Here is a 72,089-nt window from a genome sequence, read left to right as displayed (position 1 = left end):
GAAAGATTTTGTTACTTACTTACTTACAATTTTTTTATAATGACATATCCAACAACTGAGGTTAATAATGAATTTATTCATTCTGAAACTTAGATTTTGTCAATGTTATCCCATGTGTGTGATAATAGATGTATGCAAATTCCTTTTCTTACATCCCCGATGTTTTAATAGACATTCTAAACGTTTATATGCTAGCATACTCTAAAAATAATGAACAAATAACAATGTAATGCATAATATATTTTTAATGAAATAATGCTATGCAGAATATTAATACAAAAATATATTATGATACATTATTAATATCAATAATCAGCTTTGGACATTTTGAATCTGTTCCATAAAATAATTCACCATGTTCTCTCTTGATATTGTAGCTATTGTCTTCTCTTAGTTCGTAATCAGTAGAATAATTATTATTCCATTTTGAGTCATGCACAATTTTTAATAGTGTGTCATTAACAGGCTCAATAGGCCTTTCGTCTTTGGTATTATTTTGTTCATTACCTGTTTGATCAATGGAAGTAACGTTTGCTGATGCTTTGTTTTCACCGATCTATCTTTGTATTCAATAGTAATATTTTCTGCTAATGCCCTTTTTATTCTTCTGGCAAATTCACTGTCTATTATCACATTATTTTTACAAAGGCAACTGTTTCGGCACGTAGACAAGATATGGTTTATTATTATAGTAGAAGAGAAGGCCTTTCTTTTTTTTATCTTCCGTTGATTGCTAATACCCGAAAGCTGACGATAGGATGTATCAGTAGGTAATGTGTTACCTGCAACAGTAGCAAGGAGTTGTCCTCTATCATCAACGATTATTTTTATGTTGGCATTCTCGTTGAGTGTAATAATCTCTGAAGATCTCAAACTTGCATATCCACCAACATAAGAGTTGAACTTTTTCGGTACTCCAAAGAAATTTAATTCCTTACTGTCATGACAATGCATGCATACATTTCCAATAGTGCTACCACTTTGTTTCATAGTTTAAATACTTCTCCTTGTCGGCATTCAATGCTACAATAACATTGTCATGTGAACACACTTTATTAAAATGCTCCATCTTCACTTTTCACTTTCATCTTCACATTTCACATTTCACTTCACATTCCACATCTTCACTTTATGTGTTTATCGTTCCATTGTGTAAAAATATGTATTTGTTGCATATAATAAAAAACGCATCGTTACTAATCCATCGATTAGTATCAGCGGGGAAATTGTGTCGTTCCTTCGAGCATGCGTATAGTACAGTTGGTAGAGCCAAAAAAATGTTTTACGCCACTTCAACATACGTAAAAAAAAGTTGAATAATTTCTAATTCCAAGAAAAATTTTTCAGTTCAATAAAAAAAAGTTCTACTACAAACATTATTTTTCTAATAGTAAAGGTCATGACTAACATGTCTATACCATTCTCATTTTGAGTTTGGAAAATATTAACTGTGATTTTTTTTGTGTTAAGTATATTTCATCTCATTCGAAGACATGTAAGAAAAAGTTAAAAAAATATATAACGCTAAAAAAAATAATAAAAAAAAGAAAAAAAAACTTCAAAAACAAAAACTAAAATGGGGAGTAGGGGCCAAAAAGTTGGAGGGGAGAAGGCACCCTTCGAGTGTGGGGATAGGGGGCCTTTGGGGGGTTAAGGTCTCTGGTGGTTAGGGTCGTTGGTGCTTATGATCCTTGATAGTTCGTACTCACATACACCTTACTACTTGATTTGCAAGGATTTATAAGGTTTGTTCTGAATTTCGTTATTAAAATTCTTTTCTTGCCATCTACATCTTTCTTAGTATCAACATTTTAGTATACTATAACGTTAAACTCTATTTTAAATTGACAACACTTTTCAAACACCGCTTGTGTATTATACAGAACACATCGAAGAAGTACAGCTAGGTCAAGTCATAAGATCATTTTATCATCGTTAACCATTTCCATAGATTAATATTGTTCCAAATTTATAATAAATAAGCTATGAGTTAACAACCCCGAGGGGTTATCTTAACTGATAATCACTAAATTGCAAATGCTATAACCTTTTTTTTGCAATTAGAGTTAGCTTTAGCAGTGACACATTCCTAATAAACTAGTCTTGACTAAAGGCAATTGTCCAATAATCAGTTTAACTCTTTTGTCTCCACCTTCATGCGATCCAATTCGTAAGTGCTATCTAGCTCTGTTTTTTCCCTATTATTCAATTAATATCGTTCGTATAGTCCAATTCGCAAATGGTATACCCTTTTTTTGCAATTAGAGTTAGCTTTATCAGCGAAACATTCCTAACAAACTAGTCTTGACTAAAGGCAATTGTCCAATAATCAGTTTCACCCATTTTTCTCCACCTTCATACGATCAAAGTCACAAAGGCTATCTAGCTCTGTTTTTTTCCCTATTATTCAATTAATATTGTTCGAATAGTCCAATTCGCAAATGCTATACCCTTTTTTTCTCTGTCTTAATACGATCCAATTCACAGATGCTATCTAGCGACACATTCCTAACAAACTAGTCTTGACTAAAGACAATTGTCCAAAAAATCAGAAACCAGTCTGATAGTACATACTTCAAAGAAATGGAACAGTGGATAATACATGGGTGACAGACAGCTTTTCCTAGGAAATCATTCCTAAATACGCAATTTGACAATTTCTAGTTTTTGGTTAAAAAAAAACACGTTATGATGAAAGTGTCTCAAAAACCCGTCTGGCTGCGTTTTACAATCCCAATTATACCTTCAAAACGTGTTTGATCACTTTATAGGTATATAATATAAAAGGAATGGTAGCTTTTTGCAATGTGCACGTCAAACTGCACTGTATATTCTTGTAATCGTGAAACCTTTATATAAGACACTACTCAGCTGGGGGGATTATGTTTCCGCTGGTAAATATTTAACATCTAGCAAAGTCATGTCAGCCTTATATTAAGAATGCCTCTACATTCTGAAATTTTGGAATTACAAGCTTAACTGGTTTTGACTTTACCTGGTTTGTACATGTACCAAAATGTACTCTTACCTTTTATTTTGTAGAAGGTGCAGCTCTCAGTTTTTATTTACTTTTTATTTTCTCTTAGTTCACTTTATTATTGAAACCCTTGCTCAAATTTGTATGGCTCATCAAACAGTTCGTGGTAACGAACTGTGAGTAAGGAGTGACCCGGCTCAATAGTAAGCGAAACTCTAAAAATCGGAATTTTGATACCACCAGATACATCAAAAGAATCAAATTTTAATGCTGATTTCAAATATATAAGTTTCATCAAGTTTAATCTTACTCATCATATAGAACCATCATATAGAAATCCCACCATCAGGTTCAGTGTATCCGAGAACCCTACTATGGAGGTTTCAAGGTCCTATCTACAAAAATGTGGAATTTTCTATTTTTGCCAGAAGAAAGATTTGTTTTTCTTTCCAAGGGGTGATCGTATCGACCAGGTGGTCCTAGAATATCGTAGGAGGGTTCATTTTAACGGAAATTAAAATTTCTAGTGCCCTTTTTAAGGGACCAAAAACTGGAGAGCAACTAGGCCCCCTCCCACGCTCACTTTGTTTTCAAAGTCACCCGATCAAAATTTTGAGAAAGCCATTTTGTTCAGTAAGGTCGAGAGTATAATAAATATGTCTTTTAGGATGACGTAGTCCCCCAAAGTCCCCGGGCGGAGGGCTGAAAGTTATGAACTTTCCCAATGTTTACATATAGTATTGGTTATTGGGAAGTATACAAGTAGTAAGTTATATAAAGGTTTCACGAATACATGAATATACAGTGTATTTTCACGACTACAAGCCTGAGGCATGAATATACAGTGCAGTTTCACAACTACAAGCCTGAGGCATGAATATACAGTGCAGTTTGACGCCTACAAGCCTGAGGCATGTATATACAGTGCAGTTTAACCGGTACATTGACTTACCAAGGACAGTCAGCTATTACTATGAACGATACATGAGTTACCAGACGGGTTTCTGAGGCAACACCCATTTTTGGGGCCAATCAGAGAGAGCGGAAGCTACTCAATATACGATAGCTACATTCAGTTTTTTTTTTTTTATTCACCATCGGTGCTACCTCAAACCAGGGGTGCTATTTTTCGAGAGTGTTGGGGGTGTCAAAGATTCCTTGTCATTTTCTGAAAATAAATATACCAAAAAATGTATTTTTCAAAATCTAGAAAGGGAGGGGGCATGCTTTGGCGTTTTTGGTGATTCCTGAAAGACGAGGCGAAACAATAAAAAGGGAAATACTGGTAAAAACAAACCTTTGAGGATCAAATAATAGAGTTGATTAACTTTTTAAGCTTTTTGACCATCAATTTGCACCAGTATGGCAGATGGCAGTAAACACAACCATAACAAAGCCATGAAAACGATGCAGTGTCATCTACTTAGCAATGAACAAGATAAGTTTTAAATTTTTTACCATAGATGATCGAGTTGAAACTTTGATCTCATATTAAACTATGAAGCGCACTTTGGTGGTCGCAATTCCCGAAATAAATGGAATCAGCATGTTAAAAAATATCGTTTCCAAAACTCAGAACTCATGTACCAAGATGTTTTTTACAAATCGTTATTTGACAACTTTTTCAAATTTGGCTCCACGACTATAAATGACTTGACCAAAATTAGGCGTAGAGTAACGTGGGCAAACTATCTGAATCTTCGTGATACCAAGATCACTTGCTATCCGGTACTGACACCCAAGAACCCGAAAACTACACCCTAGTCGATGTTTTGAGCCATAGTTCTAACAAACCGATCATGTCCCGTAAATTAAATGTTTATCTGCCTAAATAACATTAATTAGCTAGTGTTTACATTTACTTTGACAGTATAACATCATCTCTTCAGGGTCCATGACTTTTTGTCTGTCCAGGGATGATGAATTCTACCTGCTGTCATGTGATTAAAAAAAAAAACGTCCCGCCAGGTAGCAGCTTACTAAACAAAATTCCCAATATAGGGTACAGTCGCTAAAAAAGTTGCAGGCCCCTCAGACACAAAAATTTAAACTTTTTCTCTTAGCTCAATGTGTTTAAAATTAAGAAGGCTTTCTTTTTTAATATAAAAAATTACTTTAACTTGAAAACATTTCGAGTTTTTAGCTTTTCTGTTAGAAATTTGTTGACAAAAATCTGAATTTTTTTAAACTCCTATAAAAAGTGTACCATTTTTTTATTTTTACACACAAAAAACCATATTCGTGTAGCCGCAATTCTCTTCTTTCGATTGATGTAAGAGTACGCTGGATTTGACCAATCTTATCTGTAAAAAAAAATTTAGAATCGTCGAACCCCATTATTGGCCAAATTTGGTGTTTTTGGCCTATATCTCAGAGACGCCCCAGCAGCGAACATGTGCCCTATATTTATTTTCAGCATGGTCGACTACCCCGGGATCCACCCTTAACAATTTTGTACCTTCCTGCATGGGTACTAATCGAAATAAGCGAGATACAGAATCTGGCGCTCTGACTAATATGCTGAATCTGATGGTGTAATTTCTATCAAATCATTGCTGTTTTTGGGTTTTCCCCTGTTTCAAAAACAGATTAAATTTCCACCGGCTCTTAACTTGTGTCGGGTAATTTTAAAATAGATTAATTTTACATGTTTGGAATTACCACAAAAAGGCAATTCAATTGTTGTATGTAATGTATTTTTATCAAAGATTTTCTTTTAGAGTTTTGGTCACAATTATGAGGAGTCACTCTACCCTTAGAGTTCGTTGCCATGAACTGTTTAATATATAAAAAACAAACATAAAACCCTAATATTTTTCTTTAAACGTCAATAAGAAAAAATTTCGTAATTATGCACGCCTTGCCCCTCCTTGGAATTTTTTTTAAGGCGCCCATAGGTTGAATTTTAGAGGGGGGGGGGTGTTACCTGGTCTAATCGGCACTTGGTTTTGAGTTTATAGGTATATCAAACTGACAATCCACAGTCATTTTTTTCCAGTAAAGCCTAAGTTATGTTCTGGTCTTGAGAAGGCATGGGGGTTGTCAGCCCTAGTAATGTCAATTTTTGCTTGTTTTGAATTTGACTCGGCTATTTATGATAATTTCTGCTCGTTTTGAGTTTCATTTAATTGTTGATAGTGGCTTGTGGTAGTTGAAGATTATTTGACTTTATTTCTGCCTATTTTTGACTTAATAGAGCTTTACTTTTCTTTGAAAACTTATTCAATGGAAAAAGTTTTTTTAATTAATAAAAATACATGACACCGTCATTCAGCCAGGGGGGGGGGCTGGTGCCCCTCCCCCCCCCCCCTTACGGGTGCCCATGGAGAATAACACAAATGTTTGTATATAAAAATTTTGTGCTTATATAAAAACTTTGACACATCCGAATAACATTTTTGCAAAATAAAATTTCTTAAAAAGGACTTTTTCAACAAACATTCTATAAAATTCCACAATCTAAAAAGAAAAAAAAAATTAAATGGGAAATAAAGTTGAAGAATTTCCTTTCGACACCCGGGATCGAACCTATGTATGTTCATTAAGCACAGACAGCTCTTTCCTCACCGCTATCGAAAGGTGACTGAAATCGTGATTCTTCTTGAAATTTGTTGTTTCTTTATTTTCGATAAAAGAATTTTAGTTGACTTTGTCACTTTTTAGCATATTCCAAAGCAGTTTTGAGGATTTGTTTACATCAATGGAAACTCGAATTCCATGGAGTATATTCAAGTATACGTCGAATTGCTAAAATTGGCTATACGAAATGCAGCGCTACTCATTACCCTCTTTCTCTCGTCCCTCGCCCCCCTTTTGGAGCCTGCATAGCTGCAATTGTGGCTTATCCTGCTTACCTTGACGGATACTTCTTGTCTCTATTTAAAAAATAAAGAAACAGTTCGTGGTAACCAACTGTAAGTAAGGAGCGAGCCGGCTCAATACCGAAACTCTCAGTAACCGAAACTCTAATTACGGGATTTTTATATGAACATGGACATCAAAAGAATCGGATTTTTTATACTGATTTCAAATATATAAGTTTCATCAGGTTTAGTGTTACCTGTCAAAAGTTACGAGCTTGAGAAAATTTGCCTTATTTTCGAAAAAAGGGGGAAGCAATCCCTAAGAGTCGTAGAGTCTTAATGAAATTCATACCATCAGGTTTCAAACCATCAGATTTCAAACATGCCTCACTACTGTAGAGGTTTGAAACTCGTATCTGCAAAATTGGGGAATTTTGTACTTTTTGCCCGAAGAAAGATCACGGGTGCGTGTTTATTTGTTTTTTTTCTTGTTTTTTTTTTTCCAGGATGATCGTATCGATCCAGTGGTCCTAGAATGTCGCGAGAGGGCTCATTTGGAAAGAAATTAAAAGTTCTAGTGCCCTTTTAAGTGACCAAAAACATAGTAGAGTAACTAGGCTTTCTCTCGCGCTCTTTTTTTCCCAAAGTCATCCGATCAAAATTTTGATATAGCCGTTTTGTTCAGCATGGTCGATACATCTAATAACTATGTCTTTGAGGATGATTTAATCGTCCACAGTCCCCGGGGAAGGACTGCAAAATATGAAGTTTGCCGATGTTTACGTATAGTATGGGTTATTGGGATTTATACAGGCGTTTTCAGGGGGATTTTCTCTGGTGGGGGGAGGTTGGTGGAGGGGGTTACGTGGCATGATCTTTCCACGGAGGAATTCATGGGAGAAGAGAATTTTGCTTGAAGCCGGATTTCCCAGCACTATTTAAAAAACGAACAGGAATTTAAAAAAACACAAGTTTTTTCAACTGTAAGTAAGGAGCAACATTAAAACTGAAAATGAGCAGAAACTATTACGTACAGAAGGATGTTCGCTCCCTCGTCAATACCTCGCTCTTTACGTTAAAGTTTATTTAGTACTTTCAAAAGAACTATTTTTTCTAATTAACGGCCTTCGTCATTCTTATAGAATTGGAACACAATTTGAACTTTAGCGTAAAGAGCAGGGTATTTCGAGGTTGCAGACCCCATCATATACGTAATAATTTCTGTTCGTTTTAAGTTTTAATGTTGCTCCTAACTTTCAGTCGAAAAAAGCTTTCTTTTTTTTATTTAATTATAGGATAAAGATCCTCCAGAAATCCTCCATTATTGGGGTAGATGGCGTCCAATCGAGGTTTCAGTTTCTTGATCGTTTTACAGGGAGAAATAGCAACCTTGCTGCAGTAGTGGTCGGCTACTTGGCCTGGTGCTCCAAGCAAAGCATCAATCCATAATGCTACCAAGGGACATCTCTAAGTTGCTATTGATATATTTTAAGGTATAAAATGTTACAATGAAAAGCCACACATTGTAATACTTGAAATGAGAAATTGAAGCATTTGAAGGCTCTGTGATGGGTTTGTTGTATTGTATATTCCCAATTTTAACATCGGTATTCTAGCTCGTTTCTCCGAAGATTTTTCAAAATTTTTTACTTGTTCCGGAACGTTGAAAATTGGAAGTGGAAGGAGTGGTTGTAAACCATACCAGAACAGTCAATTTACATATGTTATTGCAAATTTATTTTGGTTTAATATAATCCTTCCTCTTTGCTGACGACTAAAAATATCCTAGGTCAGTAGCATCGTTTAGGATAAAGGAAAGCTTTATCAGATAATTCGTCAGAACAAAGATATAGATTTAATTAAATACGTAATGATGCTGCGAAGCATGCCATTAAAATTAGAAGGAAAATTTAATTAGTAACACAAGTAATTTATAACCAAAGCAAGGATCAAAACGCTATTAACCTTGGATGGCATCCTTTTCATTTAGCGAATCTCAAGGCTCGTGCAATAAACTAAAATGGGAATATTAGCATTACCTCACGTCAGTGTTTGGATATAAATATTATTTTAGGATGTTTTTCGATGAATTTCATAAATATTTTTTGTTCAGAAAATAAAGAGATTTTATAAATCCGCATGGCTTGGAATTTCATTTTCTTGAATATATCCTATATTTTCTCTTCAAGATAAAGTTCTTTGTATAGCTGTAAAGGCTTATATATTTCTTTGTGTTTTAAACCTGCAATATGAAATTTTCTGCAGCATAGTTCAAGATTTTATTCGTGAATTTTACATGTATAATATATACATGTTGCTGTGAATATCCGAAATCTGGTTAGTGTGGACATTCAACCGGTAAATATCCGAAATTCCCTTTTCCTTGCTTGGATTCAATTAGCTCTGCAAATTAACTTTTTCTGTCTTATGCAAGCTTTGATGGTAAAAGTTAAGGTTAGGGAGGGTTAAGTTAAATACAGTTATAAATCTAAGAAATGGTTTAAAATCTAACCTAACCTGTCACCATCAAACCTTGCAAAAAACTAAAAAGTTGTCTGGGAACGCTGACTAAATTCAAGGAGAATAAAAGGTATTTCGGACATTCACCGGTGAATGTCGACATTCACCAAATTCGGACATTCACAGTAACATATACATACATAAATCAAAATGCGGCTAAAACGAAATTTTGAAACAAAAAATGGTAGATCTTACAGGTTAATTTAATTTTTCTGATTGACAAGACAAAGACATGTTGCATTACATTTCACGTGATACGAAAAAAAGATATGGGTGAATAATGAAATTTATTTGCTTTGAACGTTTGGGGCTTTTACCAGAAACTGACCCATCAGTATAAGAAAGGGGATGAGGCATTAGTCTGGTCTCTGTAGGTAGCAATTTACTTAGTAATAGGATACTGAGAGGTGCTGTAGACACAGTTTTAAGAGAAGAACAGTGCTGGTTTAGAAACGGTTGAGGATGTATCGACCAAATTTTCACTCTTTGGTTAATAATTGAGAAGTGCCTTAGTTGTCAAACACTTTTGGTCCTCAGTTTTATAGATTATGAGCAGGCGTTCAATTCTGTTGATAGAAGAGATTTAGCAAAAGTCTTATCTTGTATGGTATACCAGACAAATATATTAAAGTGATTAGTGCTATGCACGAGAATAACCCTGCTGCGGTTAAGGTAGGAAATGAAGTTAGTAGCTAGTTTTGTAATAAATCAGGAGTTAAGCAGGGCTTTGTTCTATCCCCCTTTATATGGATCACTTTGATGGACTTTGTCTTAAAGAACACAGAAAAGACAATGGGAGACCAGAGAATCAAATGGGGAAGAAACACTCTCCTGGACTTTGATTATACTGATGATTTGAGCATTCCAGATGAAAGTGTGAGCAAAATGAATGAAATTTTGAGGTTTTGCGAATTCAGGGTGCTAGAATAGGTTTGAAAATAAATGTTAAGAAGAGTAAGTCACTAAGGCTATGAATAAGTAAAGATGAAAAGGTGAAATTGGGTAACGATAAGATTGATCAGATGGGCAGCTTCACTTACCTTGGTAGTATTATAGGTAAAAGCAGCGGGTCCAGTGAAGATGTTAAAAGTAGAATAGGCAAGGCTCAGGGTGTTTTTTCACCGTTAAAAATAGTTTTCTAAAAAGATGAAACTTTGTACATTTAGTTATTTATATGTTGTACATTTAGTTAGTTTTTTTATGGACTAAAATTTTATATTCAATCCTAAGGATGAATCAAGAACAACTATTTGAAAATCGTTTCTTCCTTAAATAGAATCTTTTAATGAATCCTTCCGCACATAAACAATTTGTCTTCTTCCTTAAAAGTTAAATTAAAAAAACAAGTTTTTTTTAAGTGAAAGTAAGGAGCAGCCCTCCTCAACGCCTCGCTCTTTACGCTAAAGTTTGACTCTCTATCACAACTTTATTTTTTAAAACAATAAAAGACTTTAGTGTAAAGAACGAGGCGTTGAGGAGGGGACAGCCCCTTTCATATACAGAATAATTTCTGTTCGTTTCAAGTTTTAAAATTGCTCCTTACTTTCATTTAAAAATTGTTTTTTTTAATTTCATTTTTGAACGTTTTTGAATTAATGTACGTTTTGATTTTGGCTCACCGTATATGAATAATTAAAACAAAATTTGCATATCAATTTTACTTTTATTTGGTTAAATGGCTTTCTCAAAAGTTGTTTAATTTTATTTACGAACGTTTTTACTGGTACTAAAGGTAAGTAACCTACAAATTAACCTACGCAACAAATTTATATATTCATATATTTTCAATACGTATATTAGGGGGTTCGCCCCCTAGTTAATACCTCACTCTTTACGCTAAAGTTTGAATTTTGTTCCAATTCCCCTTAATCACAAAAAATGACCCCTTAATCACAAAGGCCGTTAATTAGAATAAATAGCTCTTATGGAAGTAAAAAAAATCTTTGGCTTAAAGAGTGAGGTATTGACTAGGGGGCAAACCCAATCATATATGTAATAATTTCTGTTCGTTTTAAGTTTTAATGTTGCTCCTTACTTTCAGTTCGAAAACTTGTTTTTCTTTATTTAATTTCTGATCGTTTTTTTTAAATAATGCTGGGAAATCCGACGCCCCTTTCATAGAAATATCCCTTCACCCATGAAAACTTCCTCCATGGAAAGATCCTCTCACATAACCCCCCCCTCCCTTCAACCAGAAAAATCCCCCCTAAAAACGTCTGTATAAGTAGTAAGTATATAAAGGTTTCACGCTGTTTAACCTCCTGGGGGAGGGCTGAAAGTTATGAACTCTACTCAATGTTTACATATAGTATTGGTTATTGGGAAGCATACAAGTAGTAAGTTATATAAAGGTTTCACGAATACATGAATATACGGTGTATTTTCACGACTACAAGCCTGAGGCATGAATATACAGTGCAGTTTGACGCCTACTAGCCTGAGGCATGTATATACAGTGCAGTTTGAACGGCACATTGGCTTACCAAGGACATTCAGTTATTACTACGAACGATACATGAGTTGCCAGACGGGTTTCTGGAGCAAAACGCATTTTTTGGGGCCAATCAGAGAGACCGGAGGATACTCCATATGCGATAGCTACATTCAGTTTTTTTTTATCCACCATCAGTGCTACTTCCAACCAGGGGTGCCATTTTTAGAGAGTGTTGGGGGTGTCAAAGATTCCTTGTCGTTTTCTCAAAATAAATATACCAAAAAATGTATTTTTCTAAATCTAGGAGGGGAGGGTGCATGCTTTGGCGTTTTTGGCGATTCCTGAAAGACGAGGCGAAACAATAAAAAGGGAAATACTGGTAAAAACAAACCTTTGAGGATCAAATAATAGAGTTGATTAACTTTTTAAGCTTTTTGACCATCAATTTGCACCAGTATGGGAGATGGCAGTAAACATAACCATAACAAAGCCATGAGAACGATGCAGTGTCATCTACTTAGCAATGAACAAGAAAAGTTTTAAATTTTTTATCATAGTTGATCGAGTTGAAACTTTGACCTCATATTAAACTATGAAGCGCACTTTGGTGGTCGCAATTCCCGAAATAAATGGAATCAGAATGTTAAAAAATATCGTTTCCAAAAGTCAGAACTCATGTACCAAAATGTTTTTTACAAATCGTTATTTGATGACTTTTTCAAATTTGGCTCCACGACTGTAAATGACTTGACCAAAACTAAGCGTAGACTAACGTGGGCAAACTATCTGAATCGTTGTGATACCAAGATCACTTGCTATCCGGTACTGACACCCAAGAACCCGAAAACTACACCCTAGTCGATGTTTTGAGCCATAGTTCGAACAAACCGACCATGTCTCAGAGACGCCCCAGCAGCGAACATGCGCCCTACGATATTTGTTTTCAGCATGGTCGACTACCCCGGGATCCACCCTTAATATTTTTGTACCTTCCGGCATGGGTACTAATCGAAATAAGCGAGATACAGAATCTGGCGATCTGACTAATATGCTGAATCTGATGGTGTAATGTCTATCAAATCATTGCTGTTTTGGGGTTTTCTCCTTTTTCAAAAACAGATTAAATTTCCACCGGCTCTTAACTCGTGTCGGGTAATTTTAAAATAGATTAACTTTCCATGTTTGGAATTACCACAAAAAAGACAATTCTATTGTTGTATGTAATATATTTTTATCAAAGATTTTCTTTTAGAGTTTTGGTCACTATTATGAGGAGTCACGGAGTGACTCCTCTCATGCATAATGTTCTAGATTTCAAACCTCTGTTTGTAAAATTGTTTTTTGACTTTTATACTGGGAGGATAGTTTCTGGAGATGAACTTTCCAGGGGAAATTTTACACGCAAGAAAACTTTGCCAAGACTAATATGCAAATTCCTTTTAAATTTTTCATGTACGGTGAGCCAAATTTGAACCTGCATTAGTTAAAAAACGTTCAAACATTAAATAAAAAAAAGTTCTTTTTTTTAAATGAAAGTAAGGAGTGACATTAAAACTTAAAACGAACAGAAAGCATTCCGTATATGAAAGGGGCTGTCCCCTCCTCAACGCCTCGCTCTTTGCACTAAAGTTTGACTCTTTGTCACAACTCTACTTTTTAAAGTAATAAAAAAAACTTTAGCGTAAAGAGCGGGGCGTTGAGGGGACAACCCCTATCATATATAGAATAATTTCTGTTCATTTTAGGTATTAATGCCACTCCTTACTTTCAGTTAAAACCAAATTTGTTTTTTTATTTAATTCGAGTTGAAAAGAAAATATTTGACAAATTCATGTACAACAAGCATCTTCAGAGCCATCATTGATTACTTGAGATTGGGAACTTTCTTTAGATCCGCTGAAGTATCAGGTAGCTTCCCTGATTATTTCAGAAAATATCAGGTAGCTTCCCAGATCAGACAGCTTTCTCATTATCTGAGACTGGTAACTTCCAGAAAACAAGAACACTTTCAAAAACACTACCGAAAACAAAGGTTACATCGGTATATCGAATATGGTTATTACTGAGCCTACCTTGCAACTTCGAAGATGATACTTTTCCAATGCAATCTATAGAAATGAAACAATCACTTAGAGTCATAACAACATGCATGTTGGCTACTGAGTACTTTATTGATAGGTTACTACGGCTAACGATATGGTTCCAGCGCCTCAGTTGTTGACAACGTTCGTTGTTGACAAAGCGCCCCAGTTGACACCGCTTGCCGTAGAGTATTTTTGTTCATGTATGGAACCAAATTACTAAATAGCAAGAACTGGAGCATAAAGTTTCGTGGAAACACATAATTGCATCAGTTAAGTCAATTATTTAGTTCAGTTTGGCTGTTCGAATTGAGTGTGATGTAAAGGGTTGTCTTCTTTCCCCTTTCATTCAAATGAGCCAAATTTCATCCAAAATATTAGAAGGCAAATTCTTCCAGTCTTCCTTTGATGATTTTTATCTTAGCAGCACACAGATTTAGAATTAGCCGTTTCAATTTCAAGCGTAATGTCAATTTTGTAGCACTCAAAAGCAATTCCTGACAGCTTATTATCCTGACCGATTTTGTTTAGAGTATAACTCGAGAGGGAATTAGTGCATCGTTTCGACTATAAATGGAAAGCTAGTGTGGCCTGAAAATGGTGCAGAATTTTGATCAGAAGGTTTCTAGTTTCCATTGATGTAAACAAATCCTCAAAACTGCTTTAGAATATGCTAAAAAGTGACAAAGTCAACTAAAATTCTTTTATCGAAAATAAAGAAACAACAAATTTCAAGAAGAATCACGATTTCAGTCATATTTCGATAGCGCTGAGGAAAGAGCTGCGCGTGCTTAATGAACATACATAGGTTCGATCCCGCGTGTCGAAAGGAAATTCTTGAAAATTATTTCCTATTTAATTTTTTTTTCTTTTTAGATTGTGGAATTTTATAGAATGTTGGTTGAAAAAGTCCTTTTTAAGAAATTTTATTTTGCAAAAAAGCTATTCGGGTGTGTCAAAGATTTTCTATAAGCACAAAATGTTTATATACAAACATTTGTGTTATCCTCCACGGGCAACCGTAAGGGGGGAGGGGGCACCAGCCGCCCCTGGCTGAATGACGGTGTCATGTATTTGTATTAATTAAAAAAAACTTTTTCCATAGAATAAGTTTTCAAAGAAAAGTAAAGCTCTATTAAGTCAAAAATAGGCAGAAATAAAGTCAAATAATCTTCCAAGCGTAAAAATACCAAAAACCACTATCAACAATTAAATGAGTAGAAATGACCTAATGACTCCTGGACGAAAACCGTGCTGCCATCTATAATTGAAGCTAACGCCAAGCTAACATAATTTATTCAAGGATTATCGATCGAGTCTAATGGGGTTAAGGTCAATTGATTTGTTGTTGTTCGTCTAGGTGTAATAACTCCAGGGCGAAGTTTGCACATGCGCACTAATTGGAAGAGATGTATTGATCTAGGACTCGAGGGGGAAGTGAATTTCTGAGAACTTGATTTACATAATCGGTGGGGGAATGAATTGATCGACGAGTCTCTTTCTACGCCAATCATGAATTTGGGTAAGGTTTCCCACCATATCACAATTTGCCCTTGAGATTTTGTATATAACGGACACGCGTTCTGATTAAACTTTCATAAAGTTCTAAGACATCATGGATAAAGCATCGGATATTATTGACTTGGAAACTCTGGCTACATCGATTTATAATCTGAGTTCAGTTTAGTAAATTTTCTTAGTTTATTTCAAAATAAAATCATTTTACATAGTCACCCCTCCAGTAAATTCAGGGTATACACCCCCCCCCCCGCACAATACGAACTCCACTATATGATGTTTATACTCGATAGAAAGTGTTAAATACACTCTTTTTTACCATTTAACCCTCCCCCTTCAATTTATGACTTTAATTCTTCCAATGCAAATAACTATGTTTTTTGTTAAATTCAGTATCTTACCTAAAAGTAACTGTCAACTTTCCTTCCACTCTTAACATACTGACCCTCTAATGACTTAAGTATTTCCGCAAGGATTTAAATAGGGATAATTTTTTATATTTTTCATGAACATCCTGCTTTGCTAAATCCTTGCGATAGTGGCTTAGCCAAAAGTTTTCTCTCAGAAGATACTTTTTCCAATCAAATTAAAAACATCGATTTATAATGTGAGTTCAGTTTATTAAATTTTCCTAGGTTATTTCCAAATAAAATCATTTTACATAGTCACCCCTCCAGTAAATTCAGGGTATACCCCCCCCCCACAATACAAACTCCACTATGTGTTGTTTATAGTCGCTAGAAAGCGTAAAATACACTTTTTTTTATCATGTAAACCATCACCCCCTCCCCCTGTTCACTACTTTAGTTCTGTTTGTGATAAATTCTGTATCTTTTCTAAAAGCCAGTATCAACTTTTTGTCAATCCCTAAGTTATTAATATACTGTTCACCGCTATGGCTTGACTTACAGATTTACAGCAAAGATTTAAATAGCTGATAATTACTGACACCCTTTAAAGAAAATCCTGCTTTGCTAAATATACAAGAATTTGGATAGCAAAAGCTTCCGCTGAAAAGGATGGTTTTTTCCATCGAATTAAAAACAGTTTCGCACAGAAAGAGAGATTATTGTTAATTAAACTTTTAAGACTACAGGCTTTGCGAAATTCTATGTTGTATGGAAGTAGGGAAACGAGTTGAATGTCGCGAGAGTGCTCATTTGGAAAGAAATTAAAAGTTCCAGTGCCCTTTTAAGTGACATAACATTGTAGAGTATCTAGGCCCTCTCTCGCGCTCTTTTTTTCCCAAAGTCATCCGATCAAAATTTTGAAATAGCCATTTTGTTCAGCATGGTCGATAAATCTAATAACTATGTCTTTGAGAATAATTAATCGTCCACATTCCTCGGGGAAGGATTGCAAAATATTAACTTTGCCGATGTTTACTCATAGTATGGGTTATTGGGATGTATACAGGCACTTTCAGGGGGATTTTCTCTGGTGGGAGGTTGGTGGAGGGGGTTACGTAGGATGATCTTTCCACGAAAGAATTCATGGGAGAAGTGAATTTTGCTTGATTTCTATTCGTTTTAATTTTTAATGTTGCTCCTGACTTTCAGTTGAAAAAAGCTTGTTTTTTTATTTAATTATAGGATAAAGATCCTCCAGAAATCCTCCATTATTGTTAGATGGTTAGATGACGTCCAATCGACGTTTCAGTTTCTTGATCGTTTTTCAGGGACAAATAGCAACCTTGCTGCAGTAGCGATCGGCTCCTTGGCCTGGTGCTGCAAGCAAAGCATCAATCCATAATGTTACCAAGGGACATCTCTAAGTTGCTATTGATATATTTTAAGGTATAAAATGTTACAATGAAAAGCCACACATTGTAATACTTGAAATTAGAAATTGAAGTATTTGATGGCTCTGTGATGGGTTTGTTGTATTGTATATTCCCAATTCTAACATCGGAATTCTAGCTCGTTTCTCCGAAGGTTTTTCAAATTTTTTAACTTGTTCCGGAACGTTGAAAATTGGAAGTGGAAGGAGTGGTTGTAAACCATACCGGAACAGTCAATTTACATAAGTTATTGCAAATTTATTTTGGTTTAATTCAATCCTTCCTCTTTGCTGACGACTAAAAATATCCTAGGTCAGTAGCATCAATTAGGATAAAGGAAAGCTTTATCAGATCATTCGTCATAACAAAGATTTAAATTTAATTAAATACGTGATGTTACTGCGAAGCAGACAATTAAAATTAGAAGGAAAATTTAATTAGTAACACAAGTAATTTATAACCAAAGCAAGGATCAAAACGCTATTAACCTTGGATGGCATCCTTTTCATTTAGCAAATCTCAAGGCTCGTGCAATAAACTAAAATTGAAATATTAGCATTAACTCACGTCAGTGTTGCCACAGGTAGTACGAAAATGCTACTTTTGGTAAATTTGGATCAAAATATTACTTTAGGATATTTTTCGATGAATTTAAAAAATATTTTTTGTTCAGCAAATAAAGAGATTTTATAAATCCGCGTGGCTTGGAATTTCATTTTCTTGAATATATCATATATTTTCTTATCAAGATAAAGTTCTTTGTCTAGCTATAAACGCTTATTTATTTCTTTGTGTTTTAAACCTACAATATGAAATTTTCTGCAGCATAGTTCAAGATTTTTATTCGTGAATTTTACATGTATATTATATACATGTTGATGTGAATGTCCGAAATCTGGTTAGTGTGGACATTCAACCGGTAAACATCCGAAATTCTTTTTGCCTGCTTGGATTCAATTAGCTCTGCAAATCAACTTCTTCTGTCTTATGCAAGCTTTGATGGTAAAAGTTAAGGTTAGGTAGGGTTAGGTTAAATAAAGTTATATAAAATATAAGAAATGGTTTAAAATCTAACCTAACCTGTCTCCATCAAACCTTGCATAAAAAAAAGTTGGCTGGGAACGCTGACTAAATTCAAGGAGAATAAAAGGTATTTCGGACATTCACCGGTGAATGTCGACATTCACCAAATTCGGACATTCACAGTAACATATACATACATAAATCAAAATGCGGCTAAGACGAAAGTTTGAAACAAAAAACGGTAGATATTACAGCTTAATTTAATTTTTCTGATTGACAAGACAAAGACATGTTGCATTACATTTCACGTGATACGAAAAAAAGATATTGGTGAATAATGAAATTTATTTGTTTTGAACGTTTGGGACTTTTACCAGAAACTGACCCATCAGTATAAGAAATGAGGCATTAGTCTGGTTTCTGTAGGTAGCAAATTACTTAGTAATAGGATACTGAGAGATGCTGTAGACACAGTTTTAAGAGAAGAACAGTGCGGTTTTAGAAATGGTAGAGAATGTATCGACCAAATTTTCACTCTTTGGTTAATAATTGAGAAGTGCCTTAGTTGTCAAACACTTTTGGTCCTCAGTTTTATAGATTATGAGCAGGCGTTCAATTCTGTTGATAGAAGAGATTTAGCAAAAGTCTTATCTTGTATGGTATACCAGACAAATACATTAAAGTGATTAGTGCTTTATACGAGAATAACCCTGCTGCGGTTAAGGTAGGAGATGAAGTTAGCAGCTGGTTTTGTAATAAATCAGGAGTTAAGCAGGGTTGTGCTCTATCCCCCTTTATATGGATCACTTTGATGGACTTTTCTTAAAGAACACAGAAAAGACAATCGGAGACCAGAGAATCAAATGGGGAGGAAACACTCTCCTGGACTTTGATTATACTGATGATTTGAGCATCCTAGATGAAAGTTTGATCAAAATGAATGAAGTTTTAGAGGTTTTGCGAGTTCAGGGTGGTCGAATAGGTTTGAAAATAAATGTTAAGAAGAGTAAGTCACAAAGGCTAGGAATAAGTAAAGATGAAAAGGTGGCGTTGGGTAAGAGATAAGATTGATCGGGTGGGCAGCTTCACTTACCTTGGTAGTATTATTAGTAAAGACGGTGGGAGCAGTGAAGATGTTAAAAGTAGCATGGCCAAGGCTCAGGGTGTTTTTTCACAGTTAAAAATAGTTTGGAACTATAGGAAGATATGTCTTCAAGCCAAGATTAGAAGATTGGAAGGTATAGTGATGACAGTGGTCAAATATGGCTCTGAAGCATGGGCGGTCCGGAAAGCGGATGAAGATTTACTTGATGTTTTCCAGAGAAATTGCCTACGGATTGTTCTGGGTACCCGTCTGACTGGCTGTATTTTAAACTGTAGGCTGTACGAAAAATGTGGTTCAATTCTGCTTTCTAGGGCTGTAATGAAAGAAAGATTGAGATGGCTAGGGCACGTTCTGCGGATGAAGGATGACAGATTGCTGAAGATTGGTTTTTGCGGCCAACCGACTAGAGATAAACGGAAAGCAGGTCGTCCTCGTCTGGGATGGGAGGATGTCATAAAGAAAGATTTAAGGGAAATGGGAACTTTCTAAGAGAAGGTTTATAAAGGGACGTTGTGGATAGATTGAGGAGGAGCGTGCGCGGGTCTGTCGGCCTTAAGTGGCTGGGAGTTGCGTCGAGTTGTTGGCAGCATTAGTAGTAGACCCATCAGTCACATTTTATCAATTTTATATTTTCAAACAATTACACAAATTCTACAAAATATTAAAAAAATTTAATATTACAAATAATTCAGTCAATTTCATATTTACTTTTATTCTATAGCTCATTGGGTGTTTTGGTGATTCTTCTTCCTTGGTGTTGAAATCCCGACTGGTGTATATAGTAGACCATCAACTTGTTCAACAAAGTAGGGAAGAGATACCGGATCCACAGTTCTGAAAACTCTGCGTCCATTCTCGAGGATATTTATTTTTATACATTCCCCACGTTTGATGGGAATCAAAATCAAAACTATGGAACTTCCATGCCGCAGGGTCACAAATTAGCAAGCTAATACTCCAATTTAAGATCCTTAAAATAATCATTCCAAATCCGAAGACGCGATGGGATTGTAAGGGGTTTAGCTGCAAATGAAATTGGAACAATTTTTAACAAAGTTCCTTGAATCTCTAAAAGACAGGTTTAATTCCACAAGAATTGTATAAGCAACTGCCTTTCAAACTACGTATAAAGAAGGATTTTAGACTGCTGACCTGATTTGTGGTTTAGAGGAGAGAGTTTCATTTCTAATACCATGGAACTACGCATTTTGGAAAATAAATTTGTTATATGGTAGATAAAATTGACAGATGGATTGATCGAATCCTTTTTTTATATTTCATTTGATCAAGCGTATTTGTCGCATTGCCTTTTTACTTACGGTTACTTTTCAGAAAGTTTACGAGGGCTGTTCAGGAAATAACTTACGTTTTGATCTGGATGGTTTCCAGCCAATCACAAAAAATTACTGGTCTTCGGGGCCCATGTCTCAAATCTAATTTTTGTCCCTTCGGGTGGTAGACTGTAGGAGAGACACAGAAGAGTAGTGTTCCTTTTTCGTTCCGTTTGAGTGATAGACTGTAGAAGAGACACAGCAGAATATTGAGCCTTTTTATCATTTCAAGAATCAATAAAGCCTTATTTTGGTTTTCTTCTTCATTAAGGTCCTTAGTAACTTTGAACTTTAAATTGTAATATAACTGCATGTAACTTTAAAGCCAATCGGAAATGTGGTTTCCGTTCGGGGAAAACAAGCCTTTGGGCCGCATTTGGCCCGGGACATATTTTTAACATAATATTCCCCTTGACCGAGACACCCTAAGGAAAAAATTTGTGTCTTTAATATACGGCTTCATGTTTGATATTGTTTAGAGAATAAAGTTTTGCTTTACCGCATAAACAATTTCGTACGGAGGCCTATCTTTTCCAATATCTTTCTCCCATGAATTCACTAAATTCACTTCTCCCATGAATTCTTCCGTGGAAAGATCATCCTACGTAACCCCCCTCCACCAACCTCCCACCAGAGAAAATCCCCCTGAAAGTGCCTGTATACATCCCAATAACCCATACTATGAGTAAACATCGGCAAAGTTCATATTTTGTAGTCCTTCCCCGAGGACTGTGGACGATTAAATCATTCTCAAAGACATAGTTATTAGATTTATCGACCATGCTGAACAAAATGGCTATTTCAAAATTTTGATCGGATGACTTTGGGAAAAAAAAGAGCGCGAGAGAGGGCCTAGATACTCTACAATGTTTTGTCACTTAAAAGGGCACTGGAACTTTTAATTTCTTTCCAAATGAGCACTCTCGCGACATTCTAGGACCAATGGGTCGATACGATTATCCTAAAAAAACAAAAAAAAAAACAAGCAAAACAACAAATAAACACGCACCGGTGATCTTTCTTCTGGCAAAAAATACAAAATTCCACAATTTTGCAGATACGAGTTTCAAACCTCTACAGTAGTGTGGTATGTTTGAAATCTGACGGTTTGAAACCTGATGGTATGAATTTCCTTAAGACTCTACGACTTTTAGGGATTGCTTCCCCCTTTATTCGAAAATAAGGCAAATTTTCTCAAGCTCGTAATTTTTGACAGGTAAGACTAAACTGATGAAATTTATATATTTGAAATCAGTATAAAAATCCGATTCTTTTGATGTCCATGTTGGTATCAAAATTCTGTAATTAGAGTTTCGGTTACTATTGAGCCGGCTCACTCCTTACTTACAGTTGGTTACCACGAACTGTTTCTTTATTTTTTAAATAGATACAAGAAGTATCCGTCAAGTTAAGCAGGATAAGCCACAATTGCAGCTATATAGGCTTAAGGTACCTCAAGAAACCTCTCATTTGAGTGGTTTATAATGTGGCTAAAAATGGACTATACTCATTGGTCTAAAATAGAGCTATTTTAATGTTTGGACTAAATTTAAACTATTTTGCCGATTTGCGAGGTTCTACTTCAACTTGTTTATGTTTACATAATACTTGTTTAGTTGTCATTTGGCTTAAGTATGGCCTGCTTTAAACTTCCGCTATAAAAAGTAGCAAAGTAGGAAGTTACTTTAGACACTAAACAAAGTTAAGCGGGGCTTTGCTCTGAGCAAGAAATTATAGACGGGGACGGGGATCTTACCTGATTAACCCCGGAACCATTTTTTATGCCAGCAATTTTAACATTAAAAGCCTTCTCTGGGTATAAACGTACTTAAAAAATGTGCATTGTTTGAGGTGTCCTTGGAAGCTCTTTCGACTTGGCTTGTAATTTATAAATAGGAGCACTGACAAACTATTGCAATAGATCTCCTTCTAAGTAGTCCCTAGGTGAATGAACATACCAAATTCAATGGAACTTCTGGAAGCTTGTCTCCCGTAAGGATGTAAACAGAGTTCAGAGTTTCAGATCTGTACAAACAAATCTGTACATTTGCTTGAATGTCACCCATTTAGTCAAATCTTTTCCCTTAAAGTCGTGGTTGCTTCCTTCGATCGAGTTGAATATGGTCTATTCCATTGAGAAGATTGAACGTTGTTTGTGGGTCGCATACTATGCACCGCGATACCTTGTCAGTAGTGCTATTTTTAATTGCAGATAGAGTATTAAAACTTTTCAATCACACTTCATACAATGCAGCACCACAATACCTTGTTAAAAGTGCTATTCTTAATCACAGACCCAGTCTTGAAACTTTCCAATCATACTTTATACAATGCACTACGATACCTTAACAGCAGGTCTATTCTTAATCACAGACCCAGTCTTAAGACTTTCCAATAACACCTCATACACCTCATACAATGCACCGCGATATCTTGTCAGTAGTGCAATTCTTAATCAAAGGTCCAGTCTTAAAACTTTCCAATAATATCTCTTACAATGCACCGCGATACCTTGTCATAAGTACTATTCTTAATCACAGACCCACTCTTAAAACTTTCCAATCATACTTTATACAACGCACTGGGATACCTTGACAGAACTTCTATTCTTAATCACAGACCCAGTCTTAAAACATTCCGATAACACTTTATACAATGCACCGCGATATCTTGTCAGTAGTCCAATTCTTAATCATAGGCCCAGTCTTAAAACTTCCCAATGAAGCCTCATAAAATGCACCGCGACACCTTGACAGTTGATCTATTCTTAATCACAGAACCAGTCTTATAACTTTCCGACCATGCTTTATACAATGCACCGGGATACCTTGACAGCAGTTCTATTCTTAATCACAGACAAAGTCTTAAAACTTTCACCTTACACATAGCACCTTACAAATAGCACCTTAGACAATGCACCGCGATATCTTGTCAGTTGTGCAATTCTTAATCATACGCCCAGTCTTAAAACTTCCCAATGAAGCCTTATAAAATGCGCCGCGATACCTTGACAGTTGTGCTATTCTTAATCACAGAACCAGCCTTAAGACTTCCTAATCAAGCCTCATACAATGCACCGTGATACCTTGAGAGTAGTGCTATTCTTAATCACAGAACCAGTTATAACTTTCTGACAACACCTCATACAATCCATCGCGATATCTTGTCAGTAGTGCAATTCTTAATCACAGGCCCAGTTTTAAGACTTCCTAATCAGGCCTCATACAATGCACCGCGATACCTTGAGAGTAGTGCTATTCTTAATCACAGAATTAGTCTTATAACTTTCTGACAAAACCTCATACAGTCCACCGCGATATCTTGTCAATAGTGCAATTCTTAATCAAAGGCCTAGTCTTAAAACTTCCCAATCAAGCCTCATACAATGCACCACGACACCTTGACAGTTGTGTTATTCTTTATCACAGAACCAGTCTTAAGACTTCCTAATCAAGCCTCATACAATGCACCGCGACACCTTGAGAGTTGTGTTGTTCTTAATCACAGAACCAGTCTTAATACTTCCTAATCAAGCCTCATACAATGCACCGTGATACCTTGAGAATAGTACTATTCTAAATCACAGAACCAGTCTTATAACTTTCTGACAACACCTCATACAATCCACCGCGATATCTTGTCAGAAGTGCAATTCTTAATCACAGACCCAGTCTTAAAACTTTCGAATAACACCTCATACAATGCACCGCGATATCTTGTCAGTCGTGCAATTCTTAATCGCAGGCCCAGTCTTAAGACTTCCTAATCTAGCCTCATACAATGCACCGCGATACCTTGAGAGTAGTGCTATTCTTAATCACAGAACGAATCTTATAACTTTCTGACAACACCTCATACAATCCACCGCGATATCTTGTTAGTAGCACAATTCTTAATCACTGGCCCAGTCTTAAAACTTCCCAATAAATCCTCATACAAAGCACTGCGACACCTTGACAATTGTGTTATTCTTAATCACAGAACCAGTCTTAAGACTTCCTAATCAAGCCTCATACAATGCACCGTGATACCTTGAGAGTAGGGCTATTCTTAATCATAGAACCAGTCTTATAACTTTCTGACAACACCTAATACAATCCATCGCGATATCTTGTCAGTAGTGCAATTCTTAATCACAGGCCCAGTCTTAAAACTTCTCAATCAAGCCTCATACAATGCACCGTGACACCTTGACAGTTGTGTTATTCTTAATCACAGAACCAGTCTTAATACTTCCTAATCAAGCCTCATACAATGCACCGTGATACCTTGAGAGTACTGCTATTCTTAATCACAGAACCAGTCTTATAACTTTCTGACAACACCTCATACAATCCACCGCGATATTTTGTCAGTAGTGCAATTCTTAATCACAGGCCCAGTCTTAAGACATCCTAATCAGGCCTCATACAATACACCACGATACCTTGAGAGTAGTGTTATTCTTAATCACAGAACCAGTCTTATAACTTTCTGACAACACCTCATACAATTCACCGCGATATCTTGTCAATAGTGCAATTCTTAATCACAGGTCCAGTCTTAAAACTTCCCAATCAAGCCTCATACAATACACCAAGACACCTTGACAGTTGTGCTATTCTTAATCACAGACCCAGTCTTAAGACTTTCCAATAACACCTCATACAATGCACCGTGATATCTTGTCAGTAGTGCAATTCTTAATCACAGGTCCAGTCTTAAAACTTTCCAATAAAACGTCTTACAATGCACCGCGATACCTTGTCAAAAGTACTATTCTTAATCACAGAACCAGTCTTAAAACTTCCCGATAACATCTTATACAATGCACCGCGATATCTTGTCAGTAGTGCAATTCTGAATCACAGGCCCAGTCTTAAGACTACTCAATCAAGCCTCATACAATGCACCGTGATACCTTGAGAGTAGTGCTATTCTCAATCACAGAACCAGTCTTACAACTTTCTGACAACACCTCGTACAATCCACCACGATATTTTGTCAATAGTACAATTCTTAATCGCAGGCCCAATCTTAAAACTTCCAAATCAAGCTTCATACAATGCACCGCGACACCTTGACAGTTGTGTTATTCTTAATCACAGACCCAGTCTTAAAACTTTCCAATAACACCTCATACAATACACCGCGATATCGTAGGGCAATTCTTAATCACAGACCCAGTCTTAAGACTTGCCAATAACATCTCATACAATGCACAGCGATACATTGTCAGTTGTGCTATTCTTAATCACAGCCCCAGTCTTAAGACTACCCAATCAAGCCTCATACAATGCACCGTGATACCTTAAGAGAAGTGCTATTCTTAGTCACAGAACCAGTCTTATAACTTTCTGACAGCACCTCGTACAATCCACCACGATATTTTGTCAGTAGTGCAATTCTTAATCACAGGCCGAGTCTTAAAACTTCCCAATCAAGCCTCCTACAATGCATCGCGACACCTTGACAGTTGTGCTATTCTTAATCACAGACCCAATCTTAAAACTTTCCAATAACACCTCATACAATGCACCACGATTTCGTAGTGCAATTCTTACTCACACACCCAGTCTTAAGACTTGCCAATAACACCTCATACAATGTACCGCGATTCCTTGTCAGTTGTGCTATTCTTAATCACAGGCCCAGTCTAAAAACTTTTCAATCACATTTCATACAACGCAAATTTTATTCTGACTTGCTGAGCAACTCAGGAAACATTTCTATTCTGCAAGTACAAGGCTATCCAGAAGTTGCTCAGGTTTTCAGAGCATTTATAACTTTCAAAAGGCAATTATCAGAGGAATATCTCGTGGAGGGGTCAAAGACCCTCATACTTTTTTCTCATCAATTTTCCGTTAGAAAACCAACAAATTTTAACTTGACCTAACTCGGACAAACAACAAGACAAAGTTTATTGCCATATTCAAAGAACAAGATTCGTCACCGAGACTTTTTTTTTAATTTTATTCATTTTAAATTTCATACAAAAGCAAGATGGCATATTAGGTCATAACGATAAATTGGTGTAAGAAAGTTGATTATATTTTGTAAACAAAGAAAGGAAATCACACTGACAGGACCAGAATGTAGCTGACATACTTTTCTTTCCCAAATAAACTAATCCCACTAACCGTAGGAAGTATTTGAATCATATTATTTTTTGTACATATTACAAAACAAAATTGCGGAATCTTCTCTCTATCTACGAGCTTCGATGTTTGCGCAACATACTATAATCTCACGTTGTCTCAGAGTTACCTTCAAGAGCCTTTCAACTGCAAAGAGCAAGGAAATTTACTATTATTTCATGCACTGTAGGCTCTAGCTGTTTAGAGAAATTTGTTGCCTTGGCGATGAATTGATAATTGTTTGGAACCGTCAAGGAGATATCAGCTAACTAGTAAAGAAACTGGGATGAATTAAAACAAGAAGCTGGTTCTATATCCTTTACAATTGCGACGCTAAAGAAAAGCTCTTTCAAATAAATTTCTCCATTATTTCGTTGCCAATGGAACGAATAAAATATGCTAGCTTAAGCTATAGGGAAAAACTTAATGCGAGGAGATAGCAATTCCATTTATCAAGTTCTTTTCAATGTAGAGTCCAAGCCCCACTAGGGAAGGGGGGGGGGGGTATTTTGAGAATATGCTTTAGAAAGCTTTTCAAATGGCCTTTTGACTCTTACAGTGTCGAATCTAGTTCAGCTTCTAAATAGTACGAACTGTGTTTAACACGGTGAGAGGAGGGTAAAGCCAAATTTTAATAATAGCGTTGAGAAAAATTTTAAAATACATCTTATTTTCTTTATTTAATTGTTTACAAAATGTTTGGATTTATTTTCCCTTCATAAAGGTACAATCCAGAAGTCTACAAAATACAATCCCAAGGGGAGAGGGCGGGGCGATCACGTCCTCGTCATGCCCTTGAGCGGGGGCATTAAAAGAGGGTGTCATTAAGCGAAACAAAATAGTCTGGGCTATCTAAAACGTGTTGGTCCAAGGTGGAATGAAAATTTTATGGTCTTTGGCGTAATTCCATGGTTTTGTTGATTGAAAATTTCTGTTGAGTTAAACCCTTTTCTAATTGTTGATGGGTTCTTCCAATGTAGAAACAATAAAAATAGGGTTTGGATTGTCCGATATACAGCCACTACCCAGAATGGGCTGCTTTTGACCTTGCTGTAATTGGAAAACTCTGTATTTTGTTTAAATTTTCAAAGCTGACATTAGGGTCACGTTTTTATTAATCTTCTTCCCAGTTCATCACTCAGTTTCAAAATGCAGAATAAAAGAGTGAATATTTTCTTACAGCCCTCCATAGGGATACTGCCAACTGGATACTTTGGGTTTGATGCTGCTTTTCAACCCTTTTTTTCTACAAAAGAGTCTAGCAATTTGATGCGATCACCGTTGCAAACTAAATTTTCCTTGATATAGTTCAAATTTGGGACTATCTGAATTCCAAAACATGTTTGTCGTACTCAGTCAACTAAGAATACTCCTCTGTTTACACACAGAGATTGGTTGGAAGAAAAGAGTAGCCTAAGTATCTATCATTGGGTGTAGGTTTTCTATATATGGAGAACTGCAAACTGAAAGATTTTTTAAAAATTAAAACGTCCAGGAAGGCAAGTTATAATTATCTTCTAGTTACAAGGTGAAATGGAGATTGGAATCTGGAGCGTTAAGATATGTAAAGAACATCCCAAGTGACGTCTCTCCATGATTCCATACAGAAATAACATCGTCCACAAACCAACCCCAAAAACGATTATAGAGCAGTGGTTTCCAACCGATTTTGGCTCTTGTCCCATCTAGGCTTTTCTGAAATTCTAATGTCCGCCTCGTGGTATTTAAAATTTGTTATTCAAAATTTACCCGTATTCACCGGAAGGAAGCTTCAAAGGCCATTAATTTGTCATCTTTTTTCGGGTCGTCCTCTAAGCATATTTTAGACGAATGGAAAACATTGTGTGAATACAAAACCTTTTATATAATGTATGACGTCATTGCAATACTTTCATATATATTTTTTGCTCTTTAAAAGCATGTAAATGTGACGCTAAAATTAAGGCGCTAAAATGCAGCTAAAGAGTGCACGCCCTGCCCATGACCCACCAAAGTATTGCCATGCCCTACCGTTGGGCCTTGCGTCCCACGTTGGGAGGCTCACGGCTCTAGAGGAAAAGTCTTCAAAGTAGGCTTTGATATATTCCATACAAAAAGCGGCCAAAAATGTGAAAATGCTACTGCCCATTGGATGGCCTATAGTTTAGGTGATTTTGATTCTTTCTTTTTTATTGGAAGCATAAGTAACAAATATTACAAATGCGTACAATATCCATAATGGAGTTCCATATACCCATAATATTATCCTCGAATTTCCCTTGAAGAACTAGTTCTGATTTTTTACTATCTGAGGAGATTAAGATAGCAGATAGAGATAGCATAAAAAAAATCGGACGTTTTTGTATAAAATCTTTTAGCTTTTCCACAAGCTGAACAGATTTTTAATATAAGAGCTTTCCCTATATATATGAGGAAGAAAAACTTTGGACAATCATCTTCCTAATCTGGCAGGTGAAGAGCTACAAGAAGCAACAATAAGGGGTAGCAGAACCCCTTTTTTGTGGATTTTGGAAGACTAAAACGTAGTGTGTTTGGGAAATAATGTCTTCCGGTTCTTGAATTTCAAAGTTATTGAACATGAAGGTCCAGGGCACGACACCAAAAATTACGACTCTTATCTGGTTTACGTGAAATTTCAAATTATCCGTGTTAATCCGTTAGCACGGATTAACACATGTTATCCGTGTTACGAGGAATTGCAAATTCGCGTTGGTTTGTACTCGAATCACAATCATCCCCAATATCCTTTTGACTGAAAAGTAAATTTACACTTCTATGAACAAATAGAAAACAAAATAAGACAAATGGGCATGTGTAGGAGGCAAAATGTGCATTTATTATTGTGTTTCATTTACAAAATCTTGCTTCCAAATAAACTCTTCTTTGTAATTCGGGCCTTCGTCACAATTGTTTTCACAAGTAAAAATAGCAAGTGTGCCCCAATCTAGTGGCTCCTTTGATGGATCAAGGTTCAAACTATTTAGAAGCTGTGGCATAACCTAAAATAGAGAAAAAGACAGTGAACACAGTAAAGTGTTGGCCAGTAAAATATCCAGCCTAGAAGGAGAAAGATACAAGAAGAAATGGATGTACAAAGGAAGTATTATAGACCTGCGGTAAAGGATTTGTACTTATAAAGGAAGTGTCAACTCTGTACCACAAGCTGACAAGTGGTGCATTCCTTGGGGATGGTCATGCAAAGAATGAAGTTTTTAGGGAATGGTTACTAGCATAATACAAAGCTTTGAACTGTAGGACTTGGAAAGTTTAAATATTTTCAGAGAAGACGAGGTGCCTGAAAAAGTTAATTAATAGGCTGAACTGTTTCTTGCTCTAAATGAGGGGGTTATTTGGACCAACTTTAGATATAATTAGATCCCCTTATTCCTTTTGCTCGTATACTAACACATCTTGCATAATGACATCCTTCAACTCCGTCAATAGCTACAGTTCTGTCCACAGCAACATTCATAAATGTATCTAAAAAAAATTAGTGAATTCAGACCACGTCTTTATAACAGTAACTTTAGGGTCGATATCCTGGGCCAAGCACAAAAAACATAAAAGGGGCTCGGAGGTTGACAAATTACAGACTGAACAATTGTTTTCAAAAGAGGTTTTCAAAACTACCAAGCCACAGAAAAACTCAGTTCAACCGTTTCTTTTTAGTGCTATTATAAAAAAAAAATCAACTTGTGGGTAAAACTGGGACCTTGTAGAATTGCACACATCGATTGCTAAAAATGTTTTCGAGACATCTTTATGAAAAGGGAATAAAGCCATTGTGCTTCATAACAAGTGGAACATGTTCTTTCCATGTATTTACTTCTATTCAATGAATTAGTTGACTTTTATTCTTATTTTGTTCATTTTTGGCCTGATCCTTGTTCCATTGCAAGCTAAAATTAAGAAGGAAAGCAAATTATGGGAAAAAAAGAGGAAAACCACTGTAGAAGTCGACAATAATGCATCCTTTTTTTACTGATCTACAATTTCCACATTTCAAAAGAAAGTTCAAAACTCCTTGTCAGGGACCTCCTATTCAAACAAAACAATCACACTCTAAAACTTACTCAAACAAAAAACCAACTAACACATCGTGCTCTAAAACCATCAAAACAATATGTGAGTCCCATATATCAAAAATAATTTCCTGTTTTTTTCCTCTTCTTTTTTTCCCTTCCTCAACCCTCACTCTTTACGCTAAAGTCTTAAAGTTCTTTAAAAAATACTTCTCCTTCAAATTCAACTACCCTTGTCTTTGAGCAGTCTTTCTTAAAGAATTTTGAAAAATATTCAAATCTTAACGGAAAAAGCGAGGGAGCAGGAAGGGGCCGCCCCCCTCATATACGGGATGATTGCAGAAGAATGAACAAAGAATGAAGAAGTAATTCCAAAAGAATGATACCTTCCATGGATTTTGCCTAATGGTTTCAAATAAAAATGTTTACCAATTTTTTTAAGACCAATTTACGAGTCGAAAAAACATGTTTCATTTATTGGGAAATAGCTTTTTTCACCTCTACGAATCAACGAAATGTTTCAGAAGAGGAGGGGGGGGGGTCAAACCGGGAAACCCTCCTGGATATGGCCCTGTATTCAGAAACTTCCCGCCCCCCCGTCTCTCTCTCTATCCCTCTGAAAAAAGACAATAGTAGAACCGTCTAGAAATCCGTTTAGAAATCTTTAAAATTCGAGAGAAAAACTGACATTTTCGGGAATATTTTTCAGCCTTTACCCTTCTTTCTTCCTCTTCTTCCTTTTCACCTTATCTTCATAACACTCTTTCGGAAAACTTTCGAAATTCTACTTGTGATAGTACTATCAACATAAGCACCAGTTTGTCTTTGTTAAGTATAACAGGAAGGCTCTTCAAATTTAAGATAGATACACGTTTTGCCATTTTAACTACACAAAATTCTTTGCTTTGCAGTTACATAGTTCTAAAACATGTCTTGAGATTTAAAAATTTGTATTTTTTCCAGCATACAGAAGACAGTTTTCTTTGAGCGCCTTGGACTAATACTGGTGGTGGACCCCTTATTTTGGTCATTTACCGTCAAAAAAATTTTATTTACACTCATCATTCCAAAATCTACAATAAACAAAGTTTTTCATTGGGATTACAATCGGAAAACAGGATTGGAGACTAAATAAATCGTTTTTGTTTTTTAATAGCTTCTAAAATATGTTTTGTTTTACTCCAATGGTTATTCAAGGTATTTCGCGAATTTCTTTAAAACAGCTAGAAAACTGAAAAGGAGCCTACGAGCCACTATGAAACTACAAAAAAAATGATTTTCCATCTATAAATTCAACTGGCTCAAGATTTCAATTTTGGATATTCTTATTATTTTTTTCGGAATTCTCGAAAAAAAAATTTCTTTTAATTTAAATAAAACCGGATTTGGTATTATGTAAAAACAGGCTATTACAAAACATCATCTGACCCATCCAAAATTTGAAGTTAGCTATTTAATAAATATGCAAGAGAACTACTAACCTGAAATTCAAATATTCGTTTTCCGTTGCAATACTGACATTTAGCTATGTCTGTTTCACTAGGGATATTTTTGTCTGAGACCCAAAGAGGTTTCGTTTTGTTGTACCTAATTACTTGATCTTGATTGTGTTTGATTAGATCTTTAAACTTCATAAAATTTTTGTCTTCTGAAGTCCCGATAGCGTTCAGCTCTCCATCTACAGTAGGATCATCTATAAAAATGAACATTGTTTCAATAAAAACTGTTGAGGTAGGTTCAGAAAATCAGGGAATGTCACTTCGCCAGCTAGATTTTACACTATCAAGAAAAAAAGCCTTTATGAGGGTGACTATTCGAATCAATTTTGTTTCGAATCAAATTTTAAAATTCCGTTTCTCTGATTGGGTAGAATTATGTCCCTATGTTGATTTTCTCTGATCCTAAAATAGAATCATCTGTAAAAAGCCATATTTTCAATCAATAACTATAGAGGTGTAGGTTCTGGCACTAAGTGTACTCCATTTCGACAGCCGGATTTTACATTGCTGACCAAAAAAAACTTTATCAATCAATCAATCAAGGTCTTTATTGCCCAAAAAAAACACAATAGGGTTCAATATGGAGTAGATCAGAAGACAAAAAAAAAGATGAACGCACTCACAAAGAAAACTATACTACCGAGAACAGATTCAAATATTTCTACTAACACATAGCAGGATGGAGGTTGTTTGTCCTATCAAGCACAGAAAAATTACGACCGCGACGCTGCTTAGCCATGGTTAGTGGCTCAGTTAACCCGTAGGGTGACACTTGTCTTCTGTTTCTAGGCCATAGGGGTATACACAAGAGAAATTTCGCGAAACGAAAATGTACGGATCTAATAGTCTTTTTATCAGTAGCCGTAAACATATTCCAAAATGGAGTCAATGCGAGAACATGAGGAATCGCAAAAGCGTCGTAGACACGGGTGAGAATACGCCTGCTGTAGCAAGTTTTACAGCAAATTAGCACACCAAACACTTTTCTAAGTTTCTCACTTAGATGAGCGATAAGGAGAGCCCTTATAGTTTTTACACTATCCCCTATCGGAAAACCGAGAGACTTAATACAAGTAGATAACTGAACACCCTGATTTCCTAACTGTACGCATCCAACATTACCAACAGATTTGCCGAAAGCAAGGACCTCGCTCTTCGAAGCATTAAAATTGAGACCAATTTTGGCATAACCCTTACTAAGCACAGACAAATTCTCCTCAACAGACGATACAGTTCTACTTAAATTCAGGATGTTGTCAGTGTAAGTGAGAACGGAAAAGTCCAAACATTTAAAAATGAAACTAGCTCTAGCCTTTTTCTGGGTTGCAACCGTGCTGGGATTTTATAATTGTGGCGAAGTTACCCCACCATGATGGATTCCATTTCAAACCCGAATTACAGCTTTACACATCACGTAACAATCACGTGTAGGTACTTTCACGACAATACATAATCTCGCATATAGATTTTTAAACACCCGCACAATAGAACGATTGAGACTTCGCTGCTGCACACTATACAGCAAATAGGAGTGCACACTAGAATTGAAAGCACGAGAGACATCATGAGCCGCAAGGACGAGAAACTCGCCACTATTCTCTATATCCATAAGAACGTTGGCAAGTATATAACGCACGTGTTCTTGACTATAGCCTTCCTTAAATCCAAGCTGGTTGTCCGGAGTTCAACAAGTTTTATTTATGTCCTTAATCACTAGTAACTCCAGTAATTTACACAGAACCGAAGAAACTATTATAGGCCTATAGGAACAGCATTGCCGTCTATCTTTACCTTTTTTCGGAACAGGACTCCATGTACCGACACAAAGATAATCGGGGACAATGCCAGAACTAAAAATGATTCGGTAAAGCAAATGTAGATGCTTCAGCAGCTAATCACTTGCATGTAATAAATGAAAACCAAATAATTCATCATAACCACGCAAGAAATTTTTTTGAAGGTGAATGATAGCACTATAAATATCAGAGGCCGTAACTATAAAACAATATCTGATTCGGTATCTACTAGACTATCCACTATTAGTGACTCATAGCGGGTTTCTAACACTGGATCAGGTGGAGAGAATTCGCTGGTGAAACAGTGGGTCCAGTCACTATCACTTGGAAGCTCTGAAGCGACTTTTTTCCCCCAATGAATATCCAAATTTCATTTGGGTTAGTTGCAAGACGCTCTCTCCTGCAGTCAATAATATCCGCTTTGTGATTGGCAAGACACTTAGTAAAACGAAGTTTGGTATATAACTGTATGTCATTAACGGCACCAGATTTCGGCCGGCCGCAATCATTCCATATTTGGTGCCAAAACTTTGCACATTTGCACATTTGCAACTTTGCTGTAAAGCCAGATTAATCGACCAGCCAGGTATTTCTGAACTCAAACAAACAATACGTACAGGAACGGCACAACGCTGAGCACAACGCATTGCATGTGTGATTTCATTACAGTAAATATTGATTAGAATTTTTTTCTCCGGCTCGGTGAGGTCTGAGGATTGTTGCAGCAGTTGGAAAGGGACCTTAATTTTTTCAAGTGTGGCTTTATATACAACAGCATTTATTTTCTTCCGGTCACATTTGAATTCCCACTTCCGTTTCTTTTCATCTTTTTTTAAAGAGATCACTATCAATAACAAAAGAGTTGGAGAATGGTAAATGGTAAGACACCGATATGCTAAAGTCCATATGGCTTGAGCCATTCGCAGTCAAGCCGTTCGAGCAGAGCGGCATATAGTAGGCTATACGAACGGTCATTTGGGACAACATACAGATTGGACAGAGCAGACGGAAGCATTTACGATCTTGAGTGATCTGGCACTGAGAGGTCGCAGTTCACGTCCCCGGCAAGGATAACACGATGAGATACATAGGCACACTGCTGCAAAGATTTAGCAAGCTTTATTGTTGCACGGGAGAACTTTTCTTCGGAAACCAAGTTCTTGTAGTCAGTTAGTAAGTAGCAGCAATATACTATCAGATTTGCAACTTTTATGCCAATGAAACACTCGTTCTAAATACTGATGCCAAAAGGTGAGAACTGATTAGTATCGTCAGTCCGCCGAAAGGTCTTCCTCTCTCCGAATTCTTAGCTGGCACCCCGTAAAGGCGAGTTCTGTTAACAGGGAAAGCAAGTCGGCTGAAAGAAAATGTTCTTGTAGACACAAAACGTCGTTGCAAGACATCAAGCTTTCAATCAGTGGGAGTTTATTGACTACACCACCATTCAGATTCTACGAAGACACTCTCAGAGTTGATCATGGCTTCATCATGAGCTTTCTGGCTCCGGGCACTTAACACTGTAGCACGGAAGGTCTGTCTGCTTACATAGAGCACATTTCAGCGCAGCATTGCAGGGTTTATCTTTATTGTTCGCATGATTGCCACTGCAACAGGAACAGCGAGTAGCGTGTTTACAGTCCTTAGCAGCGTGACCGTACTCTTGGCACTATAAACACCTCATTGGCAAATGCCAATACGTGTCTATTCGGAAGCTCTCATAGCCCTGAGTTACAGGGTTGTTCATTGCTACTCGTAAATCGTACTTACTTTCAAAGACAAGGTTGTATAAGCGAGTTTATCGAATTCTCTCGACTTTCGTGCAATTCCTAATCATGGAACATAGATCGTTTTGTGCCACCTCATCGGCAACATGTCTTATAATACCACAATGAGCGGGGGTCTTCAGCCGAACATCACTGTCTGTAGCACTCTTTAACGTTTCAGCAAGAGATTTTGCTGCATCTTTGTCATCAAGTATCACGCACCACTCTTTGCTAAGAGGCCTCAGGTTCACTATATGAGTGCAGCAATCCTCAGCAAGGTCCTCAAGATACTCCTTGCGACTGTCGGGCTTTTTGAATCCTTTCAGAGATTGTTTGAGAATCACAGAGTAAGAAGGTTTTGCTGTATCCCGAGGGTTTGTTGCATTTGCACCCGCAGTCGCACTAGCCTTATTTTGTGCCGATCTGAACAAGCTTAGGTGTTTAATAAGATCGTCCACAGTAGAATGAAGCTCATTGACCAGGCGAGTCAGTGGGGCGATAACCACCCCCGAGAGTATGGGTACCTCGTCAAGCTCATAGATTACAAACTTGGGGAGGACTATTCTCTTCTCGTCACAAGTCCGAATGGCTCTTATCAGATCAGCAACCATGTCCTGGGGCTTAACACGATCTGTAGAATGAGTAGATATAGCGGCTAACTACCATAATTCATCCTTTGTCTTAGTCAGCATATCAGCTTTGAAATACTGTACTGCCTTCGCCACTATTTCATCATACTTGTTACCCGCTTAGATTGCTCAGAAGACGAATTTCAAAACCGGGCTATATACTAAGTCTGGCTTCACACCGCTCATTTTCCTTTCGGAATGAAATGGCTTCTGTCGTAGTAAGCAAAATCAGTGGGCGGTCAGATTCAGATGCAAAATAACAGAGCGTAGTCCAATCAGAGTAGCCGGGGGTGGAGCAAATAGTCATTAGAGAATACTGAAATCACCCAGGAACAAGGGAAGCGTAAGGAACCCCTTATCTTTTTCCTGCAATTTGCGGGTAACTGAATACCAGCGGGTACAATGCGGCGCTTTCGGGGGGTTCCTTCCCCTCTTCTGCTTGTTCCCAGTAAAAAATTAGCACCTTAATGATATGGGAACAAAGATGGCGCTATATGAAATTGGCGATATAGATAGTATCCCAGTCAACTTGAGAAAAAAAATAGTACTGATGAAAATGCCGAGAGAGAAAGACCTATTCTAGAAATTGGAGAAGGACTCTCAATTTAAATTTAACTATAAACCTATCTATTAGAGGGTACAAATCAATACGAAAACAACCTAAAAGTAATGCAATAGCTTTATCCCATAAACAGCAAACAAGCAAACTCAGGCACAGTAACTCTTGACATAACATAGATGGCGTATGATGGCGATAGCCTAGTGGTCAATTATGTCAATTAAATAGATAAGTCAATTATGTAATTGACTTATCTATTTACTTCTGTTTCTGTTCAGGTTTGGCAAATTTGTAGCTCTGTTTGGCAGAATTGTGTCTTTATGGCGTTCAACTCAGCGTCTAAAATAGGATCGTCTCTAGAAATGTACATATTTTACCAATACGATTATTTCTGTTTCTGATCATGTTTGGTAAATTCTTTCCTATGGTTGGCAGAATCTACAGTAGGATCAGCTTTAAAAACGTAATCCCCATCATCAGCTACAGAGGTAGGTCCCGGCAACAGGTGAATTTCGCTTTGGCGGCCGAATTTTTTATATCATCGAAATAAAACGTTGTTTCGTGGGCACTATTCAGTTGGGAAGGCGTCAGGACATCGAAACATCAGGGCCACTACCGTCAGGACATCGATAAAATCCGTCATAACATCGACAAAAAATCTGTCAGAACATCGACACGTTAGGACATCGACAGTCACAATCGCTACCCGTCAGAACGTCGACAGTCATAACATCTAGAAATTTGTCCATAACGAAAATCCGTCAAAACCACTAACCGTCAGAACGTCGACAGTCATAACATCGACACGTCATAACATCTAAATTTTTAAAACTTTAGTTTTTTGGGGTTTTGGGGGGAACAGGTACCTAGGTTAGGTTATATTACGTGTTTAATATATGCTATGCTTCCCCCCCCCCCTGATGTGCAAATATATAGCCAAAATTTGTTTCAAAACTATTATATACTTATTACTATTATATAAACTTATAAACTTTTTTCATAACGAAAATCCATCAGAACGCCGACAGTCATAACATCGACACGTCATAATATCTAAAATTGTTTTAAATGTTATGACGTTTCGATGTTATGACTGTCGATGTTCTGACGGGTGGCAATTGTGACTCACGATGTTCTGACGGATTTTTCTTGTCGAGGAAATGACGTTTAGTGCATGTGACGGTTAGATGAAATGGTAGCACCCCATTCAGTTCAATTCCGTTCCGGATAAAATTTGAAAGAATCATTACTTGGGCTGGTAAAATTGTTTCCCTAACACGTTTATATTCTGTATCCCTATGATAACAATTTTTTCCTACAGTGCTTAGTACTATGTTTACAGTACATCTATAAAAGGTATCAATTTCCAATAAAACACTGTAGAGGAAAGTTACTAACTGCAGTTGTATTTCGCTTCAGCAACAGGACTTGATGACGCCCAAAAAACTTTAAATGAGAAACTATTTGGTTCACTTGGAAATTAAAACTATCATTTTTTCCACTGGCGGAATTGTGCTTAAATAAATAAAAGCTTCCTGTTTACTCACTAGTAAAATTCTGTGATTTCTGGGACTTTCTAGCGAAGGAGAGAAGATGTAATTCAAGAACACCAGCCGGAATTTGCATAGCAACGTTGCTTGGTTGTTTTCGCTTGACAAATATTACCGTCTTCCATCGCCTATCAGAAGCCTAACACGTAGTCAAAACAGAAAGGCTCAAAAAAAATTTTTATGCTTTAAAGATACTCTTAAAAGAACCGGAAGGGACGTATTTGCAAAGATTAACCGTATAAGAGAAAAGCCCTTTTTGTGGATTAGCTTCGATTATTCGTTAGCTTGCTCTTTGATCAGTTAGGGCTCTTAAAAATACACTAAAACAAGAATTTGACATCAAATGAGCTCTATCCAGCTTTGCACAACCATCAGTTTCGATTATTCGTTAGCTTGCTCTTTGATCGGTTAGGGTTCTTAAAAATAAACTAAAACAAGAACTTGACATCAAATGAGCTCTATCCAGCTTTGCACAACCATCAGTTCTATAGGATGACCCCTGCAAAAAGAAATGCACGGGAGGCATCACCCTTTTTTAAGTAGCTGCTATTGTATTAACTATAAAAACAGTCTCAGTCTTTTAAACAGAATATAGTATAGAGCGCTTACATTCTCGTCGTTAGCTCATCCAAATCGAAAAAAAATCACGAGACAACTGCAACCATAATATTTATTCTGTAATCTTAATAAATACAGGATATCTAATAAGACAAGTGTTTAAATGATCAAAATAAAATAAAAAGCCGAAGATGCACTCTTCCTTAATGGCGATATTGGAAAATGCAAGAGCTAACCAAAATTTGAATCCTACTAAAATGATGACAACATACTACACGTTGATGACAAAATGCTAAGCAGTAAAACAGAAAAGAAGAAAAATTTTCCTTTTTTTTCCACGTAAAGACTTCCTCTGAACGTCTTTACCGAATTAATTTCTTCTACCAACAGATTAAAAGCAATGTTGTATATCGTAGAGGAGTAATTGTGAAATACTCTGGGGTGTTCTTACATTTAGGCACTAAATGAGCTTGAAGGAACGAAAACAGAAAGGGAATGGTGGGAAAAACGCAACTATTAAACACAATTTTGAGTCATCTATTTAAATGACACAATTATTTCTTAAATGCAAAACAAGTTCGTACTAAATGATGGTGACAAAACCAACCATTTGTGTTTTTTATTATTTTGAGGCGGCTGATTTTTTTTGCATATTTAGTGATATTTTCAGAGACATAAAGTTAATTAATTAAAATAAAATTAATAAATTGAAAACAAATAAAGAAATTAATGTGACGATGCTCTTTTTCATTGCAGAGTAGTCAACAACATTGTTCAAAGCGCACGAAGCAGGAAGACAGTAGTGAAATTTTTTTAGTAATTTGGTCTTCAAGTACAGAAAATGCATTCCAAGCAAAATTGTACAAACCTAGTCTACAGAGAATCCTTCGAAGAGTTCTAAATATACTAACGGATATTTAGAAGAGTTCTAAATATACTATCTAACCTTCAAGTTAGATAGTTATAGCCATTTAGTTCATTAAATCGCACAGCCATAAAAACAAAAGTACACCAAATGGACAAATTTTCGAGCAAAAATGTCTCAAATGCGCAATCCCCCCCCCCCAAGGAAAAACTTGAAAAATGCACTGATAAGTAAGTGATAAAATATTTGATTAAAAAAAGTGTGATTAAGTCTATGATTAATATTTGATAATTACCTTTTTCAGGTTCTCTTTTGAGTAAACATGGAAAAAAACACTTTCAGTTTCATGCAAGTAAGTTATAAATTATTTGACAAAAAATGTGCTTAAGTCTATGACTAATAAGATATTATTTTTTGCAGGTCCCCTTCCTTAAGCATATAACTAATATCAATATTTATCTTTTTTGCAGGTTCCATTTTGAGTCAATGTGGTTCTTTAAGTTCAAAAACTGTTCTTTAAGCATACAACTAATATTTAATATTTGTCTTTTTGATTTGAGCTCTTCTACTTTTTAGAATTGATTGAACGTGCTATCTGCTAGCTCGCTATAATATCACTTTTAGATTCAGCGAAACAACGTGAGCGTCGACGTTACAAAAACACCTAACAAAGTGCAACAAAATTTGTTTTTGTACATTTTTGTTACTCTTTTATGAATTAGACAAAAATTGCGGCAACAAGATACTGCTGGAGGATATCGTTATCTGGTGGTTGGATTAGGAGTTCATTATAAAAATACATTTGGATTATTAGTTTTACTTTGATTTGAGCTCTTCTACTTTTTAGAATTGATTGAACGTGCTATCTGCTAGCTCGCTATAATACCACTTTTAGATTCAACGAAACAACGTGAGCGTCGACGTTACATCTTTTGAAATATTGTGCAGCTTCAAAATCTACCGTCACTGACTGGGGGAAATGGTTGGTTCTATGGCTCTGATGTCTTACAAGAGAGGGTTTATGAGGCCTAAGATTTATTTTTCAAAGGATGTAAGAGAGGCTACTACTTAGACCTCAAATTAAGAACAAGAAGAGGGAGGAGGGTGCTAAAATGTTTTTGTCTCCTATTCTTCTAAATCCGTCACTTGAACGAACTAGGCGAGTCTCTATGTTCCACAATTTTAAACTGCAATCTTTGAAAGAAAACAGACAACGTCAAATCAGCTTATGTAAGTCAGAAGGTGTTATGACACAGTTTTTCTCAAATTAAGAATTATAGACCATTATCTTAAATTCAATCTGCTACGACGATTGGTAAAGCCTGTTTTCTCTTATTTTATTTCTTTCTCAAGATATTGATAAGTTTTTTTAATAATACGAAATGCGATACGTCTCATTTTGTCATTTTAAAAAAAGTTATAAATCAGAGCTTTTGATATAAGTCTTATTTGTCACGGCTCTTCGAGGGGGATCTTGAGGGGGAGGGGAGAAGCAAAAACTTCTTTGTGCAAACAGTTTGGCGCTAAGAATAGTCGAAAAACTTGCAACGCATTTTTCAGTTATTCCACATTCGTGTAAAATTTAAGTCATGGACATACCGCCATTAAAGTTACTACATGCCTACAGGAGTCGTTTAGGCTACATCTAGTATCCCTTCCTGACAAAAAAAGAATTCTCTAAACAGATATACAGTCTTATAAAACAAGTTTCTATGTCATTAATAAGCTTCACTGAACTAGACCTAAAACCTTTAATAAATATTATTATTACTGTTATTCATTTATTGCTATTTATACTCTTATTATTCTCTATTGTTATTGTTATTTATATTTATTGTTATTTATATTTATCATCTATTGTTATTAATATCATTTATTATGTTATTATTTATTTGCAAACCCATCATACAAAAATGGGAAGGTGGAGCATAAACAAAAGAGAAATAAAAAAAAATCATAATGAACACAAGAACAAACAATTACAAAACACAACAAATACTTTAATAAGTTAAATTGAGGATCTATTAATATTACTAATATTGAGAATCAAATTAATTCGAAAATACGAAAATCTAAAGGATGGGATACATTGAAACATTATCGAAAATTTTGGTCAGAAAGTTTGCAATGTGTTGCATGTCAAAAGAAGAAAAAGGAAAAAAAAGACTTATTTCTCTTTTTCACGTAACGGATTAATTTTTAATGTTGTAGATTAAAAGTGATGTTGATTACCTTAGGTATATTTTTTGGGAGGGACCAAAGGGCAGTCTCAGGGGGGGGGAGTCTACAATGAATAAGATTATCAAGCCCGTGTGCCTCTGGACAAGAGACCATCTCAGGGGGAAAATCCATGAAGAATGATATATTTTCTGTGTCTTTAATATAGCCTACTTAGTTCAATTAAGCCTGTATGCTTACAAGAATCCTTTAGGCTACACCATGCAGCCCTTCCCAATGAAAAAAAATTCTGTAAACGGAAAAATAATTATTTTAAATAAGTTTCTACATCTTTAGTAGGCTTAAAAAAATTATAAACCTTAAAAAAAATATTAACATTGGTTACCAAATTATTGCAAAAACACAAAAATTCTAAAGGATGGAAAACACGTACACATTATTAAAGTTTTTGGCAAAAAAGTTTGTAACGCGTTGTATGTCGAAACAGGAACAAAGGAAGAAGATATTTTCCTCTTTTTCATCGATAAAATTCTTCTGAATGTTTAATGCTATAGTTTAAAAGCAGCTTTTAACATTTCACGATTTTTTTTTTTTTTGTTATAATTCGCGGTGTGTGTACATTTCTATTTTTAAATTTGGGAACTAGATGCCTTAATATAGATGGATTAAAGTTGGAAGGAGATAGTGAAAAACATGATAGCTAAATATAATTTTGAGACATCATATATGTTGAATTATTCCCTAAGCTCAAATAAACATGCTAAGAAATATTAGTTAAACATTCGATTTTCATATCGACAAAGTAAAAAATTCCACAAAATTTTCAATTTTTCAAGATATTTTGGGCCAATCTTAGGAAGGGCAATTCTGTAAAGGAAAGGGGATTTCGTATGTATTAAATATAATTTTAAATATATAGTAACTAAAAATTTAATACAAAAAATGCTTCAATTTGAAAATTTAATAACTCTTTGCCAAGATGCTTAAAAAAGTAAAAATATAAAAGGAAGAAATACGTCAGCGTTTCATTAAATATCTTGACAATAAAGTTCGTAATGTGTTGAATCCTCGAAAAAGAACCAAAGGGGAATATTTTCTATCCTTCCCCATCCTTTTTTTCAAGTTCAATATGGGTTTTAATTCAAAAAAAAAAATATAAAAATACACAAAACTCAGTTCCTTACGCATTGATGCACGATTTAGTCCGTAATTATTACACAATCTAATTACAGCGTGGCTTCATGTGTTATCCAATGTCGAGTCCGAAATACCTTGAAATACCAATAAATTTAACACAAGTTCTCTTCCACTCACATCCCCTTAAGTGTCAAACTAGAATATAATAAATAATAATAATATCAAAAAATTATAAACATAATAATAATAAAATAAATCTAGTAAATAAATTTTTAATCTTTTAGATATTTTCTCGCATTCTTTTTAAAGGAGCCGAGAGACCTATATGACTTCAGCTCTTGCGGAAGTGCATTCCACTCTCTAGCACACGCAATCTAATCTTTTTTTTTCTAAGATTAGAAAAATTTCTTATCTAATCCTTCATTCGAAGATTTCCTCAAAATTTCTTTACTATAGAGATTCGTTCCGTTAATAGATTAACAGCAATGTTGAATGTCTTGTGGGAACTAATAGTGAAATACTCTGGGGTACCTATTACATTTGGAAACTAAATGCCTTTTTACGTAGGAAGTTCATAAGAGACAGGAACAACATAATAATTAGATATCTTGTTGACGAATTTTTAGAAAGATTCACCAACTTAGAATGTAAATATTCAGATTATTTAATTTAGCTAATTTAATTAAGAATATATCAATTTACCTATATAATTGCCTTTAGATTTCAACAGCATTAGGATGAGCGAAATGTCGTAGCATTGTGGCGTGTCAAATTATAGCCTAATAATAGCAAAAATAATAAATAAAGTTATAAGTAACTGCAAAAGTTATAAAATTTATATCTGAGGTGGAAAAAAGGAAAAAGCTACAAAAAGACGAGAACACACTTGAAAATAAGAAAAATCAAGAGGACATTTACAGCCAGTAAAAATAAAAATGCAATTTTAAGAAATTTTGAGAATCCACCAAATACATTGATAGTAACGGGAGGTTGTTAAGACGAACCTTAGACAAGAAGCTCAGTTTTAGAGGAGGCAGCTTGAAGCCTAGTCTCATTGAGACCAGAGCAAATTATATTAACTGTATTTTAGCGAACTTGTTAATCATACCCACCCACCCCAGAAATTTCTGTCTGACTCGTAAAAACAAGAATACATGTAAAAAAAACCTTTGATGCGTCTTATAAGATTTCCCTCTCCCCCCCCCCCCGAAATTTTTCATTTCCAGTGTAACTTTGCACAAATTTTCAAAGCCGTTCAAGCTATATCATAAAGACTGAAAAAAAAGTTTTTGATACAAAATTGGAGGAATTAAAAAATATAAAGAATAGGTAGAGATTAGAGACAGAGATTAGTAAAACACTATTTAATGAAATAAAACTTTAAATTTTGCATATGTCGTATTTAGTCTGAAGGACGAGGCTATTTGTCACCACTCAACAGTTTCAAATCAGTACTTAATGCTAATATGTCGATAACACAAGCCAGTCAATAACATTCAGCTCTGAAAACAATCGTGTGATGCTACATAACCAGTACATGAAGCCTGAAGCCAAACGAGTAGAATTCTGTATAAAAACCGGTAAGTTTCATACGGCTGGAAAATCGAATTACAACTTCAAGGAAAAGTTTTTTGGTGTGAAAGGGAGTAAGAGGATTTGAAGCTTTGTCTTGAGGGAAAGGTGACAAATATTCAGTAGTATTTTAAATATCTTAATATTAAATAAGCATATATTAAACATTAAAAAAAAGAAATATAATAAAATAAAAATAAATAAAATAAATAAATATTAAACAGGGACACGAAGGTGTTTTTGCTTATTTGTGTATGTCAACGAACACTTAACTCGATTTAGTTTATAAGGATTACGATGAACAACTTATGCCAGAGCTTGAATTTAGTGCCCAAAATAGGTAGGGCTACTAAATTCTGCTTAAAGATTGCACTGATGGTTTCGCAACAATAAAAGCAGTCGCCTTTCCCAAAGGAAATACTCTGCATCTTGTCTTAAAATCAGGGAAATGAAATCAATAAAAAGAGCATCAATAAAAGTTGTCAGGCGGGATGATCGATGATCAGTCCATCTCGGAAATTTTTAAGTAGCGTCAGTGAGTTGGATTAAAACTTATTCATCAGTATTTTTGTATACATTAATACGTTATTACTTACCGGCAAATATACCAGCCTTTCCTTCTTTCTTCAAATCGTTCAATCGATTCAATTCGCCTTCGACTTTTTTTTCTACTTTACCAAAAATTTCTTCTTCTATAACTATTTTAAATTCTGGGAATAGAAAATCGTTCCCACTATCTTCTTCTTTGGTTTGACTTACTAAAAATTTGAAAGACAATTAGGGCTTTCCGTTTAATTGGACCTAATCTTTTTTGAGAACTTTGAAAAAATTGTCGTTTCAGCACTACTTTAGAAGGAGGCACCTTTGCAAATGTCCAAATCTTTCCTTAATTCATTAATGTATTCTTAAAATTCTCCTTCTTTCCAAATTTTCAACTTCTAACTCCCAATTTTCCCAACTAATATGATGCAATAACTGAACACATCTGGAAGCAGCATTCCTCCCGTGTTTAATCTGGAGGGAAATAGTGTAAAAAACGAAGTGTAAGACATAACTTTTGACTAACGAGTTGTTTTTATAAGCATTAAAGCCCTTCAGATCTCCACCTCCCGAGAGAAAAACTTCCACCCCTCTCTCTGTTAAAGCTAAGATTTTTTGTTTGCCTGATCTGTGAAGTCCCGCATATCCTGATGTCCATCGTAGGGTTTATCAAAGGCAGCGCAATCGCGCTGCCAAGTAAAGATCGATGTTGGCACAATGTATTATTTTTTTTTCCTTTAGACCAGGGCACTTCATATCGAAAGATTTGTCGTAGAAACTTCAAAAAGGGCTCATTCGTTTGGAAATTGGAGTGGCTTTTGCCCTTTTTAATAGTCGAAACTGATTGAGAGGCAACTAACACCCCTTCCACGCCCACCATTTCCCCAAACACATCCAGTCAAAATTTTGAGACAGCCATTTTCCTCAGCGTAGTTGATTTACCGATAGAAATTATGTTTTTGAGGAAGACACTCCTCCACAGCCATCAGGGCAAGGGTTGTAAGTTATATCCTGGGAGAATACAAGGTTTTTTTTTATAGAAAGCGTTGTCGTAGACTTCAAAAAAGGCGCATACGGTTGAAAATTCAAAGAGCTAGTGCCCTTTTTGATAGTCGAAAGTGATTGGAGGGCAACTCACCCCCTTTAGCCCACCATTTCCCCAAACATCCATTCAAAATTTTGAGGTAGCCTTGTTGTTCAACGTAGTTTAACGTTCTGGAAATTAGGTCTTTGAGGATGATAATCCCCTCAGAGCCCTCAGGGCAAATGTTGTAAGTTATGCCCTGGGGGCATTTAAGTTTTATAGAATGCGTTGTCGTAGAAACTTCAAAAAGGGCTCATTTGATTTAAAATTGAAATGGCTAGTCCCCTTTTTAATAGTCGAAAGTGTTTGGAATGCAGCTAACGCCACTTCCACGCCCAACGTTTATCCAGATACATCCAATGAAAGTTTTGAAATAGCGATTTTATCCAAAGTAGTTTAAAGGTCCGGAAATTATATCTTTGAGAATAAAACTCCCCCCACAGCCCCCAGAGTAAGGGTTGTAAGTTATGCCCTGGGGGCATATAGGATTTTTATTGAAAGCTTTGTCGTAGAAACTTGTACAAGAGCTCATTTGATTGGAAATTCAAAGGGCCAATTCCCTTTTTAATAGTCGAAAGTAATTTGTGGGCATCTAACCCCCCTCTCACGCCCACCTTTTCCACAAACACAACCAATCAAAATTGTGAGATAGCCATTTTGTTCGACGGAGTTAAAAAGTCCGGAAATTATGTTTTTGAGGATGACACTCCCCCCACACCCCTCAGGGAAAGGGTTGTAAGTTATGCCCTGGGGGCATATAAGGTTTTTTTTATAGAAAGCGTTGTCGTAGAAACTTCAAAAAGGAATCATTCGATTGGAAATTGAAAGGACTCAATTTTCTTTTTAATAGTCGGAAGTGATTGGAGGGCAACTAACCCCCCTCTCACGCCCACCATTTCCCCAAATACATCCAATCAAATTTCGAGATGGCAATTTTCTTCAACGTAGTTGAAAGTTCTGGAAACGAGGTCTTTGAGGATGAACCCCCCCCCCCAGCCCTCAGGGCGAGGGTTGTAAGTTATGCCCTGGGGCATATAAGGTTTTTATCGAAAGCGTTGTCGTAGAAACTTAAAAAGGGCTCATTCGATTGGAAATTGAAAGGGCTAATGCCTTATTTAATAGTTGAAAGTGATTGGAGAGCAACTAACGCCCCTCTCACGCCCACTATTTCCCAAAACACATCCAATCAAAATTTTGAGATAGCCATTTTGTTTAACTTAGTTGAAAGTTCTGGAAATTAGATATTTGAGGATGACAACCCCCTCCCAGCCCTGAGGGCAAGGGTTGTAATTTATGCCCTGGGGGCATATAAGGTGTTTATAGAAAGCGTTGTCGCAGAAACTCAAAGAGGGCTCATTCGATTGAAATGAAAGGGCTAGTGCCCTTTTTAATAGTCGAAAGTGATTGGAAAGCTTGACATTTTTATAGTAAAGAGCGATGTGGGTACAATGTATTATTATATTCTTTTTTTTAGACCAGGGCACTTCGTATCGAAGGAGTTGTCGTAGGAACTTCGAAAGGGGCTCATTCGATTGAAAATAGAAAGGGCTAATGCCATTTTTAATTTTCGAAAGTGAATTGAGGGCAACTAGTCCCCCTCCCACGCCCACCCTCCCATTTGCCCATTAATTTCAAAAATTAAATGTTGCGTTAAGATTAAATCAAAATACACTGTGTTAATGCTAATTCTCAAAAAGGCATCTCAGCAGTCAGAGGCAACGCTGTAGCACTGCCTATAGTAAAGGCCATACGGCTCCAATGTTTTATTAATATTATTTTTTTTCCAGAGGCACTTCACATGGAAGGGGTCTTGGTAGAAAATTCAAAGGGAGCTCATTCGAATAGAAATCGAGAATTCTAGTGCACTTCTTAATGGTCGAAAGTGATTGGAGTGCCCCAAACACATCTAATCAAAATTTTGAGATAGCCATTTTGTTCAGCGTAGTTGATTTCCCGATATAAAATATATTTTTGAGGAGAACACTCCCCAACAACCCTCGGGGCAAGGGTTTTAAGTTATGCTCTGGGGGCATATAAGGTTTTTATAGAAGGCGTTGTCGTAGAAACTTCAAAACAAGCTCATTCGATTGCAAATTCCAAGGATTAGTGCCCTTTTTAATAGTCGAAAGTGATTGGAGGGCAACAAGCCCCCTCCCTCCGCCCATCATTTCCCCAAACACATCCAATAAAAATTTTGAGATAGCCATTTTTTTCAGCATAGATGGTTTCCTGATAGAAAATATGTTTTTGAGGAGGAAATTCCCCCACAACCCTCAGGGCAAGTGTTTTAAGTTATGCCCTGGGGGCATATAAGGTTTTCATAGAAGGCGTTGTCGTAGAAACTTCAAAAAAGGAACATTTGATTGAAAATTCAAAGGTTTAGTGCCCTTTTTAATAGCCGAAAGTGATTGGAGGGCAACTAGCCCCCCCCACGCCCATCAGTCCCCCAAACACGGGCAAATAAAATTTTGAGATAGCCAGTTTGTTCAGCGTAGTTGATTTCCAGATAGAAAATATATTTTTGAGGAGGACCCTGCCCCACAACCCTCAAAGCAAGGATTTTAAGTTATACCTTGGGGGCATATATGGTTTTTATAGAAAGCGTTGTCGTAAAAACTTCAAAAAAGGCTCATTCGATTGGAAATTCAAAGGGCTAGTGGCCTTTTTAATAGTCGAAAGTGATTTCAGGGCAACTAACCCCCCTCTCAGGCCAACCTTTTCCCCAAACACATCCCATCAAAATCTTGAGACAGCCATTTTATTAAACGTAGTTTTAAGTTCTGGAAATTGGGACTTTGAGGATGAAAACTCCCCCACAGCCCTCAGGGCAAAGGTTGTAAGTTATGCCCTGAAGGCATATAAGGTTTTGTATAGACAACGTTGTCGTAGAAACTTCAGGAAGGGCTCAGTCGATTGGAAATTTAAAAGGCTAGTTCCCTCTTTAATAGTCGAAAGTGATTCTAATGCAACTACCACCCCTTCCACGCCCACCATTTCCCCAAACACATCCAATCAAAATTTTTAAATAGCCATTTTGTTCAACATCGTTGAAACTTCCGGAAATTATATGTTTGAGCAGGACACTCCCCCACAGTCCTCAGGGGCAAGGGTTATAAGGTATGCCCTTGGGACATATATGGTTCTTATGGCAGGAATACTCATATAAACTTTAGAGAGCGCTCATTTGATTGGATATTGATAGTTATAGTTCAGATTTTAAGCGTAAAAATATATTAGAGGGTACCCAGCTTCCCCCCACCCAAACCCTTTTTTCCCCAATGCATCTATTAAAAATTTTAAGAGAGCTATTTTGTTAAAATAGTTCAAATATCAAATAACAAAAATTATGGTGTTGACACAACCCACCAGGGCCCGGGGGCAGGCATATGGGTCTTATGGAAGAGATGCTCGTATTAACTTCAAAGAGGGATCATTTGATTGGAAATTGAAAGTTCTAGTTCATTTTTTAAGAGTCAAAAGAGACTGGAGGACACCTAGCAGCCCCCCCCTCTACGCCATTTTTTCTCAAACACATCCGATAAGACCATATAACTAAAACTCAGGGGTCAACACAGTCCCCTAGGGCCCGAGGGCAGGTATTGTAAGTTATGCCCTGGGGGAGTATATGGTTCACATTGAAGAGATGCTCGTAAAAAATTCAGAGATGGCTCATTTGATTGGAAATTGAAAGTTCTAGTTAAGCATTTAGAGTCAAAAGAGATTGGAGGGCAACTGCCCCCCCCCCCCTCCACGCCTCATTTTCCCCAAATGTATGCAATAAACATTTTTAGAGAGGCATTATCCTAAAAATTGTTAAAAAGTCAGAAAACAAAAACACAGGTGTCGAAACACCCCCGTAGGGCCCGGGAACAGATGGGGCAAATTATACCCAGACGTATATTGGTTCGCATGACAGAGATGTTCGAATTAAATTCAGAGAGGATTCATTTGATTAGATATTGAAAGTTCGAGCTCACTTTTTAATAGCCAAAAAGATCCAAGGGCAGCTAGCCAGCCCCCCCCCCCACCCCTTCTTTTTCAAAACCAATCTAATGAAAATTTCCGGAAAAAATCTGAAAAAATCCGGTGTCAATAGAACCCTCCAGGGCACAGGGAAAGTCGTTCTAAGTTATGCCCTAGGGGCATGTATGGTTCTTATGAAAGGGATGCTCGTATAAATTTCATAGAGGGGTCATTTGATTGGAAATTGAAAGTTCTAGTTCACTTTTTAAGAGTCAAGAGTATTAAACTAGCCCCCCTCGCGCCCCTTTTCCCCCAAGCCTATCCGATAAAATTTTTACATTGCCAATCACATTAAAAATATTTCGAAGGCCAAAGAAGAAAGGTTCCTACATCGAGACAACCCGCCAGGACCCGGAGGCATGCGTTAGGAGTACTGATCCCGGGGTAGGTATAGTTCTTATGGATGGGTTGATCCTAAAAACTTTAGGGATGGCTCGTTTGATTTGAAGTTGGAAGTTCTTGTTCACTTTTTTAGAGTCAAAAGAGATTGGAGGGCAACTAGCCCCCCTCCTCCACGCCCTAAATTCATCAGATAAAAATTTTGAGATAAGACATTTTGTTAAAAATAGTTCAACGTTCTGATAACAAAAAACTCCGGTGTCGACACGGCCCCCCAGGGCCCGGGGGTAGACGTTGTAAGTTATGCCCTGGGGGCATATATGGTTGTTTGGAAGGGATGCTCGTATAAAATTCCTAGAGCGCTCAATTGATTGGAAACTGAAAGTTTTAATTTCCTTTTTAAGAGTCAAAAGTGATTGGAGGGCAGATAGCCTCCCCCCACAATCCATTTGTTTTTTCCCAGAGGCACTTTATATAGAAGGGGTCGTCGTATACACTTCAAAGGTGGCTCATTCAATTGGAAACCAAGAGTTTCTAGTGCCCTTTCTAAGAGTCAACAGTGATCACGGGGCAATTACCCTCCCAAGCCCTTTTCCCCCCAAAACATCTGATAAAAAGTTTGATGTAGCCATTTTGTTAAAAATAGTTGAAAGATCATATAACAAAAACACCTTTACGTATGGTCATTTTGTTAAAAATAGTTCAAAGATCAGATAAGAAAAACTCCTGTGTAGACACCCCCCAGGGCCGGGGCAGGCATTATAAGTATTTCTCTGGGGGCATATATGGTTCTTATGGAAGGTATGCTCGTATAAACTTCAGAGAGGGTTCATTTGAATGGAAATTAAAAGTTGTAGTTCATTTTCTTATAGTGAAAAAAGATCACAGGGCAACTAGCCCCTCCCGCATTCCACGCCTTTGGGCGTATCGGATGGATAAACCCATCAAATAAAAATTTCAGGTGATCATTTTGTTAAAAATAGTTCAACCATCAGATATTAAAACTCCAGGGTCGACACAACACCCCAAGGCCCAAGGATAGGCGTTTTAAGTTATACTCTGGGGATATATATGGTTCTTATAGAAGGGATACTTGTATAAGCTTCAGAGAGTGCTCATTTGATTGAAAATAGAAAGTTCTTGTTCACTTTTAAAGAGTCAAAAGAGACCGAAGCTTAATCTAGTCCCCCCCCCAACGCCCTTTTTCCCCAAACCCATCCGATAAAAATTTTGAGATAGCAATTTTGTCAAAAATAGTTAAAACATCAGATAATAAAACTCCGAGGTTGACACAAACCCATTTTTTCACTTTGATATTGTTACTTTGATATCACTTTTGATACTTTGATGAATATTTTTTTTTTCTTTTTTAAGTTTGATTTTGAAATAAGGAATTTTTAAAAACTTTAAACTTTTTGCAATCAAAAACGAACAAAAATTAATTAAAAAAAACTTTCATAAAAATAGGTTTTTATAATTAAAGTATAGGCAATTTTGAACTTAAGATCAGCATATACAAATACATTTCAAAACAAAAAATCAACACGACCAGAAATTACTATTAAAGAATAAATGAAACCCAAAACGAACAGAAATTAAATAAACAATCATAGCAAAAACATACAACAAGTAATAATATAAATGAATAAATAGATCTTAAAGCGATTAATGCTTAGATTTTATATGAAAATCAAGCTTAAAACGAAAAAAAAAATTTTCCTATTTAAGTATAAATGAAACTTAAAACAAACTTAAATTAAATAAAAAATCAATGCGAACAAACATACAATAGATATTAATTTATATGAATAAATAAATCTCCAACCGAGTGATACTTAAATAGAATAAGCGAATCAAGCTTGAAACGAACAAAAATCTCTACAAAGAAAAGTTTGGGTTTCACCTACTTCTCTCAGTGTAAAAGTCTAAAATCTACTGCGTCATGGCGCTTTACTGAAAACTATATGGGTCTTTAACAGTCTTGGAAAGTATAAATAACATCAAACTGAATATTTGATGCATAATGATATTAATTGTTGAAAGATCCATCAGTTGAAGAATGCAATTGTATTTTTATTTTCAATACTGTAAGAACTGGAAAAGAAAATATTTGTAATATAATCCGTTAATCCGTATCCGTAAGTAATATAATCCGTCATCCGTATAAAGTCTTACAAACGAAAAGATTTAAAGTAGTATTTTCTATTTCCCTGAAAAGACAATGTCAATATAAAACAAACAGAAATTAATTTAATTAAAGCCTTTTTCCAAAAAATAAGTTTTTCAAAGAAAAGTAAAGAACTCCATTAAACCAAAATTAAGCAAAAAAAAAAATCAAAAAATCTACCAAGCGTGAAACTACCACAAATCAGGATCAATAAATAAATGAAACTCAAAACGAACAGAAATTACAATAAAATAACCAAGTCAAACTCAAAACAAGCAGAAATTAACAGGAGTAGGGCTCAAAACCCCAATGCGACCGCATAGGTCGCCAAAAAAAAGACAAAAATTACTGCCTGGACTTGGCAAACATATAGACAGAGAACGGAATAGTTTTTATTCCCGTTCACTGCCCGTGTCAAGAGATTCCTCCCGAGTCTTGACACTCTCGCCGAGTTATCCTTATATCATTATATCCAAATATATATTTGGATCCTTATATCCAAATCATTTATAATAATGGACGAACTATAGACACAAAAATTATAATAAAAAGGTTTATTTCAATAAAAATAACCCCTTTAATAATTTAACACCGATAAACAGTGTTTTTTTAGCACTGTTTAAGAAAGATTAAAGATGGAGTCTGAGAAATTGATTGATACAGATATAGAAATAGTTTTTCATTTATTTTTTTTTTTATGTTCAAACAATTCGGTGTAACAAAAATGTTAGTAAAGAGCAATCCTTCTCCTTCAAATTGACTTTTACATACGAGACCACTGTCCAAATTATTTATAATAATGGAAAAACTATAGACACAAAAATTATGACGAAAAGGCGTAGGCTATTTCAATAAAAATAACCTTCTTAATAATTTAATACCGATGGGTTTTTTTTCAGCCTTGTTTATGAATGATTAAAAATGGAGTCTGAGAAATTTATCGATACAGAAATAGAAAAAGGTTTTTACTTATTTATTTTTTTATGTTCAAAGAATATGCGGTATGCTTTTATCAACATGAATCGACATCCTCTACATGCAATTCCCAAACGGCTTATCTCTGACTCCTTATATCTTCATACCTGCAAATATTACACGACAATAGGGAGGACTTTATCACGAAATAACAATGCAAAATGAATTCAGACAATCCAAAAATGCTCACCAAAACCCAGAAGAACTAACCAGTACTTAAAATTCAGCACTATGATATGCTGTTAGCAAGGCTGCAAATTCTTTGATGACACCATTCTTAAAGTTTACATCATAACGCTGTATGCAGTCACAGATATCGTCAAGCAAATTCGTGAAAGTTGCACTCCGATGTTGCTTTGATGCTGTGCGTGCAGGATTTCCCATCCCTTACATGTGAGTGAGACTCAATAAGATTGTCAACGCAACAAATTCTAAGCACAACAACAAAACAGAAGAAAAAATACAACAGCAAATTACTTAATCTATTATATATTTGCAGTAGTGTCCCCTTAGCTCATGAGTACGCCCTATTTCTAGCAACTTGCAGAAGTTAACTGTACTTTCATCTTTATGAAAGCAAACTGAAGATTTGGGACTATCATTAAAAATAAGAGATTTAACTAAAAAAAACAATGAACTTCTCATTATTTTCGAAAATTAATATTATTCGCTACAAAAAAAAATAAAAGAATGAAAAAAGCAACATAATATTGAGGGAATAATAAAGTTTCGAAGCATGGATTATTTCTTCTGCTGGGGCTATAATTGAAAACAACATCAAAGTTTAGTAATTTTATACTTAACTTCCAAAACGAACATAAAAAAGCAGTTGCTGATTCAGGGTTTAATCATAATAAAACAAAAACTAATAACGCTGTTAAGATGGCAGACTTAAAACACGACAATATAACCAAAAAATTTTACCATTAGTATTTTGGCAAAACTTCTTATGCTTGGGCCAGTCAGCAATTTGATGTTCCTTTCCACAGTAGGATCGTTTCTTGCATCTTGAACAAACAGATATGCTCCCACATCCACAATAGCTACATACTTTTGTGAATTTATCAACAATAATTTCTGGGTGCCAATTTTCTCTATCTTCAGGATCTTCAACTGGGTAGAATTCATTGATTTGAGGAAGCTGAGAACGAAAGGTCTTGAATGTTTTACCGCACTCTTTACAGCAAAAAACAAAAACAGTCCTATGGTAGCAGGTGGCTTTCACAGGTTCCCCATCACTGTCATCAACGGGGGCATATAGCTGAAGTAAAAATGCTAGTCCCTTTCCACAATCTAAACATTTCAAATCACTACATTTAGGTATATTTTTTAAGTCAAGCCAAGAAGGCTTTCCTCCAACCTTAGATGGCAAATAACGACTTAAAAGATTCCAGCTTTCAGCTTCTTCACAAAATCCAAGTTCAGCACCCTCGCAATAAGACATTGTGCTAGAAGTAAAAAAGATGGAAGAAAGGTTAGAAAAACAATGTAGAAAACAAAACTGCATAACTAAGGTTCTATTTCATCATGCAAGAACCAATGCATAGATTAATGAATCATGTAGAATGAATAACCTAAAGAAAATGAAGAAGGGCTTATTTGATCACAAATTCTGATTTCTACTGCTCAGTTAAGGGCCAAAACCAACCAGAAGGGCAACAACGTCCCAGTAGGCTTTCCCCATGGGATTGAACCAACGCATCAAGATAGTCATTTCACTCAAAACGAGCAAGGGATGCAAAATTTGCCTAAAGTGGCGCAATGATATCTGGAGCCCCAAGTGCTATGATCCTAAATTATGCAAATGATCCATTCTTTACAATGCATACTAGTTGAAAAGGTGGGCATGTTGCACTTTGCTCAATCCAGAATCGCCCACTTAAATTTCAATATTTATAACTAGACAAAAATTGGGTCCAAAGCTCATAAATACCCCTTCGTCTTCCACCGCCAACTTTTTAGTAGAAAGGTAGGCAGTTTGTACCTCGTTTTAACCAGAATCGGAGGCAAACAGGCGGCCTATGAAAATGTGTAGCCAAAACAAGATAAGTCCTGACTTGTTGTTAAAATAGCTAAGTTTGAGTTACAGATTTTTCCGACGCAAAAAAAAGCAAACTTCGACCTGTATAATTTCAAAGAATGGTTATTGACCAACTTGGTGCAAAAGCTAGCCAAGTTCTAGCTCAGGCCAAAAACGACCTATGTCTTGAGTTGGTGCAAAAATGAGGGGAATTCAAGCTGTGAAATCCTGGTCATGAAACAAAAAAAAAGGATAAGCCAGCTAGAGATTTCGAAAAATAGCTGTAGATTGACACAGTACAAAATCCAGCCCCCAAATCAGTGCAAAAACGACCTAGATCCTCACATGATCCAAAAATGAGCTAAGTTCAGATTCAGCATAAAAACGAGCCATGTCAAAGCTGCACTTAGTCCTCCCCCAATGCTAACTTTCTGGCAAAAAGATGAAGCATTAAATTACTTAAATTCCTAAAATGCAATAATTTTTATCCTGTATGATTGGAGGCATAAAGTGGGCCAATGGCCCCTGTATTATCTGCAGCCAGCCAACTTTTTAGCAAAACGATACACATGCTGCAGCTCGTTTAAACTGGCATTATGCAAAGACTCTCACCCTGTATTATTAGATCAGTGGCTCCAACACCATTCTACCAGCCTCCAGCTTTAGTAGAAAGATAGGTACTTTGCTTTTGAAAATGGTGGCATCAAAATATAACTTTTGTGTTTTGATCCCACCCCACCTACCAAAGAGTCAAACGTGGTTAGACTCCACCAAAGAGTTTAACCTACTTTCTCCAATACTAAGATCTAGCAATTAAAATCTTCAGAGAAGGGATGAAACACAGCATGTTCATGCATAACCAGCATAATATCAAATCAGCTAAAGTCTAAACTCGAAGTTGTATTGTGCCGGAAAGGTACAAATCACAGCTTGCTGTCATCTTTGTACCTATATGCACACAGGTCTCTCCCTTGTCAGGGAAGGGTACCATTAGAGTGGGTCAGCAGAGGGGAGTCAAAACACACTAAGGTATATTTTTAGCACATAATTATTTATTTTTGTAGGAAGGACGTCGGTGTTATGGATTGATCTCGGCAGAAATTTCCTTCTCTATCATATTCCTGTGTGCAGACAGGTCTATACCTAACTTATAAACTGTTGGGCAAATAGGAGTTTCCAAATTACTCACGATCCTCTTTTGGCATATAGAACTCAGCAATAAGAAATGTAAAATATTTTGATTGTTATGAAACTTACCACACTATTAAAACAGTTGGTTTAACTTAAAATTAAATAATACTTGGTTTGCCTTCATTACTTTTTCCCAAGCTTCTTCTTATTCGTTTTAATTGACTATTGTTGATTTAAAAAAAGCTGACTTAAATTTCTTCAGAAACCAAGCTTTGAAATTTTAATCAGTTGGGTAAAAGAATTAGTTCTTTTTTACTTTTTAATTTATCATCTTTTAAGACACTGCAAAAATACAGCCATCCTTGCAGAATCTTGATGAAAATACTGCAATTTTTTTGTAATTAAATTTTTTGTATCAGCATTCATCATAGTCAGCTTGTAAAATAAAAAATTCCGCTTTCTTGAAACAGACGTCTTACTAATACCCAAAATCAAACAAAAATACCTTGTGCAATTTCTAGGTGAATTGGCATCGAATTTTGCAAAACTGGTTCTAATCAAGTGTAAAATTTGCTGTCACAATTCAAATTACCCCCTGAACTGTCAGAATGCTGGTATTTCTTATATAAATTGTATCTCAGACAGTGGAAATTTTCGCAAAAATATCAAAGTTGTTTTGTTTTTTATCATAGTTGGAATGTGAAATACAATATGTTTGTTGATTTTATAATATGTCAAAACGAAATAAAAATCAAAAACATAAATACTGCATTATTAGAGTCCAAATTTTATCATATTTGGCAACAGCAAAGATTAAAGCTAATTTGGAACTTTTACACATGCGCAAAGACATTTCATGTATGATGTGCTTGCCTGCAGTATAGGGTGATGTACCTGTTATCAGCAGGCTATCATTTCACCAACACTATTTTATTGTGTTTTTTTTTATCATCAATTATCATTAATTTTACTTGAAGTTTCTGGTGATTGCTGGGAGATGGCTCACAAATGGCATATACTAAGCAACTGTTTAATATAATACGACAGCATTATTTATAAAAACTCCAGAATTCACACTTCAAAATTTCCAGTGCAAGCAATTTACAGTGGTATACTACTACTATTATTACTAACAACTCACTACAGCACCAAGCCACCTGAGGCCAATAAATATATGCACAATCCTCCTCTATCCCAGTCTATTCCATGTCTCCCACTTTTTGTCCTCCCAGTAAATTCCCATTTCCCTTAAATCTTTCCTTGCAACATTCTCCCATCCCAACCAGGAACGACCTGGTTTTCATCTGACCCTAGAGGGTTGGTCGAAAAGGACAAAATTTGGTAATCTGTCATCCTTCATCTACAAAACGTGACCTAGCCATCTCATCCTTTCTCTCATTATGGTCCGAGAAAGCAGGATTGAACCAAGCTTTTTATAAAGCCTACTATTTTAGATAAAGTCAGTCAGTCTGGTGCCCAAAACAATCCGTTGGCAAATATTCTGGAAAACATCCAGCAAATCTTCCTCCGTTTTTCGGAGCGCACATGCTTTAGAACCGAATCATGCTTCACCACTGCATCAGGCACTTCCCAATTATTGATCTAAGAGTGAAATTTTGATCAATACATCCTCTCTTTTTCTTAGAACCCCAATATTCATTTCTTAAACCATTACCTACAGCATCTCTAAGTCCAAAAAGAATCATCATACTAAGTAATTCGCTTCCTACAGAAACCAAGCTAATGCTTCTATAATTACGACTCACATTTATCACCTTTCTTGTAAAGGGGTTTAAAATTAAAGTTTTCCTAAAATTGCTAAGTACTTCGCCTTTTTCGGAAATCCTATTTGTAGTCTTCAGTAATTTATCCTTAACTTTAAATCAGCATTATATTTTTGTTTATTCCTACATTCGTAGTTCCAGGTATAATTAAATATCTGATTTGATGCTGGTCTTTTATTGAGGTTTTTAAACAACTATTGAATCTTCTTTTGAAATAATCAACGGAGAAACTTTTACAGATAACTTCCTCAGGAAAATCATTCCAGATCTAAGTGCAACATCGGGTGAAGTGTTATTCAAGTACTCTGTTCTCGGCTCTTTACCCCCTCTTGGGAGGGGATAAAGAGGGAATCTTTGAATGGATTGGGATAAAGGATGAGTGTGCACAGTTGTGTTGGCCTCACATGACTCAGTACAGCGGTGAGGCAGTAGCAGTATTTTCGGGGGCAATGATTGCCCACTAAATTAACCTATGAATGGTTCAGATTTTATATTAATTGAAGTCTTGGGCAAATTTTCGGTGTCTATTTTTTAGGTATGCTGGTGACCTCTTCCTTTTGGCAATTAAAAATTATGTGAAGAATTTTTTTTACGCACAGTTGTAAATATTCAAAATCCATGGTGCATGCACTACACAATACTATGTATTTCTTGAGCTTCAGTAGGCTCAAGCAGATTGGCTTTAAAATACACTTATTTGTCTATCTATCTAATATGCAGAATAATTGTACCAAACACATTTTGCATGCAAACCCCTTATGCTTACCCCCCCCTAATGTGCAAATCTAGAGCGCAAATCTATTTCTAAAGTAACGAAGAAACTAAAAAAAAAAAACAGTGTGTTCTCGAATTTTACGCAGCGTAAACTTGAGTGAGTGGTGCATAATGCACAAGTACCAAAACTCCTTTCCCCTACGAAAATTAAAAAAATAAAACTCAAATAAAATTCTCAAATTTGGAAAGCCTTATTTTCCAAGGTTTTTTTTGGGGGGGGGGGGGGGGGGGGGGATTTTCCGCGAGGAGGTATTTTCCGGGGGGGGGGGTAAACGCCGGCCACCAGTTCTTGGGTATAAGAAAAATTTTGTAATTTGGTATTGAAGCCCAAATTTTGTAATTTGGTATTGAAGCCCAAGTAGGTGATCAAAAAGATTTTCAAAGCTTCCCAATCAGCAGAGGTGGACCAAAGGCATCTATAAAGTAAACTTTGAGATTAAATTCAAAGCCCAAACTTGAAGCATACATTACCAAGATCTATAAAAATGAGGTTCAACAACCAGTGTCGTTACTATCCAAAATATTGGGGGGGGGGGGAGCAAGAGGTTTCACCCACTGGCTGGCCATTTCTACCAACTGTTTTTTTTTTGTTTTTTTTTTAATATAATTAGCGTAATGTCCGTTTCGAATATAATGTATAAAATCACTGCACCAGTCGGTAAAACCGCTGCATTTACCAACCAAGATTCAGATTTCAGTACATATCATGTCACTATTTTAATGCTGATTATTTAACCAAATAGAAAGTTGTGGTGAAATATTTAAAATCATGGCAGGAGTTGGTAAAACTGCTGTATTTACCAATCAAGTTCAAAATTTCCGTAGATCACATGTCAGTATTGTCGGGTTCTTTATTGAACCGAACAAAGAATTTTAGCGGCGTCAGAAAAATCGCGGCGCAAAGCGCCATGATTTTACCAATTTTTTTTTTTACCGAGTGACCAAAAACATTGGGAGGGGTGTCCCCCCTTCATACATAACGGTCCTGTCAACAACTTTTAGAAATAGGAAGTATAGAGTCGTTTCATCCCTCTTCTTGCTCTTATTTGATAATGAATACTTTACATTTAGATCTAGAAAACTGATGCGTTATTGGAAGCCCTTGGCAAGTAGATTCTGCATATAAAAGGAATACATGACACACTTAAAATAATTTCCACTTTGGTGCCTTGCATTTAGAAGGGGCGGGGATATATCATAGCCTCAAAGGAGGTAGGCTACTAGGATGGAATATGTAAGAGCACTAAACCATTTTGGGGGTGATGGGTCAAAAGGTCCACAAGCTCTATACTCATCTAATCCAAGGGACATACTGGAACAAAACTAAGCTGCACTGGAATTGAAATAATTCAAATTAGGTTTCCATACCTTTGGCACAAAAGTAAGTGGCTTAACCAAATAATCTTATAGAAATTCCACGCTTTTGCACCATTCATCCAATGTTAGAGAACCATTTTCTATGTTTATTGGTTAGACAGTAATTTCCATCAAACATCCTTCTAAAATTTGCAAATCCTCTTGAAAATTATTTTTTTTTATATGTTCAATCAGGGTCACCAAGAGTCAAGGTAAATCCCAAAACCATAAATTTGTCATATAGCCCCTAAAACAGCTTCTATTACCATTACTTCTAAATGATTTTAGACCTGCACCCCATGTGATTTTACTCTTAAGTGACAAAAATAAGTTAAAATAGAAAAAAAATTGCAAGAACTTAGATTCATGCAATTTTTTATGGGGAGGGAAGAGATGACGAGCTTGTTGCCCAGGTTGTTCCAATTAAAATCAATTTGCAAAATCTGTTCACTTTGTGGCTATTGATTGCACATCCAATAATCAGCTTACTTTTTAGTAGTTTTTGTCTTTTTGAAAACAAAGTTGTGCAAAGATACAAACAGACTAAAAAGTGTAGACTTCATTTTCTGATCAAGGATCATAGATGATCAGCTTACAAATTAATCGATTAATACATTACAAGATTACAATGAAATACACACATACACATATCACAAAATTATGATGATGAAAATCTAAACCTGTGCCCTTTCCCTCATCCCAAAAAGAAAACTCGGATTTTTATGAATCTCTCAAGATTTTCCTTTAGTTTTGCATGATTTCCAACTTTTTTAATTTGAAAGAATACCCCCACACACACACAAACACACACGAAGTCTTTAGACTCTCAAAATAAATTCCTGTATGTGTAACTATCATGGATCTGTATTAGATCTGAATTTTTTCTTTTAAACATTATAACAGAGACCTTGAAGGAGTTTCTGGATGCTGGATTGAAGAGGATAGTTCTACAGATCTTCTTTTAGTTTAGCAGATGTTTCAAGTGACAATGTGCTGTCAAGTATGAGGTGCTTAGTTGACACTGGATAAAAAATATGGAACTGTCAAAATGTGGGTCTATAGAAGTGTAACTTTTTTGTAATGTCTATTTTTCAAAAAAAAAAATTTTAGGGCTGGATGCACTAATGTTACTTAGGGTGCAGAAATAGGTGCACCATAAACCTACATTATAAAAATTTGAGTAAATTTGGTGTTGATCTCACTTTTTTATTTAACAATTTTGCAAGACAGTCCTTCTGTTCTTGATTTGTTAATAGTAAACAGTGTGTTTTATATGATGAATTACATTCTTAGTTCACCTCTTAGCAAGAGCTACCAAGTTGTTCTTTCTGTTTACCTAAACATAACTGCAGTAATCAATAAAAGTGATATACTGAGATATTACTTGGCAAAGGTGATAATTAGGGATTCTAAGAGCATAATGAGACTGTGATTTAACTAGAAAACTGAGTGATCTTACTTCAAGCATAGATGATCAATTCCACTTTACCAAGAGCACTTTAGTAAATGGTTATGACAGGTTCACAGCACATATTATTACTGAAGACTTTTTTTTTAATGTTGAAGTTTCCCTGAATTCATTTTGAAGGCTATCTTTTGTAAAAACTCAAAGTGGTGAAAATAAATTGCAACTAAAATTTAGAGGGTTGGAATATATATAAAAAGCCCTGTAACAAAACTAGTCAGCTGCTATGAATAAATTGCGAAAATGTTGGTATATCAAGCACTTCTTCAGTATATTGGCATACAAAAAGATATTAGGAGTATATCAATAAGCCATGTCAGCAAATAATTGCTCCATAATGCATTTTTCATGTCATAGCCACTAGAATTGTCAATGATGACTGAGAATTCAATACTCATCAGGATGTTGGGTTTGATGATGAATATGTGCCCGTAATCAGGGCCATCGCGTAGGGGGGGGGGCCTCCCCCTATGTTTTTGGTCACTCAGTAAAAAAAATAAGTCAGTACAATTGTGGTGCAAAGCGCCATGATTTTCCAAATGCTGCTAAAATTATTTGTTCAGTTCAATAAAGACCACAAGAATACTGATATGTCATGTACAGAAATTTTGAACTTGGTTGGTAAACACAGCAGTTTTACTGACTCCTACCACAATTTTACAAACGGTCTCACAATTTTCCATTTGGTTAAATAAACAGCCTTAAAATAGTGACATAATATGTACCGAAATCTAAATCTTGGTTGGTAAATGCAGCAGTTTTACCAACTTGTGAAGTAATTTTATATATTCTATTTGAAACAGACATTATGCTAATTATTGACAAAAAACAGTCAGTAAAAATTACCAGCCAGTTGGTAAAATCTCTAGCCCTACCCCCCCCCCCCCCAACATTTTGGATAGTAATGACACTGCCTGTAATGCAGATTTATACATTAATACAGAATTTAGATTCACAGTTTTCCCAACAGTATGGTCTCTCAAATAGCATCAATTCCAACAGAACCACCTGGTCTTCTTTATGAGTTGTGCTTAAAGAGCTAACAAAAAAAGATCTATAGCCTATTAGATATGTCTCATATATATATATATATATATATATATATATATATATATATATATATATATATATATATATATATATATATATATATATATATATATATATATATATATATATATATATATTTGAAATCAGTCTATAATAACCCATCTCTGATCTATATTCATTTATATGAAAGGGTTTTACAGCTAAATTCTTTCCATACAATTGAAAAATTAACCATCGCTTAAGCACTGATTCTTAAGTAGATCAATTGGCTCTGCTAGAACTGTTGCTTCAATACTTAAACTATAGACTGATTTCTATTGCTTCAGTTTTTAGCTGAGTTTTTGTACAGACACTGGCCTCACACATACACAACTATTTTGAGCCTAATTACTGTTAGTACCCCACATAGTTTTTATAAAAGAATATCTTATAAGAAACACCTTACTGAAGTAGTAGTTGATTTCTAAAAAGGACTCTCCAAGCTTATATGCTGGGATAAACAAATAAGTAGAACAACAGGGAAATTTTTACATAAGACAGTGGAACGCAACTTTAAATGAATATTTCGACCCTATATCCAAGGGCCGTCCTCAGCAAAACAGACCAAAAGAATGAAAACAATATAAAAGAAACTTACATTCAAATTCAATAATTAAAAATGAAATGTTTTTTAAAAAATGTTTTAAAACAGCCCTAATATCATTACGGTACTTCAAGGAAGTTCAACCAGGACTGGTACTCCAAACGAAATGGACAGAGAACAATTCATTCAGATGGAATTAAAATACTTACCGACAAGATTTTAAAGCTAATTTCGCCTTCTTGGCAGCTAAACTAGATGGTCTATTCGTAATAGGTTGACTGGAGTTATTTACTGGTTTTTAATATAATTAGTTAAATCATTTTTAATTAGATTTGTGTATAGGGCATTAAGTGAATACTAATTATACTTCCTTGAAGTAATGATATTAGGGCTGTTTTAAAACATTTTTTAAAAAACCTTTTAGTTTTAATGAGTGAATTTTAATGTAAGTTTCTTTCATGTTGTTTTTATTCTCTTTGTCTGTTTTGCTGAGGACGGCCCTTGGATATAGGGTCGAAATATTCATTTAAAGTTATGTTCCACTGTCTTATATAAAAACTTCCCTGTTGTTCTACTTATTTGTTTATTATGGAAAGGCAGTGTGGTCTTCGTTGCTATTTGTATATGCTGGGACCTCCTCAAGGATTGCAGTAGCCACTGCATAAGGCAATAGCCTTGGTCCTATTTTGTTCTGTTTGCTTGTTAACAATATGGCCCTTTCAATAAAAAATTTGACTGCAAAGCATTTTATAAACAATCTACGAAAAGTGAAAATGATTCAGACCAATTGCTTCTGCAAAATGATGTTGGTGCTGCAGTCATCATGTGAGGACTCCATGTGTTTGAATGCTGATAAAACAAGTGTTATGCATTGTCAAGATTACCTAAGTACAATTATGTTATTGAATGAATTTATTCATTCAATATTTAGGAGTTCTTTATTGATAGTTTATTAAAATTTGATAAACATTCAGCAATTATATTAAGAAATACCAATTGCCAGCTTCACACAGTAAAAAAACGTTTATAAAATTCAACCTTAGGAGTTTCAAGATGATGTAAGAAAAATATTTTTAGACTGCTGATGGAGACATTCTTATGTTGTGGTACCTGTTAAACAAGTTGGATTGATTCTTAGTTGATAATATTAAAAAGCATGCAACTAAATTTTTCCTATATTTTTAGCAATTACCATATCAAAGAGGATTGGTGGTACTCAATGTTCTGAGCTTGATATTCATACAAAATAAATCAAACATTGCCATGGGTGCCCATATACTGAATTTTAGGGGGGCTTACCTGGTCTAGTTGGCATTTCCAATGCTGTATAATAGAAATCTCAAAACAAAAATATAAGGTAGCATCATTCAGCCTGGGGGGAACTAGAGCCCCCATATGGGCACCAATGGACATTACTAATACTTATCATATTACCCATTTTATTGATAATGTAAATTCAAATTCACTTTTTGAATTTCCAAGGTATCAGGCAACATGCCAGCATACATGGGAAAAAATAGGTATGCAATGGGATTGTTTCCAAACTTATCCAAAATTGTCCTCTCCCTTAGCTTGTGAAAAATACAATTTATAAAGGTTCTATAGAGTAGTGGCTCTCCAGAAAAAGACAGGCTAGAACAAAAAGAGGGACAATTTTAGATTGCTCACGTTTTTGACAATTATTCTCTAACCCCCCTCTTGAATACAGGGCAGGGGCTCTTGCACAGCCTGGGGGCATAGTCATATTTTCTTGTTTGTTTTTCCCTATTTTTATCTGTTTTGAATCAGTATTCATCAATTGTTAGCCTAGTTTTTCTTACACATCCTAGGGCAATGTGTGACCATTAGAGAAGGGCTAAAGATGAATTGTCAGAAATGCCAACAAAACCCTGAAAATGAACATAAAATCAGGAATTTAAAATTTCTCTGTTTTTGTTCTAGCCTGTCTCCTTCTGAAGAGCTGTTATTTGAGCCTTTAGAATATATTTGTCCTATGAATTTTTGTGAGCTGACACCATCAGAGCCATGCCTATGGTTGGAGTTACCCGGGAGAAATTAATTACAGCCCCCCCCCCCCCCAAACTTCAATATAATTTAAAAAATCAGGGGCTGACCATGACAAGGTGCCCAGAAAAAGTGACTTTAGCTACTTGAGGACACCAAAAAAGTGACAAAAAGTGACTACTCATAAGCTGTCAGAACATAGGCAGATGGATTACAAGGATCTCAATTACAACTGTAAGTTCGTCACTGGCCTATGAGAGCCCAAGAAGTTACGGACAGAAAGGCTGAAATCCTTTTTTTCTTCAACTGATTTAATTTACTTACAGAAAACAATAACTTCAATAAATGTAAGACTTTAATTATGGTACTAGGAACGGAAACTTAACTCTGGTAAAGAAAAAACTTCAGTTATTGAATAACAAGCATCCACCACAACTAGGTATAAGCAATCACTGGATGTAATGTCATCACTTCTTTGACTTTTTTGAAAGGCAATCAATAAGTTTGGATTTCCTCTTCAGAACAAGCACTTCAATCAATTCAGCATCATCTGCCCTTAGCCTTTCTTTGGAGTGAGCTTTTAATGCTGCTTCCAGCATACTTTGAGCAAGACCAATGTTCAGGAAGTCCTTCTCTTCCACAGCCTTCTTCAACTGTTTCCCTGCCTCTCTCAGAAGGGTATTGCCTATTTCCTTCTTCTGCTTAACCATCTCTTTTGTTTGTACAATGACTGACTGTAGGTCTGCTATTTTCTGCTTCTTCTGTGCCATCTCCTGGATTTCTTGTTCAGCATCATTCTTCTCAGCTTCAAGCTTCTCTCTCTGATTCTTCCTGTCTTTGCTCAATAAGGTATAGTTCATAGCTGGTTCTAGCCAGACAAAGTAGCTTCTTTTTAATCAGCACACGCTCTGGTCTGTTCTCATAGTTGCAGAGCACATCCACAATAAAAGCCTTAGCATTCAGTGTCTGCTCTTCTGTAAATGCTTGAAGGCTAGTCATCAGCAGAGCTAACCGAGAAAATTCTTTCTCTACATCTGCACTACCATGACAGAGTGACAGAGCTGCCCAGATGATCTGACCTAAGGCCTGATATTTGGTTTCACCAGATGGTGTCTTCAGTTCCAGGATCCTTTGCCAATAGCTGTTGATTTGAGTAGTCTCCATGGGTTGCGGCGTGGGATCTGACTGTAATAACAACCATTCTCCCTGGACTTGCTGGATGTCCATCTCAAATGGAATTTCTCTTGTGATGTGGAGGATATCCTTGCAACTCACTCTTTGGCAATCTGGAATGGGAGGGCTTAGGCAGGAAAGGCTATGTAAAAAATCGTTGTTCACAGGGCATTTTGTCAGCAGATAGTGTACAGCAGCTTTGATATGCTTCCTGATTCTCGGGAAAAAAATTCCTATCTTTCAGAATAACTTTCAAAGAATCCAGGGCAGCCAGGATTCTTTCACTACACAAAGGTTGCTGTAGGTAAACATTTGCAGTACTATCAAAGCCTTCAAAATCACCAAGGATCAAGAGATTGATATTATCAGCCAACACAATCTGCCCCAAAGGAACTGTGCTTAACTGTGTCAGCTCAAAGTGTACCACATAATTAACAGCTCCTGTTGTTGAAATACACCAGTAAAAGCAGTGAAATGTACTGCAGAGATTATAATGAAATCAATTTTAGCTTTCATTGTTTGCTTTTTTAGCCAACTTACAATTTTCAAATATTTTGCATTTGACATCAGGTACTTTGGACTATTTTTCTTTGCACAAATTCTAGGTATGTTGCATGCTATTTGGTACTTTGAACGAATTCTAGGAAATATTCTATCAATGCAGACCACTGTTCAATCAAGCACCTTGCTGCTTCCCCCATAGTGAGCCATCTTGTGGGGACATGCTTCACAAACTTAATGCAAAGGAACTTTAACTATCTATTGGCACTGGCTGAAACTGTCAGAACAAGCTGGCCATCTGCTGAAAAAGTGGTAAACAGCAATGATCATATCAGAGCACTCCTCACCAAGTTCTTGTAGCCTTTTCAGGAATGCATTATGCACTGCATGAATGTTGCCAGTTCTGATATTCAATATGCCTTTTGAATACCTTTTTCTCTTTTCTGAGTCTACAATTGAGCACACTTTCTTATTGAAAGCTGGGCCATCAATTGCAAGCATCAGCAATCTCTCAAGTGAAAGTCCTTCATCTTCAATACACTGCAGGATTTTCTTACCCAGATCTTCACTGGTTGCATGTTCCATTTAATATGCCAAGTAACTACTTGTTTTCACTCTTTTGACCAGTATTGAACTCTTATTTGGAGCTACTTTATCCCATCACTGTTCATTGTTTCATCATATTCCAGCATAAAGTCAGATTTCTAGATGTCTTATGCTAGAATTTCTCAAAAGTACAGATATGAGAAGCCTTCTGGTACAGTACCAGGAATCATTGCTTAGAACACCTTGGCAATATGATCACACAAAGCTGCAGCAAAAGATCTAGCAATAGTCTTTAAAACCCCAACTACCTCTGCCCTAGACGCTACATCTTGCTTGCAGAGCATTTCCAGATTATTTTGTGGTGCACTATTGTCACTCTGTGAGTTTGGGTGGTTTCCAGTTGGAGCTGATGTGGCAAGTCTCAACTGACACTGGTTCAACATGACAAAAGCATTCTTTTTGTGATCTTGTGCAGCTGCATGATGAAGAAGGGCCTGGAACCCTTTCTGGCAGCTGAGTGTCTTTTTACAAACTTCACAATAGAACAAGCTGTCATTGTTGCTCCCTTTTGCACACCACTCTTTCACTTTATGCCTAGCGCTGTCTTCCCTACTGAGCAAGCTCTCCAAAATTTTTGTCTTGCCCATTATTTACAGCAACCTGAAATAAGAATGGATTTCAGAATGGAATTCAAAAACACATAAAGCTAATACAAATACAAACTGACAAAACCAATGAAAACATGAATATATTTTGATGTCCTCAGACCTGTGGGCATTCATGCCTTTTGCCAGAAATGGTCTAAAATCAAAGAAACTGGCTAACACTGAAAACAAATAGAAGGAATCTCAGCTGTCCAATGGCCTGTCCTAACTGTGAACCAATGGCCTGAAAAGAACCATAAGCAGTTATGGTACAATAAAACTAATTCAATCAATCATCTTATTTGCAAGAGCCTAGATTTTAAGACACATACACTAACCACCTTTATCACAGATATAAACTTTGTGCATCTTGAAATACAGTCCAAACTATCAAAAAAAGACTTACCTTTTTTATGACTTATGCCACAGTCAACAGTCAACTATAACATACTGTTTCACCAAAAAAATTAGGTCCAAAACATCAGAAAAAGTGACTTTAGTGATAAAATGAAAGAAATAGTGACACAAAGTGACAGGTCCCAAAAAAAAGTGACAAAAAGTTACTACAGTCAATCCCTGAAAAAACAATTTGAAGTGAAACATTTGATCAAAGTGGACAACCCCTCACCTCAGCACCCCTACCCAGCTGCCCAACCTGGAGCAGCTGACCCAGATGTCCTTCCACACTTTGAACAGCTCTGGACACCACTATAGGCTAGGCTACTGGAGCCCTCACTTTGCTTTCCCAGTAGGCTATAGCCAAGAAAGTTCTTGTTCTCTTAGAAAATTGGTCTCAGATCTATTTACTAGGCCTACTGATAAATAGCAGTAAAAAAATCAAAGATTTAGAGGCTCTTTAGGCTTACATGAGGCTCAGAACTAGGGCCTAGGCCAACTTTATCTGGCTGGAAATAAAATTTAGGACCAAGCAGTCTTTGTTATTTTAGGAATAATATCCTATAAGCAAATTCAGGCCTAAGTTCAGCCTTGAAGTATTCATTCTCCAGTTTAGTCACTTCCAAAGATATTAACACAATCTAGAATTATAGGCTTTAGTTTACCCTCTTATTTGTCAGGTAAACGCCCACGCTCTGCTATTTTCAATTATTTTGCGCGATTTTTTAAAAATAAAACAGATAGACAGTTAGAAGGCAACCACTGATGTAAAAGGAATAGAGATCATTTTACGGGAAATTCGGTGCCAAGAGATTAATCGAGTGTTGGGTCAAATACTCGAAAATAATTTAGTTATATGTTTCAAGTACTCAGTATTTAAGTGTCAGTGCTAAATATTCCATACAGTTATACTTAAGTACACAAGCACTTGTCTTTTATGTTATGAAAGTGTAGTAAAAAAGCACAGGTAAACTTTATATCTTGCAAATGGTCCAAAGAGAAAGTGAAGTTCACTTTTCCCATTCAGGCTATACAGACTGGTCAAAGAAGACTTCACTGCGGACGAAAAATTTTGAAAGGAAAACATTATTAGGCCTGTTTTTTCACTCATCAATGTGCTAAGATCTTATATCTTTTGTCAGAAAACGCTTAAAAGTGAAATCTTTGAACAAAGATCTTACATCTTTTGTCGTTTTTATGCAAACGTCTTTAATCATTCAGCTCTGATCAGCGGTCTGAGAACAATGATGAGTTGATCATCAAAGTTCTCTCATCATTGTTCTATATGGCAAAACAGTGGCGGTCTTCACACTTTTTGCTAACATCAGTGAGCTGTAAGATCTTAGAACAAAGATGAGTTAAAAAACGATAATCTATGCAGAAAGATATAAGATCTTAGATGTAAGATCTTAGTGCTAAAAAAACGGGCCTATTGCATTACTTTGTGATGCAAACAAAATTATTTTATTTTTTCGTCGATCTGCTTCTATCATAAAACGTAGATTTTATCCTTTTCTTTTCTTTTATTCACTGCCCTGAGAAAAATTTTCCATTCAAAATCACATTTACAGGCTGGATCTGGTGTATTCATGCCAAAGTTTAAATAAATATCTTTTCCAGTCTCCCAAATGGGTAACCTATATTTTAAATCGAGCTTTGTGGCAAAAGTTTAACTATTAATGGTATAAATTGAAATAAGACGTTTAACAGAAAAAAGAGAACCTGAACTATACTTTATATTAAAGCTCTCAAATATGTTCATTGATATCATAGCTAATTACCTAAACAGTTACCTAAACCCTATTACCTTTCTATTTATAGTTAAAATGAAATGAAAATTCTAAAATCGGATACAACTTTTAATGTTACTGCAAGCTTAGAAAGAACCAATAAAAAATTGTTTCGTGGAGACAATAACAAAAGTTCGAATATTTCGGTTAGCATCCGGGAACCTTTATCAACGTGAAAAAGGTTGGAAAAGAAAGAGGAAGAAATTAGCTTGAACAATTTAGCAAATAGATAAAATGATGAGAAAAGACACAAACTCGATGCAAAAAAAAATAAAATTAAAGAAACTCGCATCTGATAAAATATAGTTGCTTTATTTAAGAAGTCTAGTGTTACATGCTATAGATTATTGGGTTTGTCTGAGCAACCTTCTCATAAGATATTCTAACAAAATAAAATAACCTTTTTGTTTAGAGTTCTTACATATAACCTTGGCCAAATTAATCCTGATCAAATGCCCGTTAAAAGTTTTTTAATATGCTGGGTTTACAACCAATTGCCGATGTGCTGTGACCTACCCTAACCAAACTTGATTTTAATCCAGAACTCAACGGACTCGGTCTTACAAACCAAAGTACACAAACCAATGCTACTGGTTTGTGAAAGTTGTGGACCAATAATAATCTTTTGTTTGAAAAATTAAATAATTTTTTCTCTTCTGCAGTAGAGCAGGTTTGTATTGAATTTTCCTGAAGTTTATTTCATGTTCACTTTTATTAACTTCAAATGTGTCTGAAGAAGAGCAACCAAAATTAGCCTGTTTTCTTCGTTAATAAAAGCATACAAATCTTTGACCTATTTTCTTATTAAACTGTTTTTAATTCCTATGAACTTTGTAAAAGTTTGCCATAATCCAAAATGATGTAGAAGATAAAATAGATATTTGGCAAGCACTAATCTGAAAGTTTTTGATTTTTTAGTGCACTTTTG

General features: G+C 35.9%; 1 protein-coding gene across 3 annotated transcripts; it reads right to left on the bottom strand.

The window, feature by feature from the left end:
- Positions 1–29,503: 29,503 nt before the first annotated feature.
- LOC148950064 (uS5 assembly chaperone PDCD2-like) lies at positions 29,504–70,115 on the bottom strand. Of its 3 annotated transcripts, none has more exons than XM_089092099.1 (5): positions 70,037–70,115; positions 54,869–55,392; positions 45,413–45,574; positions 32,192–32,403; positions 29,504–29,687 (listed from the first exon to the last, which is right to left on the bottom strand). In XM_089092099.1, the coding sequence occupies exons 2-5, from the start codon at positions 55,386–55,388 to the stop codon at positions 29,526–29,528; spliced, it is 1,056 nt and encodes a 351-aa protein (XP_088948225.1). In that variant the 5' UTR covers positions 55,389–55,392; positions 70,037–70,115; the 3' UTR covers positions 29,504–29,525. The 3 variants fall into 3 exon arrangements, with proteins under 3 accessions (XP_088948225.1, XP_088948226.1, XP_088948227.1); XM_089092100.1 differs by lacking the exon at positions 70,037–70,115 and adding an exon at positions 69,842–70,020; XM_089092101.1 differs by lacking the exon at positions 45,413–45,574.
- Positions 70,116–72,089: the final 1,974 nt, after the last annotated feature.

The sequence above is a fragment of the Artemia sp. Qi Xiang Cuo genome, chromosome 7 (genome assembly GCF_049724085.1).
Source record: "Artemia sp. Qi Xiang Cuo chromosome 7, ASM4972408v1, whole genome shotgun sequence".
Lineage (NCBI taxonomy): Eukaryota > Metazoa > Arthropoda > Branchiopoda > Anostraca > Artemiidae > Artemia > Artemia sp. Qi Xiang Cuo.
This window is presented reverse-complemented; position numbering and strand designations above follow the sequence as displayed.

Coding starts and splice junctions, on each gene's coding strand:
- LOC148950064 (XM_089092099.1), bottom strand. CDS start 55,388: ATGTCTTATTGCGAGGGTGCTGAACTTGGATTTTGTGAAGAAGCTGAA. Junction 32,404..45,412: donor AAAGGCTGGTATATTTGCCG/GTAAGTAATAAC, acceptor TCATTTTTATAG/ATGATCCTACTGTAGATGGA. Junction 29,688..32,191: donor AACGAATATTTGAATTTCAG/GTTAGTAGTTCT, acceptor TCTCTATTTTAG/GTTATGCCACAGCTTCTAAA.